Source organism: Vitis riparia, chromosome 7 (genome assembly GCF_004353265.1).
Source record: "Vitis riparia cultivar Riparia Gloire de Montpellier isolate 1030 chromosome 7, EGFV_Vit.rip_1.0, whole genome shotgun sequence".
Taxonomy (NCBI): Eukaryota; Viridiplantae; Streptophyta; class Magnoliopsida; order Vitales; family Vitaceae; genus Vitis; species Vitis riparia.
In genome coordinates, this window is record NC_048437.1 from 5,238,188 (window position 1) to 5,302,502 (window position 64,315).

At 36.4% G+C, this 64,315-nt stretch overlaps 6 protein-coding genes across 11 annotated transcripts; 4 read left to right on the top strand and 2 right to left on the bottom strand.

The window, feature by feature from the left end:
* Positions 1 to 3,478: 3,478 nt before the first annotated feature.
* Positions 3,479 to 4,776, bottom strand: LOC117917331 (LOB domain-containing protein 39). The gene is made up of 2 exons (XM_034833572.1): positions 4,439 to 4,776; positions 3,479 to 4,317 (listed from the first exon to the last, which is right to left on the bottom strand). Exons 1-2 carry the CDS (start codon positions 4,620 to 4,622, stop codon positions 3,815 to 3,817), a joined length of 687 nt encoding a protein of 228 aa, XP_034689463.1. The 5' UTR covers positions 4,623 to 4,776; the 3' UTR covers positions 3,479 to 3,814.
* A 3,200-nt stretch (positions 4,777 to 7,976) lies between these two features.
* Positions 7,977 to 11,829, top strand: LOC117918551 (formamidase-like). Of its 2 annotated transcripts, none has more exons than XM_034835282.1 (7): positions 7,977 to 8,411; positions 9,236 to 9,473; positions 9,592 to 9,782; positions 9,974 to 10,209; positions 10,904 to 11,147; positions 11,270 to 11,377; positions 11,530 to 11,829. In XM_034835282.1, exons 1-7 carry the CDS (start codon positions 8,193 to 8,195, stop codon positions 11,647 to 11,649), a joined length of 1,356 nt encoding a protein of 451 aa, XP_034691173.1. In that variant the 5' UTR covers positions 7,977 to 8,192; the 3' UTR covers positions 11,650 to 11,829. The 2 variants fall into 2 exon arrangements, with proteins under 2 accessions (XP_034691173.1, XP_034691175.1); XM_034835284.1 differs by lacking the exon at positions 7,977 to 8,411 and adding an exon at positions 8,459 to 9,130.
* A 2,868-nt stretch (positions 11,830 to 14,697) lies between these two features.
* On the top strand, positions 14,698 to 17,907 carry LOC117918552 (formamidase-like). Of its 2 annotated transcripts, none has more exons than XM_034835286.1 (7): positions 14,698 to 14,980; positions 15,089 to 15,326; positions 15,448 to 15,638; positions 15,836 to 16,071; positions 16,884 to 17,127; positions 17,231 to 17,370; positions 17,617 to 17,907. In XM_034835286.1, exons 1-6 carry the CDS (start codon positions 14,762 to 14,764, stop codon positions 17,354 to 17,356), a joined length of 1,254 nt encoding a protein of 417 aa, XP_034691177.1. In that variant the 5' UTR covers positions 14,698 to 14,761; the 3' UTR covers positions 17,357 to 17,370; positions 17,617 to 17,907. The 2 variants fall into 2 exon arrangements, with proteins under 2 accessions (XP_034691177.1, XP_034691176.1); XM_034835285.1 differs by having other exon boundaries at positions 14,700 to 14,980; positions 17,231 to 17,338; positions 17,474 to 17,907.
* Positions 17,908 to 19,610: 1,703 nt separating this feature from the next.
* Positions 19,611 to 23,312, top strand: LOC117919138 (formamidase-like). Its single transcript, XM_034836231.1, has 7 exons — positions 19,611 to 19,865; positions 19,973 to 20,210; positions 20,332 to 20,522; positions 20,700 to 20,935; positions 21,860 to 22,103; positions 22,207 to 22,314; positions 22,977 to 23,312. The coding sequence occupies exons 1-7, from the start codon at positions 19,647 to 19,649 to the stop codon at positions 23,094 to 23,096; spliced, it is 1,356 nt and encodes a 451-aa protein (XP_034692122.1). The 5' UTR covers positions 19,611 to 19,646; the 3' UTR covers positions 23,097 to 23,312.
* Positions 22,352 to 31,065, bottom strand: LOC117919139 (queuosine salvage protein-like). 4 transcript variants are annotated; one of them, XR_004652037.1, is made up of 9 exons: positions 30,874 to 31,065; positions 30,641 to 30,784; positions 28,217 to 28,315; positions 27,672 to 27,748; positions 27,340 to 27,448; positions 26,867 to 27,195; positions 25,712 to 25,819; positions 25,071 to 25,257; positions 22,352 to 22,593 (listed from the first exon to the last, which is right to left on the bottom strand). XR_004652037.1 is itself a non-coding variant. In XM_034836233.1 (8 exons), the coding sequence occupies exons 1-7, from the start codon at positions 30,950 to 30,952 to the stop codon at positions 25,727 to 25,729; spliced, it is 930 nt and encodes a 309-aa protein (XP_034692124.1). In that variant the 5' UTR covers positions 30,953 to 31,065; the 3' UTR covers positions 22,352 to 22,593; positions 25,712 to 25,726. The 4 variants fall into 4 exon arrangements, 2 of the variants coding, with proteins under 2 accessions (XP_034692124.1, XP_034692123.1); XR_004652036.1 differs by having other exon boundaries at positions 22,352 to 22,608; XM_034836233.1 differs by lacking the exon at positions 25,071 to 25,257.
* A 6,902-nt stretch (positions 31,066 to 37,967) lies between these two features.
* Positions 37,968 to 58,536, top strand: LOC117918311 (casein kinase II subunit alpha-like). Its single transcript, XM_034834863.1, has 10 exons — positions 37,968 to 38,364; positions 38,662 to 38,791; positions 40,185 to 40,379; positions 41,417 to 41,574; positions 56,227 to 56,317; positions 56,757 to 56,822; positions 57,427 to 57,509; positions 57,612 to 57,675; positions 57,772 to 57,840; positions 58,224 to 58,536. Exons 1-10 carry the CDS (start codon positions 38,006 to 38,008, stop codon positions 58,281 to 58,283), a joined length of 1,275 nt encoding a protein of 424 aa, XP_034690754.1. The 5' UTR covers positions 37,968 to 38,005; the 3' UTR covers positions 58,284 to 58,536.
* Positions 58,537 to 64,315: the final 5,779 nt, after the last annotated feature.

Genomic DNA, 64,315 nt, shown 5'->3' on the forward strand with positions numbered 1-64,315 from the left:
TAAGAAAATGGTAGAGATTGTTTAATCATTTTTTATTTTTATAATAAAATAATTTTAAAATTTTTGTATGATTTTTTTTCCTTTGCATAGTGTTTTTTTTTTCATATAATTTTTTTTTTCTCAATGTATCGAGTGGATGATGTTAATATATTTGATATGTTGAATATTAATAAGATATAAAAGGTGATCCTCAATATTATTACTTTTATTACAAAATACAGGCACAACAAAAATATGTTATAATTACAATACAAATACACTTACATTACAATAAAACCTAATTAATAAATTTATGAAATTTTTTATAAAAATGGTAACTTTGTATGATTATACCATATTTCACAACATATCTATATCATAAATAATTTTTTAAATCAAATGAAATACTAATTTGAATTCACGTAGTATATATATATATATATACAAAAATTATTAAATAATTTCAAAACACTAAATAAATATTGTTAATATATTAATACAATGTGTTAATACCAATAGGGTATGAATAAATATTTTTAGAATTATTACTTTTGTAATGAAATATAGGTACGACATAAATGCATTATACTTACAATATAAATACATTATCATTACAATATATTACAACATAATTTAATTTATTTTTATTTAATTTTTCACGTGCTATATTACCCAATGAATAATGGTGAGTTATTCTATTTAATAGGTGTGTGTTAGTCAATTGAATATTTATATATTATTCAATTGATGAGTGCTCGTAAAAAATAATTATTCATTATATTATGATAACAAAGTTTTTAATTGTATGTTTTATATATAAAACGATATAATAACTTTAGGATATAGTTTTTATTTATGAGATATTAAAAATTATTTTTTTTACAAGGTTCTTTAAAAAATCTCAATTTTTAAAAAAAAAAAATAGCAAATTTTTAAATAGTCAATTGTTCAAAAGTGATTACAATTTTTTCAAACTGAGAAATGTACCGTTGATTGTTTATCAATTTGTACTTATCATCGTATATGGGCCTCATATCATTGAATAAAAAACATATTCAATGATAACATTATCCTCTAAAAAAGTGAGTCTTCATAGTCATTATTTTTTCGAGCCCACCCTTTTGGGTAATTCTCCCTTTGGTTTTCAAAAAAAAAAAAAAAAAAAAAAAAAAAAAAAAAAAAAAAAAAAGAAGAGGCAAGTGTGGCTCAAGGACATTGATAATAAATAATGGGAGGAGGAGTCGCATCTGCACCAGCCACCAAGAAGCTTGGAATTTGTCGTGGGTGGCCAAAGCTAATTTCAAATTCAATGAAAATGAAGGGTGGTGAAATCCGCGTCACACTTGGCCCTTTGTCTTGTTTCAGAATATTAGTGCTGGCCACCCGATTAGATATTCTTCTCCCTTTTTTAACTTGTTTTGCAATTGGTCCTTTGGAGGGGTTTCCCTCTTTCGTTTACCACTAGCCCACATGTCAACTCCTGCTTCACTTCATTTTTATATTTGGTCTCTCTTGATATTTGGATAGCAAGATGGTAAACCCAAGTACTAATATCCCTAAAATAAAAAGTTTAGGCAAAACAAAGAAAACAAAAATAAAAAATTAAATAATAATATAAATAACGAAACTTAAAAAATACGTAGATAATATTATTTGATTGATAATATTTTTTTAATATACTAAGAACGGTTTATTTATGTGTTATAATGGAGCCAATTTTGATATCAGATAATATTTTAATAAATAATAATTATTATAATAAGTTAAATATAAGTCATCATCCTCCAAAGATAAATTAATTAATGCTTAACATAAATTTTAGTATTAGACATGTCACAACTTGTAACCAACTTTAGATATAGTTTGAAATGAGAGCTTATGACATTTACTTTATTAAATGGTACTGGTGATAAATAAAAAAAAAATTAAGAGTTCATTTGGTCATATTTTTTAAATTAAAATTTAAAAATGATTTTTTATTAAAAAATAAAAAAATATTTTTTAGAAATAAATTTCTTAAAAATATAAGATCATATTTTAAAAAAAAAATTCTGTAAAAACAATGATCAAATAATATTAAAAAAAAATTAAATGGATTTTAAAAATAGAAAACTAGGGTCAAGTATTTTTTTGTTTTGGAAAATAATTCCTTGCCCATGGGCTCTGCCCTCGAATCCCCGATCCTACACTTGAGCCATATATTTTGATTGTTTCACCCTATGCTGAAATCAAAAGGCAGACAGCAGAAAAATAATGTAGATTTTTTGGCATTTGGAGTAAGATATTATTTTATTAATTTTATAATCCTGGCGCATGCGGAGGCTCAGCAGGTTCTCGACTCGGTTTGTAGATATGAAACAGGTATTCAATAAAAATAATAAGGAGAAGAAGAAAAAGGAAAGGAAGGAGAGATAAATACGTGTCACAAGATGAGTGGAGTGAAACTGCGGCAATAAAAAAAAGTTGATGAAACCTGCGGTGAGAATAACACTAGACAGCATCAAGTGGGTGGGAGCTGAGGTGGCGGTGGAACCGAAATGGGGACAGAAGGTTCCGTGGGTCCACCCCAAATGCGGCGAGACGCAGCATTTCAGAAAGCTAGCCCCTCCTTTTTCTGTATTTATTCAATTTTCTATTATTATTTTCAACAAAATATTAAAAAAAAAAGAGAGAGAGAGAGAGAGAGGGAGAGAGGTGATGAGGTGGAATGGGTCCCACCACCTCCCAAGATAGGAGGAAGAGAGTATTGACAGCCGAAACGGACGCTGACATGGACCGTACCCCTTGCTCCCATTGGCTGATTTTGACGGAAAAACAGTAACTTTCTAGGTCCCTCCTCCCCACGATCCCTTCTCCATCTCCACACGCCTCTTTACATTCTCCAAAAGCCGCCTCTCTCTCTTGTCTCTTAAAATAAGCTGTCCGCCGAAAGCTCCCAAACTGCATCCATTCATCCTCCAACTTGTTTCCATTACTATATTATTTGCTTGTGGATAACTATGGGCGGAAGGTGAGGAACAAAAACCAAACCCTTCCCTTCATTGCATGTTTGCAAAAATTAAAAAATAAACCACTTCTTTGGAAGGTTTAGAGGCGGCCCAGATCTAGAGGCGCCGCGTGTTGGACTGTAATTAGGTTTTGATGATCTTAAGGTTCATTTCCCACCTACCCAAGAATTAATGGGTGGGATTCGAAGTTGGTCTCGTAACTGTGAAATTGTAGTGAATCAAAAATGAAAATATGTTTGAGGAGATTACTATGATTGAAAGTTGATCGATCAAGTCTTGTTTGAGACAAAACATTGACATTTTAATTGGTTTGTGACAGCCAGACAATCCCCTGGAAAATCTCATTTTATGTGGGAAGTGGGAGACAATGAAGCTGAAGATCAGTCAAGGTACGAAGAAGAAGAAGAACAAGAGCGGATCAAGTTTGAGGAAGGAAAATCAACATAAAGAGGAGCATTGTCGGTCAGAATTCAGCCTTTTTACCTTCAAAATAACGAAAAAAAAATGAGACTGTCAATTATCATTAGGGCTTTTCCTGTTCTCTCCATGTCTCTCTGCATACAGAGCTCAATTATGGAAGACAGAAAAATAATTGATTTATTGGCGTCACACAGTCATAGCTACATGGAAAGAGAACCAAGGATTACCAGCAAACTCTCATTTTTCTCTCCCTTTTGAACGCTAAGGAAAGAGAAATCCTGTGCCAGTGATTTACAAAAATTCCCGAATTCAATTCCGGGAAAAACCCTCCCCCAATAAAAGATGAAGCCTAAATTAAATATAACAAAAATATTACAGTAAACTAGCTCCCGTGAACTTCCATTCACTTAAAGGAACAAGTTGAGAAGCTTTCTTTCTCCTTCTGGCGAATGAGGCGTATCGAAGCACGTGGTCGTCACAGATTCTTCTGAATTCATCGACGGAGTTCCCGGCCGGCGAGTTTCTGGAAGATAACTCATCGCTCCCAAGCCTCGAGATGATATTTTAGCGGTAAGACCCGGAGTTAAGCGGAGATCCAGATCCGTACACTGCACTTTGGATGCCTCTTCCAGGCGCTTCCGTTTAGGCACCTTCGATCGTGAGCTCGAATTCGGATCTCGGAGCTTGAACATGTCCGTACAAGTTACCTCGGCCTCAGAGGCTTCGTCGCACTCCTGGGTCGAAACTCCGTTAAGAAGTTCCGGCATCGCCCGCAGAGTACCCCCTCGGAGGACTGTTTCCATCGCCGCCTGACACACGTGCCAGTTCCCCGTCCCCAGTAGTCCCACGGCCCCGTTCACCGGATTCACGGTCCGGCCACACGCCTCATACAAAAGTGACCGAAACAAAGCTGACCAAGATGACACAAAAAAGAAAGGCACAGATCAGGCCAACCATCGAAACACCAGTCACAGTTACGATCTAGAATTCAGAAAAAGCTTCAAAAAAGAGAAGAGAAGAGGAAAAAATACCAGGTCTCTGGTTCTCAGGAACAGCAGAGATGAAGGACATCAGTCCCGCACGACCAAAAAACTTGGCCACAAACACAGTGGCGTGGCCTTGGGACTCAGCACTCTCGATCCACTGCAAACACGGGCGTAGAATACACGACTCGCTACACCCCTTCCGAAGCACACGGCACCCGTTGCAGCTCATCTCTCGCTTCAATTCACCCGCACATGAACCTCCCTCCGATTCCAGGCGGTGCCCACCACAAGACCAACCACGAACAGGAAGATTGCTTTTACAGCAAGGAAGAAGGAAGAAGGAAGAGAAGAGTAGAGAGAGAATGTGAGAAATGAGCAATGGAAGAGCCGAGGAGGTATATATAATTGCACACAAAGTGTGGTTAAGAGTGAAAGTTAACCCTGGTTAAGTTAATTCGGCAGTGGGAGGTTGTGGTAGTGGTTAGAGAATGGATATATAAATTTATATATGTACATATACATGGAGATGGATAGGCGAGGGAAGGGAGTGTGGTTGGTGTTAGATTCCAAAACTCCTGGGCATGAGCGGCTCCGTGTTTCCGCGGATGGTCGTCCCTCCACCGTTGGATTCCTTTTGCTGCTTTGGATATTGATGGCTTTTCTTTTCAGTATTTTCTTTTCTTTTCTTTATTCTTAAGTTTGAAAATGTATGGTCATCGACTCATCGCTGTAAAGCATTTGTATGTATCACTTGTCAAGGGCCAAAAATATATATAGTATATCTAGTACCTATCGGCCATCCTTGGTGACCTCCCTACCCAATTATTGGTCCCAATATCTTCAACTCCCATGAAATTCATCTAACCTTTTGCAAATTTAAACCTTATATAAACCATCTTCCATGTTACAAAGACATCCACTATTTCAACCTCTCATTTAACTATTTGTCCTTTGAGCTAAACTACCTAATCAATACCCATCTAACACCTTGGTGTTCCTAAAATTGATTCATGTGGCAATTTCCAATGACCCAATTTGTCAAAGTGTCACCTAAACTTCTCAATTTCTATGCATTAATCGGGAATTTATGATGAACTTATCAGCTAACTTGTGAGGTTGCAGTAATTTGAAAAGGGTGCAAGCTTAAGGAAGAATGGGGAAAATTTGATTGTGGACCATCATCCTTCAAAGACGGGGTCAGGGGACTAGAGTAGCTTCGCAGAGATTGAATTTTTGAAGACCACCGTTTAGTTGAACGGTCATAGGAGTACAAGCCCATCTGAGTTGAAAATCAATCGGAGGGTCAAATGGGTTCTTGAGACTACAAAAGCTTAATTCCGGTTGACCAAATTCACAAAACAAATAATCATAAATTTATCATTTATAATTAATAATTTATATATATGTAAATTAAATTCCAAAAACATCCGTAAACGATGGGATGGCAGGCTACCATTGTAAGCACACAAACAGGCGTGCGTGTGAACAGCGAAGGCGCTAGCGCGTGGAAGTCGGAAGGAGACAAACGGGGATGTCACGGTCTCCGCGGACGTGGCGTCCTTATCCTCCCACTAAGCCCACTTGCACCTCACTGTGGACTTGGTATCCCAGTTTTGACCCAGCTCTCTTCGTCTTATTTTCATTCCTATTTTTATTATTTTATTATTATATATCTTAAATTTATTGAATTAATTCACAATTATAAAACAATCAATCATCTTATAAATATTGTCTATCTTAAATTAAAAAAGACACATACTTATATAATATTATAAATTCTCTTTTATCCTATATTTATTATTTAAATTTTATAAAAAAAATTTAGATTATTAATTAAATAAATAAATTTACGAAATTCTTAATTTTGACTCACACAAACTCCTTAGGAAATGTCTAAGTAAAAACAAAAATATTAAAATATTTTATAATTGATGATAGATAGTCTCAAATTGTATTAGGTTTTTTTTTATTATTATTATTATTTTTTTTTACACGTAGATTGACGTGTTAAAAAGAAGATTGATGATTGACTTCCTCGCCTGTTGGAGTCACTGTCTAATCAATAATCAATTATTCATCTCGAAACTTCAGGTTGTACTTATTTATCATTAGATTTTTTATATTAAGCTTTCATCCAATTCATATTGAGAAGGAAATGGGAGGTGCTTGATATGAAGAATGGGATTGGAGTATCAAGGGGAAAATTTTGGGATTCTTTTGTTGACTGTAAATTTGATTTTTAAAAGCAAAATGTGATACCACCTTTAAAGAGATTCCAAAAATCAGATCCATATTCAATTCAAATCTTGATGAACAAAGACTAGAACATGACATATGAGATGGAAATCAAGCCAAATTTCTGGTTAGAATCCAGCCCCATTTCATAATCCAGTTAAAAACTTGAAAATGGATTTTAAATTCCAGATTCTATTATTCCATACCCCATAACCCATATTCAACTTGTCAAACAGTCAAAGAAAAAGAAGAAGAAAAAAAAAATTGGAAATGTATTTCTCTCTCTTTCTGTCTCTCTCACTCACAGTGTCTTATCAGAGAAGGCATCCATTATATACTCCAAATAGGTGCTAATGACAGATTGACAGCATGAAAACTGACCAAAACAAAAACAAAAACTGAAATGCCAGGCACCATTGCTTTTTGGTGAGCTGACAAGTGTTCCCCACTGCATAAAGGGTATGTGAGATCATCTCCTCTCATCTCATCCCACCCCTTTCGAAAGACTGGTGCTCACATGAGATCCAGTGCTTGATCTTGACCAGGGGAATTTTTCCTTTTTCCTCTGTTCCTTCAACCCATTTCACCAACAGGCTTCTACTATTATGGATTGGCCCAGTTTCCAAAATTAAAAATATGACCGGAGAGAAATAACATGACTTTGTGCCATTTCATTTCAGACAGGTTAAGGTTTCGTGTGGCATGAAAATTGAATGGGAAGGCTGCGTTTCTCTGGGGCTGGAGACAAGCCCACCTGCCTAACAGAAATGGAGAATAAGGGTGCTCCCAAATAATAGAGAAATCATGAGAGATTCAGAAAGGAAGGTCATTTTCTCATCTAGATAGGATTCTCACCTTATATCTCTCCAATGATGCCGTTTGCTTTCTCTCCCATTCGAGTCTTCACATCATAATCTTAGTAAAAAGCATCACAGCCCCTATGAACAGCAGCCGGTGGGACCCTCCCTCTCTGTGTGCAAAAGCTAAAAAGAGAGCAACAATTTCTCTCCAAATACAAACACTCAAATATCATCATGAAATGTAGGCAATATCCTCAAGATTCCGATTTGTAGGGCCCTCTCGGAATGCAAGTTGAGATCAGCCTTAACTCCAATTTTCAGCCTAAGGCAATGATGCTAATGAAATCCATTTGGACTGTGAAATGATCGAATGTACAAAGTTGGAAGTCATTTAGAGAGATAACATCAATATCAATCAAGTCCCACTCTTACTAACTTTGATTATCAGATAAAGTTGCACCAATGCTATTCTTTAATGAGTGGCTTAACTTTACACTCACCCTTCTTATAGACTGTTGCTGAAACAAACCCCCAACTGTCTTGAAAGTTCAATCGGCTCATATGAGGGCCGTGGGTGGTGGTGCTGCTGGTGGGGGTGGTGGTCCATCCACTGAAAGCAGCTCTAAGGTACCAATAATGGTTGTCAAAGTTCCATCAAGAAAATGAAAGCCTAGCTGCATCACTTCACCCACTACAACGAATCTCCCCTTTATCTACTTGTCCTTGCCTTCATCTGGAGCCAAATTGAGGAACAGGGCAGAGCCATGGCAAATTATGGTCCGAGGCTGGTGGTGCCCATAGACGTGAAGAAAAAGCCATGGGAGCAGAAACTTCCGCTGCATAACCGGTGGCACCCGGAGATACCGCCGGTGGATGAGGTTAGATGCGGAGAGGTTTTCAGAGTTGAGATGGTGGACTTTAGTGGGGGCGGTATTACAAAGGACTATTCTGCAGAAGATATCAAATATGCTGATCCCTCTATTGTGAGTTCACTGCTTATTTGCCTTTGGCTTTGGATTATACACTGCAACCACATGGAAGGGGCACGGAGCTCTTTCCCAATAGGCACCGTCCCTGTGTTTTTAGTTTCTGAAGCACTGCAAGATTGTAATTTTCAACATGTAGTTTAAAATGAGAATGTCCAAACACATCATTTCTATTTCTAAGACTCCCATCTTTCTCTGCACTCCAAAAATGAAAAGCAGTTGCTACTTAGACTACATACCATTTATAATAATCCACCATTATTTGGGAGAGGTCCCCAGATTTTAGTGCTATGCTGGGCATGACACACATTAGCTATACCAAACAAAGTTTCAAATTGCAATGCATTTGTCGTTTTCTAGAAGATAATTAGAGACGGTCGAATAGAAACGATTCACCAATTTGTCAGCTACTAATTGTGAGTCAACTCTCCATCCTGCGGTAGCCCCAATAATAATTCAAGAGATCCCCATAGTCTCTGGAATTCAGTGCTTTATCCATGGCTCCTTCAACTCCAAGGTTAGTAGTGCCAATTGACCTGAAGAAGAAGCCATGGGAGCAGAAGCTACCTCTCCACAACCGTTGGCACCCCCAAATTCCACCAGTTGAGGAAATTAAGGCTGGCGAGATCTTTAGAGTAGAGATGGTAGACTGGACTGGAGGTGTTATTAGGGATGATGATTCTGCATTAGATGTAAAATTCATTGACCTCTCAACTGTAAGTATTTAACTAGAACTCTTGTATGGCACTGGTCAAACTCTTATATGGAATCAAAATGATCTTTACCTAGTCGAATGTGATTTGTATGGAAACTGGGCGCAGGTTCATTATCTCAGTGGGCCTATCAGAGTTCTGGATGTGGATGGAATTCCGGCCAAGCCAGGAGACCTGCTTGCAGTCGAAATATGCAACTTGGGTCCTCTGCCTGGTGATGAATGGGGTTACACGGCAACATTTGATAGAGAAAACGGTGGCGGTTTTTTGACCGACCATTTTCCTTGTGCAACCAAAGCTATTTGGTATTTCGAAGGAATATATGCCTACTCTCCCCACATACCAGGTGAATCTTCTACCCATACATGAAATTGTAGGAGTATTCCTCGTTTGCACAACTGTGCCAATAAATAAAAGCAGTTTTAGATTCTAGGCTGCTACTTAATGCATTTTTATATATGCAGGAGTGAGATTTCCAGGTTTAACTCACCCTGGAATAGTTGGAACTGCACCATCAATGGAACTTCTGAATATATGGAATGAGAGAGAGAGACAAGTGGAAGAAAATGGTCTCCAGACTCTGAAACTATGCGAGGTTCTGCATTCCCGACCATTGGCAAATCTTCCATCAACCAAAGGCTGCCATCTTGGAAAGGTGCATAAAGATGAACATATGTCAACATAGAAGACATCACGATAGGAGTATTTTGAATCACCCAACACTTTATTTTCCTATAATTCACATAGTTTTAACAATTCAGTGCCCAGAAAAATGTGGTTTTTTGGACTGGGAACTTCCCATCAGAGTAGAATTCAGTTATGCTAACAGGTCATTATTATGTGCAGATCCAAAAGGGAACTCCTGAATGGGAAAGAATTGCTAGAGAGGCTGCAAGGACTATCCCAGGAAGGGAAAATGGAGGAAACTGTGACATCAAGAATCTCAGTAGAGGTTCAAAAATATACCTTCCAGTATTTGTAGATGGAGCAAATCTGAGTACAGGGGACATGCACTTCTCCCAGGGGGACGGCGAAGTTTCTTTCTGTGGGGCAATTGAGATGAGTGGTTTCCTGGAACTCAAGTACATTTCCTATCTCTCCCTCAGTCCCTTGTCATTCTATATTTATATCAGGAACTTTGCCCCAAATAATTGATTGAAACATGGTTTGCTTACATGAAAAAATTAAGAACAAAATTCCAAGTTTGATAATATCTACTATACACGTCAAACTTGTGGAAGGAAGCAGGACAAAGAGATGAGTTTAGCTGTTCACAATTAATAAGAGCTCTCAAGCTCAGCAATATAGACTGCAAAAATTAGTTTATTAACCTCCAGTGACTCAGCTCCCCTCCCCAAGCAAGCCATAAGTGCATAGTTTTTTTTTAAAAAACAAAATTTAAGACACAGTTTTGAGTGAAGTAGCTGAAATCGACAAATAGAGGCAAGCACCTGGGATTGTAATTGAAGTTGGTCAAGATCTTGGGAAATAATGTGTTTTATAAAGTCTAGGAAACAGTATAGGGCTCCAAAAGGGAGGAATTCAATATCAGAACACAGACACTACAAAAGCATTAGTATGGTAGATTAACTCACAGAAAAATTCCTCACCTAATATCTAGGCCTCTTTGCATATCTTGCCAAAATGAACCGTTTCCATAGGGCCCATCCATTATGGTTCTAGTCCATTGTACACAGCTTAGTCACAGCTACTTCTTTTAACTCCACAATGTTTAAGCTAATACAAGATAATTGTGTATGTTTTTATTGTTATTAGATGTGAAATCATAAGAGGCGGAATGAAAGAGTACCTTACACCAATGGGACCCACTCCCCTTCACGTAAACCCTATCTTCGAAATAGGGCCTGTTGAACCCAGATTCTCAGAATGGCTGGTTTTTGAAGGCATCAGTGTTGATGAGAGTGGAAGACAGCACTACCTTGATGCAAGTGTTGCTTACAAGCGAGCAGTGCTCAATGCCATTGACTATCTCTCCAAATTTGGCTACTCCAAAGAACAGGTCCACTATCTCTCTCAAACCCTGTAACCTCCAAGCATCCACAATGGAAAACACTAGCATACACACATAAGATAATCTGATTTTGTTAAGTTATTGATATTGAATATAATGGTGGCCATCAGATGTATCTACTGTTATCATGCTGTCCCTGTGAAGGAAGGATTTCAGGAATAGTGGACTCACCCAATGCTGTTGCAACCCTTGCAATCCCAACAGCCATCTTTGACCAGGTATCTAATTATACTAGGACCATAAAATGACTCGAGTTTTTCCTGGATTCAACATTGCTCCCACTGATTCAGATAGTGGGATTTCAACAAACAAAACCAACTTTATTTATTATTCATTCAGAAGTGATAACTTGTGGGGTTGTAATATGCAGGATATTCGTCCAAAAACCAAAGTGCCAGTTGGACCCCGGTTAGTGAGGAAACCAGATGTTCTGAGATGCACCTATGATGGAAATTTGCCCACCACAAAGAACCCAGCTGCCACAATGTAACTGCTATCAAAGCGAGCTAAGTAGAAAGAGGAGGCCTAATGGAACACATATTCTATGGGCAGGACATAAAAATGTTGTAGGAGAACCTTTACCTTCTGGTGAGTAAAGGAAACCAATTGCATAATGCCAGCTAAGTTAATAAATTTAGCAAATGACGTTTCATCAATTATAAAATGTTCATCTACAGTATTTAGCTAATAAGCTCCTGTTTTAACTAATGTCACTACAAATATGGTGGAAGAAAATAGGCGGTCCTGAGAACTAGGTCAACAACAATTATGCTTCAAATGAAGTTTAGGCAAACAAAATTAACTAGTTGAGTAGCAAATAGATCAGCTACAAAAATGCCTCAAATAAAGTTTAGGCAACCTAAAGGAAGGAGGCTTATCAAGGCATCACTTCAGCTTTCATTGCCATATCAATAGCCTGAATACTTTGAACTTCATTTATTTTCTGGATAGCATGAGCCATCCACCCTCTTTATTTTCAAAATACGTCCATGATACAAGTCCCGACTATGCTTCATTTATATTCACATAGTTACATATATTTTATGCCATGCTATGAACACAAATAACTGTGGATATGTAAAATGAGTCTAAGAGGAATCTCTACTTCATTTTCCTTGATATAGACAGTGTCCAATGGTGTTGGAGGGATGGATACTGGATGCCAAAGGAACAGAGCCAAAGGTCCAATTCCACACTCAACACCTAAAAAAAAAAGCCTCAGAATTAGTAAAATTAGAAATAATTAGAAAGAGGAGAAAACTGAGAACAATCAGAGGATATTTCCCCATAGTTTTAGTTAGTTGCAATTTCTGCCAGTAGAAAGCTGCATTGTTAAAAATGGTATTAAAATATTTAACTCTGATGAATTTAAGTAATATGACTGTCAAATAATCATGATATATCATATGAATAAAAACTAAAAAGTAATAAATTCCAACTGTACTCCACCCTAGCTACCTTCAGTCTTTCAACATTTTATATCATGGAAAAAGGGTGGGATTTCTATAGCCATTAGAGCAATGTACATGTCCGGATACTGTGGCACTGAGAAATCCATTACAGTTGATGTTGAGCCATAGAAGGCTCACATATCTCACCAATTTTCAGAGCAGGAAGGGGTGGGATCTGGTTGGTAGTAGTGCTTCCTTTGAGGTGGGAGATGGGAGATGGGAAGAGGGTCAAGTTTTGGAAGGATAAATGGTGCGGGGATGTAACCTTAGCTAGTGCGGTCCCTTCCCTGTTTGCCTTCACATCGTCAATGGAAGTTTGGGTAACGGAAGTTTGGGATGACATGGGTGAGGGAGGACATTGGAATCCTCATTTTATTAGACATTTAAATGATTGGGAGCTAGACAATGTAGAGGATTTTTTCTTAAGGATTTAAGGAAAGTCTGTGAAGGATAGAGTTCTGCAGATGGGTTCTAGAAAGGGGGTCTTCTCTGTTAAATCTTTTGATTCCCTTCTGGAGCCAGGGCACCCAACTCCATCCCCTGTTGCCGTCATCTGGAATTCCTTGATCCTTTCAAAAGTGTCATTTTTTGCTTGGAAAGCTAGTTGAGACAAGGTGTTGACCTTGGATCAGATTCAAAAGAGAGGCTGGGCTTTTGGTGAATAGATGTGTCCTTTGCAAATTGCAATGAGGAATCGATTGATCACATTATGAATATGTAATATAGCGAGTTTGCTTTGGCAGCTTCTTTTTTCTTTGTTCAGCATTGCTTGGGTCCTTCCTTAATAAGTGAAACTTAGAAGCAAAAAGGTAGAACACCATCAACAAAAAAGGGTGTAAATCTTCAGAGTTTTCTTTGTAAGATGCACTTGTAGTTGCCAATATACAGCACACTTACAAGGCATTTATCTATAGACATCTTATACTCCATGAACTATGAGGACTAGAAAATAGAAATACATATAGCCAATAATTAAGCCATACCAGGTTTCCTGAGTTTTTGCTGAGCAACTGCCTCATTTTCTCCACAGCATTTACGGAGGAATCCCTCTTCACTGTCTGAACATACTTCCCTATTAGCCTCAATAATGCAGGCTAAGTCCGAACCATATCTCAAGACACCAAGTTGTTGAAGCACAGCACAGCTGGAACAATATCCAATATCATCATGAAATGTAGGCAACATTCTCAACATTCCGATTTGTAGGGTTAGCTCAGAAAGCAATGTGGAGTCATGCTTAACCCCCATTTTCAGCCAAAAACAGTGATGCTAATAAAATCCATTTGAACTCTGAAATGATCAAATGTACAAAATTCAAGTTATTTAGAGAGGTACCGCCAACATCAATCAAATCTCATCCTCACTAGCTTCGATTATGAGACAAAGTTGAGGAACAGGGCAGAGCCATGGCTCAGCATGGTCCGAGGCTGGTGGTGCAGATAGACATGAAGAAAAAGCCATGGGAGCAGAAACTTCCACTGCATAATCGGTGGCACCCAGAGATACCACCAGTGGATGACTTTTGATGTGGAGAGATTTTCTGACTTGAGATGGTGGACTTCAGTGGGGGCTGGTATGACAGTATCACAACAGCCTATTCTGCAGAAGATATCAAATATGTTGATCACTCTATTGTGAGTTATCTGCTTATTTGCCTTTTGCTTGGATTATACACTGCAACTACATGGATGCGGCACTTTCCTAATTGGCACGATCCCCGTGCTTTAAGTTTCTGGAGCACTTCAAGATTGTAACTCTCAACATTTAGTTTAATATAACAGTGTTCAAAACATAAACTTCATTTCCGAGACTCCCATTTTCCCCTACACTCACTCTTTGCTCTAAACCCCTTGCAAGAATGAAAAACAATTTCTACTTAATTACATACCACTTCTGTGAAATCCACCATTTTTTAGGACATGTCCCAAGATTGAAGTGCTGTGCTGTGCATGACTCACATTAGCTATAAGAAACAAAGTTTAAAATTTAAAAAAAAAAATTGTCCTTTTCTAGAAGAGAACTAGAGCCGGCCTAATAAAAAATGATACGCCAATTTGTCAGCTACTAATTGTGAGTCAACTCTCAATCCTGCGGTAGCCCCAATGATAATTCAAGAGATCCCCATAGTCTCTGGAATTCAGTGCTTCATCAATGGCTCCTTCAACTCCAGGGTTAGTAGTGCCAATAGACCTGAAGAAGAAGCCATGGGAGCAGAAGCTACCTCTTCACAACCGTTGGCACCCCCAAATTCCACCGGTTGCGGAGGTTATGGCTGGCGAATATTTTAGAGTAGAGATGGTAGACGCAAATGGAGGCAATATTAAGGATGATAATTCTTCACTAGATGTAAAACTCATTGATGCCTCAACTGTAAGTATTTAGCTTGTAGAACTCTTGTATGCCACTGGTCACACACTTAAATGGAATGAAAATGATCTTTACTTGGTTGATTGTGATCTATGTGGAAACTGGGCACAGGTTCATTATCTCAGTGGGCCTATCAGAGTTCTGGATGTGGATGGGGTTCCGGCGAAGCCAGGAGACCTGCTTGCAGTTGAAATATGCAACTTGGGCCCTCTGCCTGGTGATGAATGGGGTTACACAGCAACACTTGATAGAGAAAACGGTGGCGGATTTTTGACTGACCATTTTCCTTGTGCAACCAAAGCTATTTGGTATTTTGAAGGAATATATGCTTACTCTCCTCATATACCAGGTGAATCTTCTACAGATGTATGAAACTGTAGGAGTATTCCTCCTTGTTAGCACAACTGTGCCAACAAATAAGAGTAGTTTTAGATTCTAGACTACTGCTTAACGTAATTTCATTTATGCAGGAGTGAGATTTCCAGGTTTAACTCACCCTGGAGTAATTGGAACTGCACCATCAATGGAACTTCTGAATATATGGAATGAGAGGGAGAGGCAAGTGGAAGAAAATGGTCGCCAGACTCTGAAACTATGTGAGGTTCTGCATTCAAGACCATTGGCAAATCTTCCATCAACTAAAGGCTGCCATCTTGGAAAGGTACAAAAAAATGAACATGTGTGATGTGTCAACATAGAAGTCATCAGGATATGAGTATTTTTTAATTCCCCCAGACCATTATTTTTCTATGATCTATAGTTTTTAACAATCCAATGCCCAGAAAAAAGTGGTATTCTGGACTAGGAATTTCTCAGCGGTAGAATTTAGTTATGCTAACAGGTCATGACTATGTGCAGATCCAACAGGGAACTCCTGAATGGGAAAGGATTGCTAGAGAAGCTGCAAGGACTATCCCAGGAAGGGAAAATGGAGGAAACTGTGACATCAAGAATCTCAGTAGAGGTTCAAAAATATACCTTCCAGTATTTGTAGATGGTGCAAATCTTAGTACAGGGGACATGCACTTCTCCCAGGGCGACGGCGAAGTTTCTTTCTGTGGGGCGATTGAGATGAGTGGTTTCCTAGAACTCAAGTACATTTCCTATCTTTCCCTCAGTTCCTTGTCATTCAACATTTATATCAGGAACTTTTCCCCAAATAGTGATTGAAACATGGTTTGCCTTACAAAAAAATGCTTAAAAACAAAATTCAAAGTTTGACAATATCTATGATACACAACAAACTCGTGGAAGAAAGCAGGAAAAAGGTAAGCTCAGCCGCTCACAACTAATATCAGCTCTGCCCCTTCAGCAAGCCATAAGCCTATAGTTTTCTTTAACTTCAAAATTGAAACATTTTTCTCTGTTTCTAAAGTAGCTTAAAACAATACATAGAGGCAACCACCTGATATTGTAATTGAAGTTGGTCAAGACCTTGAGAAATAACGTGTCTTTAAAGAACATAAGAACATAGACACTTCAAAAGCTTTTGTATCAAGTATGAACACAATGTTTTTAAAGGATCCAATACTGCTGCTTTTTTGTAGCCTAAGTTGTAGGTTTTTATAAAGCTTTTACAGCTACATAAGATACCCATCTGAATATCATCAAAACATCTCTTTCAAATGATCCAATACCCTCTTTGATGATACACTGTCCTCTGTCTTGCTAACCTACACATCCATTTCAAGACCAAGAAAGAGATACAGATTCTCTTTGGTAGATTAACTCACAGAAAAATTCATCACCTTAATGTATAGGCCTCTTTGCATGTGTTGCCAAAACGAACTGTTTCTATCAGGTCGGTGCATTATGGTTCTAATCCATTTTACACAGCTATTTCCTTCAACTCCACATAATGTTTGAAGCTAATCCAAGATGGTTGCATATATTCTGTTGTTATTAGATGTGAAATCATAAGAGGCGGAATGAAAGAGTACCTTACACCAATGGGACCTACTCCCCTTCACGTAAACCCTATCTTCGAAATAGGGCCTGTTGAGCCCAGATTCTCAGAATGGCTGGTTTTTGAAGGGATCAGCGTTGATGAGAGTGGAAGACAGCACTTCCTTGACGCAACCGTCGCTTACAAGCGTGCAGTGCTCAATGCCATTGACTATCTCTCCAAATTTGGCTACTCCAAAGAACAGGTCCACCATCTCTCCCAAACCCTATAAGCTCCAAGCATACAGACATAAGATAAACCTGATATTGTTAACTTGCTGATATACTGGATATAACGGTGGCTATCAGATGTATCTGCTGTTATCATGCTGCCCCTGTGAAGGAAGGATTTCAGGAATAGTGGACTCACCCAATGCTGTTGCAACCCTTGCAATCCCAACAGCCATCTTCGACCAGGTATCTAAATCATACTAGGACCTTAAAGATTCAATATTGCTCCCACTGATTCAGATAGTGAGATTTCAACAAACAAAACCAACTTCATTTATTCATTCATTCAGAAGTGATAACTCGTGGGGTTGTAATATGCAGGATATTCGTCCAAAAACCAAAGTGCCAGTTGGGCCCCAGTTAGTGAGGAAACCCGATGTTCTAAGATGCACCTATGATGGAAATTTGCCCACCACAAAGAACCCAGCTGCCACAATGTAACTGCCATCAAAGGAGCTAAGTAGAATAAGGAGGCCTAATGGAACACATATTCCATGGTTGCGGCCCTTTGCTCTTATCTTTACGTCTAAGGACAGGATAAAAAAATGTGGTATGAGAACCTTTGGCTTCTGGTAAGTAATGGAAACCAATTGCATTACGCCAGTAAGTTGACAAATTCAGGAAAAGATGTTTGTCAATAATAAAACTTTCATCTACAGTATTTTGCTATAAGTTCATGCTTCAGTTAATGTCACAACAAATATGGTGGAAGAAAATAGTCTGTCCCGATTTATTATAAAATAACATTTCTTAAAGCTGTTCTGCCATTTGATCAATTTATATTTTTAGTTCACTTAGAGCATGTTTGGAGCACGGGAATGGGCGTGTTTGGTACACAAGAATGAGGGATGACGTGTTTGATACACGAGAGTGTTTGATATAAAGTAATGAAGAGTGGAAATGAATATTTTTTTTGTTTAAATAACTTAAATAACGACGGGAATGTAGTCAGAAGTGATTACCATTGAAATGAAATTTCATTTATAAGTAGGTTTTCATTTCATTTCAATAAGGAATTATTTTGATTCTATAAATTATTTTTAAAATTTTAAAAACTAAAAACTTTTTTAAATAACCTGCTTTTAAAAATAATATTTTATTTTGATTTTGTAAAAAATACAAATTATGAATTATTAAATAATGTAAACTAAATTTAATTCACGTTTTATTAAAAATAAAAATAATTTAAATTTTTAATAAAATACGAATATTAATAATATAATAAAATCATAAATTATTTTATAGATATTAACATTAATGATTGATTTTGTTAAAAATAAATAAAATACTTTAAAATTAATCATTTCTAATACTATTTATATTATTTTATAAATATTACAAACATATAGATATTAACACCTTATAAAAGTATAATTAATTTATTTAATTAAAAATAAATAATAATTATTCAAAATTAATAATTTTTAGTGTTATTTATATGATTTTATAAATATTAAAAAAATATAGATATTAACACCTTATAAAAGTATAATTAATTTATTTTGTTAAAAATAAAGAATAATCATTCAAAATTAATAATTGTTAATAAGTATTCTATTTTAAAACTGAATATAAAAATAAATAAAATTTATTTTTTAAAAAGTATAAATGAGCCAAAATTTTCATATACATTTATTACTTAATTATGAAAATAACATTCTAAATTATTTTATTTAACCTATAATTAAATGGATTAGTTTTTTTGAATTTTAAATTTATTCTTAAAAATTACAAGATTTATTAAATAATTTAAAGCATTAAGTAGGTCTATTATTTTTATAGTCATTATGTATAATTTTTTAGTTTTAAATTATTTTTAAACTTATTAATAAATTCAATAGTCTTGATTTTATATTCATTTTCTCCAAAAAAAAAAAAAAAAAAAAAGAATAGTTATCTATTTTACTTTATATTTAAAAATTATTTCTAAAGAATAACAACCAAGCAATAAATTTTTAAAAACAATCACTAGTTCCAATAGGTTTTTATTATTAATAAGTGAAATATAAATAATAATTTAATTTTTAAAATTTTTAAAAATAATTTAAAATTCAAAAAACAGATCCAATTAATAATAAATTAAATAAAAACATTCCACGACACATGTTCATAATTGATGACTAAGTACATGTAATAAAAAAAAAAAACTTAACTCTTTCACATATTGAAAAAGTTGAGAACTTTTTTTGTTTTTAAATAAAATATTATTAATTATTATTTTTTAAATTATTACCATTCATTTTTTAAAAAAAATTTGATTTATGATTTTATTATAATACTAATTAAAACAACTTATCCAAGTAACTTCTTTATTTTTATTTTTATTTTTAAAAATCGTCCTTTTCTAGAAGATAATCACTTAATCAGAGACTGTCCAATAAAAACGATACCCAATTAATCAGCCACTAATTGTCAATCAACTCTCCATCCTGCGGCAGCCCCAATAGTAAAATTCATGAGATTCCCATAGTCTCTGGAATTCACGACTTCATCCATGGCTCCTTCAGCTCCAAGGTTAATAGTACCAATAGACCTGAAGAAGAAGCCATGGGAGCAGAAGCTACCTCTTCACAACCGTTGGCACCCCCAAATTCCACCGGTTGCGGAGGTTATGGCTGGCGAATATTTTAGAGTAGAGATGGTAGACGCAAATGGAGGCAATATTAAGGATGATAATTCTTCACTAGATGTAAAACTCATTGATTCCTCATCTGTAAGTATTTAGCTTGTAGAACTCTTGTATGCCACTGGCCACACACTTAATGGAATGAAAATGATCTTTACTTGGTTGATTGTGATCCGTGTGGAAACTGGGCACAGTTTCATTTTCTCAGTGGACCTATCAGAGTTCTGGATGTGGATGGGGTTCCAGCGAAGCCAGGAGACCTGTTTGCAGTTGAAATATGCAACTTGGGTCCTCTGCCTGGTGATGAATGGGGTTACACAGCAACACTTGATAGAGAAAACGGTGGCGGATTTTTGACTGACCATTTTCCTTGTGCAACCAAAGCCATTTGGTATTTTGAAGGAATATATGCTTACTCTCCTCATATACCAGGTGAATCTTCTACATATGTAAGAAACTGTAGGAGTATTCCTCCTTGTTAGCACAACTATGCCAACAAATAAGAGCAGTTTTAGACTCTAGACTACTGCTTAACGTAATTTCATATATGCAGGAGTGAGATTTCCAGGTTTAACTCACCCTGGAGTAATTGGAACCGCACCATCAATGGAACTTCTGAATATATGGAATGAGAGGGAGAGACAACTAGAAGAAAATGGTCTCAAGACACTGAAACTTTGTGAAGTACTGCATTCAAGACCATTGGCAAACCTTCCATCAACCAAAGGCTGTCATCTTGGAAAGGTGCATAAAGATGAGCATGTGTCAACATAGAAGACAACACGATAGGAGGATTTCAAATTCCCCCAGACCATTATTTTTCTATAATCTATAGTTTTTACCAATGCAATGCCCAGAAAAAGGTGGCTTTCTGGACTAGGAACTTCTCATCAGCAAAATTCTGTTAATACTTATGTGCAGATCCAACAGGGAACTCCTGAATGGGAAAGGATTGCTCGAGAGGCTGCAAGGACAACTCCAGGAAGGGAAAATGGAGGAAATTGTGACATCAAGAATCTCAGTAGAGGTTCAAAAATATACCTTCCAGTGTTCCTAGATGGAGCAAATCTTAGTACAGGGGACATGCACTTCTCCCAGGGTGACGGTGAAGTTTCTTTCTGCGGGGCAATTGAGATGAATGGTTTTCTAGAACTCAAGTACATTTCCCATCTCTCCCTTAGTCCCTCATCATTCTACATTTATATCAGGAACTTTGCCCCAGATGGTTGATTGAAACATGGTTTGCCTAACATGGAAAACTTAAGATCAAATTTCCAAGTTTGGCAATTTCTACAATACACGTCAAACTTGTGGAAGAAAGCAGGACAAGGATGAGTTTAGCTAGCTGTTCAACAATGAATAATAGCTCTCAGACTCAGCAACATAGACTGCAAAAATTAGTTTGATTTACCTTGAGTGACACAGCCCTGCTCCTTGAGCAAGCCATAAGCTTATAGTGTTCTTTAAGTTCAAAAATTTCAGATGCTGAGTTTTGATTAGAACACTTATCTCTGTTTCTAAAGTAACAGAAAACGATAAATAAAGGCAAGCACCTGAGATAGTAATTGAAGTTGGTCAAAACCTTGGGAAATAATGTGTTTTATAAATCCTAGGAAAATAGCATCAGGATCCAAAATTGGATGATCTCAGTATAAGAACACAGAAACTACAAAAGCTTTTGTATGAACACAATGCTTTTGATGGACCCAATACTGCTACTCTTATCTAACCTAGTTGAAGGTTCTTAACTTCTTATAAAGCCATTATAGCTAAATAAGATATCCATCATATCCTCAAGAACACTTCTCTCAAAAATTAAAAAACCCTCTTTGATGCCAACCTTCACGTCCATTTCAATACAAATAAAGAGATATAGCTATGTTTTGGTAGATTAACTCACAGAAAAATTATTCGCCTAACAACTGGGCCTCTTGGCATGTTTGCCAAATGAACTGTTTCTACAGGGTCCATCCATTATGGTTCTAGTCCATTGTACACAGCTTAGTCACAGCTATTTCTTTCAACTCCACATAATGTTTGAAGCTAATCCAAGATAATTGCATTTGTTCTATTGATATTAGATGTGAAATCATAAGAGGTGGAATGAAAAAGTACCTTACACCAATGGGACCCACTCCCCTTCACGTAAACCCAATCTTCGAAATAGGCCCTGTTGAACCCAGATTCTCAGAATGGTTGGTTTTTGAAGGCATCAGTGTTGATGAGAGTGGAAGACAGCACTACCTTGATACAAGTGTTGCCTACAAGCGTGCAGTGCTCAATGCCATCGACTATCTCTCCAAATTTGGCTACTCCAAAGAACAGGTCCACTATCTGTCCCAAACCCTATAAGCTCCAAGCATACAGACATAAGACAAACCTGATATTGTTAACTTGCTGATATACTGGATATAACGGTGGCTATCAGATGTATCTGCTGTTATCATGCTGCCCCTGTGAAGGAAGGATTTCAGGAATAGTGGACTCCCCCAATGCTGTTGCAACCCTTGCAATCCCAACAGCCATCTTTGACCAGGTATCTGATTATCTAGAGCCCACCACCACTTTGCTACTAGCTTAACAGTTGTACATTGCTCATATATACTAGGACCATAAAATGACTCCAGGTTTTTCAGGATGCTACATTGCTCCCACTGATTCAGATAGTGAAATTTCAACAAAACAAAACAAGTATTTGCACTAGTACTCCATTTGTGTATTTCTGAAAATAAAGAGTGTACTTAATTGTCTCACAAAGCAAATGCCATAAACACACCCATCAACCATTTATCTCTTAGTCAAGTGGTTCCATGAACTGTTATTAGAAGCACTGCCAGAAAAGATGGGCATCAGAAAAACTTTAAGCACTGATTCCATAAGACTCATTAACAACAGGACCCCAACAAGAATAGTGTACCATGACAAATGAGTATGGGTAAAAGTAAAGAGTGTGAATGCATTTGAATGATGCAATCAGTGATTACCACCTCAACATATAAAACATCTTGAAATTTTAGAATGTCCAATCCACACCAGGGACCAGGGACTTCTAAAATGGCCCATCTCAATTTGAAGGCATATGTGACAGATCAACTGATTGGACTCATGATTGTTTATTTGATGAAGTTTGAAATTTTACATTTAGTACTGTCTGTATTCATTCATTCAGAAATGACAACTTGTGGTTGTAATATGCAGGATATCCGTCCAAAAACCAAAGTGCCAGTAGGACCCCGGTTGGTGAGGAAACCAGATGTTCTAAGATGCACCTATGATGGAAATTTGCCCACCACAAAGAACCCGGCTTCCATAATGTAACTGTTATCAAAGGAGTCAAGTAGAAGAAGAACCTAATGGAACACATATTCCATGGTAATAGACCTTTGCTCCTATCTTTACATCTATGGGCAGGATAGAGAAATGTGGTAGGAGAACCTTCACCTTCTGGTAAGTAAAGGAAACCAATTGCATAATGCCAGCTAAGTTAATAAATTTAGGAAAGGATGTTTGTTAATAATAAAATTTTTATCTATATATTTAGCTAAGCTCATGTTTCAATTAATGTCACTACAAATATGGTGGAAGAAAATAGACTGTCCTGAGAGCTAGGTCAGCCACAATTATGCCTCAAACGAAGTTTAGGCAAACAAAAAAGAAGTTGAGTAGCAAATAGACCAGCCACAACAATGCCTCAAATAAAGTTTAAGCCACCAAAAGGAAGGATGGTTATCTAGGCATCACTTCAGCTTTCTTACTGAATACTTTGAAATTTGTTTATTTTCTGGAAAGCATGAGCTACCCACAATCTTGTTTTTGATAAGTGAGGGGAATAAGATATTAATGAAAAGGCCTATACACCAAGGTAAACAGGTTGTATATAAGGGAAAACAAAAGGCCTAGCCAAAACAAGGGAAAATATGAAAAACTACTCCATAGTTTTAAAAAGCGTGCTTTAAGCGCGCCTAGGTTCAAGGCACAACCACTCCCTAGTTATAACGCCTTGCTTGTCAAGACATACACCTTGTTGAAGAGGTGTACCTTGTCTACTTTACTCTTCCTTTTTAAACACTTTTATTCTTCAAATATCTAATTGTATATTGAAATTTATATAATTTCATTACTTTTTTCTTGAGTTTCTTTTTAAGTGTTTAGAATCCTAGATTCTTTATTGAAGGATTAGATTTGAATCATATTTTATAAAATTGATATGCATCCCAGGTCGTATTTCACTTCACTTAGGCACACACCTTTTGTTGCACCTTATACCTAAGTTGTAGGACACTTTTGCACCTTAGGTGCGCCTTGTGCCTCTTAAAACTACACTACTCCCTCTCTTAATTAGACCTCATCCAATCTACAAACTTGAATAAATTCAAAGAACCTTTTGCAATGTACAATTTAACCTATGACAATAGATTAATCATAAACAAACTCTTCAAAGAATGAACCAATTTTTCTGTATTTTCAAACACTCTTCAGTTTCTCTCTTTCCACAATTTCCAGAAAATACACAACAGGGCAGCTCTTCATACCTTCTTTTGCTTTCTTCCCACAAAGGAGCCATGTCAACCTAACAAGGCATCCTTAACTAACAAAGGAAGAACCCAAGCAACACCAAATAAATCAAAAAGCAAGTGCCATAGCTACCTAGCTTTAGGACAATGAAGAAGGATACGATCAATAGACTCCACTTCGCTTTTACAAAGGTAATTTTGTTTGCTAAGAACCAACCTCTCGTCTAAGTTGCTCTAAAGTCAAAACCTTCCACTAGCAAGCTTCGCAAGCTAAGAAACTCGCTTTAATCTGGACCCATGAATTCCAAATAATGCCTTTGAGGAAAATAGTTGAACACCCCAGCTCCAACATAGAATATGGTGATTTTATTGAGAAAGCATCATTCCTTGAGTCCACTCACACCAACCTATCCTTCTCTCCCCTCTTCACAAACTTCTCATGCAATCTTGATATCCAACCCCTAGTCATTTAGATGTCCAACAAAACAGCAACCCCCCTGCTCCTCCCAAACATCTGCTTCCCAAGCTTCTTTATTCAACACTAAGGCAATCTTTAGTTCTTTCTTTTACAATAAGTCCACAATACATATCCTAACTATGCTTCATTTCTATTCACATGGTTATATATATTTTATGCTACGAAACAAATAATTGTTAATATGTAAAATTAGTCAAAGCAGAGTGTCTACTTTATCACTACTAGATATAATTTAAGATACAAGGGTATTTCATGTTAACTCAATAACCATTAAATTTTGATATAGTGTGTGAGACTGACCTGGTTCGCCAAGTTGATTTTATCATCAAAGCCAAGGTCTTGCTATCAAAGATTCCAAAAATACATACTGAACAAGTTCATGCAAGGTCCAGAGGTCAAGGGAAAAAGGCAAATTATGGTACCAGACTGCACAGCAAATATTTTCTCATGTAATATAATTCAGTGAGCACATGATACATTAAACCACCTGCGACCATGAAACCAGGGCCATTAACTCTCAACTTTTTTATCGATGAAACAAAACAATTATATGTGATACATACAGTGAACACATGATCTGTTGTTGTATTCCATTACATGGCTAGATATCAGGCCCTCTTTTATGGGTTGCTTTGGTCCCAATGCTATTTACTACAACACTACTCTGATAACGGAAAACTCCATTTGTTGAAGCCCCAGAGTCACAAACTATTAGTCTTACCAAATTAACTAAACGGGAATCTTTATACTTGCCAATCAAATTAGTAAACATATTGCCATAGCTAATCTTTCCAAAAATTTTTAAAAAAATTCATCCTTCACTAGAAAAGGGGGTAAAAACAACTACGCCATTGATTAATTGTTGCACTTGTCCAAGCAAATTACCTTAAAGGTTTAAGCCAATATTTTTCCCCCTAACAAATATATCATGAGAAGCTTACTTGCATATAATCCTCTCAGTAGTATATAGACAGTGTCCTATGGTGTTGAAGAGATTGACACTGGATGCCAAAGGACCAGAGCCAAAGATCCAATTCCACGCTCAGTACCTGAAAAGAAAAAGCTTCAGAATTAGTAAAATTAGAAATATGAAAGAGAAGAGAACTGAGAACAAGCAGAGGATATTGCCCCATAGTTTTGGTCAGTAGCAATTTCAGCCTGTTGAAAACTGCATTGTTAAAAATCGATTTAAATTATTTAACTGTGATGAATTTTAGTAATGTGACTGTCAAATAAACATTATGACATTCTATCAGTAAAAAGTAATAAATTCCAACGGTACTCCACCTAGCCACCTATAGTCCTTCAACATTTTATATCAAGGTAAATGGTGGATTTCTATATACATTAGAGAAATGCACATGGCCTGATACTGTGGCACAGAGAAATCCTTTACAGGTGGCATTGAGCCATATGAGGCTCACATATCTCACCGATTTCTAAGAATGACTGTCAAATACTGATATGTGTGAAACATCAATCTTTGAATAGACATGCAATAACAGTATAAATTTAAATTTAGACTACTAGGGAGGTTCTTAAGGGTATAATGGTTTAATGCACTGTATTATAAGATAACAAGTTCTTAAAGCTGTTCTATCCTTTCATCAATTTATTTTGGTCCAATTAAAGGTTATATGGTTGAGGAAAAGAACTTGCAAGGCAAGTATTTTTCACAGCTATTTACTGGCCATAGGTTGTAGCTAGAAAGGTTCAATATTTACAACAATTTAATTCTTGAAGTTGGTAATATGCATTTTAGGCAAAAAAAGTACGTTTCACAAGACTGGAAAAGTTTATTCTACAAATGTAGCCCAAAGATTAGCCTACAAACTTAAAAATGAGAAGGTCGCATGCCATCAAGAAAATCAAGGCTTTTAATCAATAGAGTTTTCTTGTAAGATGCACTTGTAGTTGCCAACATACAGCACACATACAAAGTATTTCTTTGTATAAAAAAGTATCTCCTTCAACTTTAAACAGGAAACATCTTATACTCCATGAAATATGAGGAAGTATGAGGACAAGTTAAAGCCAGTCCTCTGGACCAAAGGACAAGAACACAGAAATAAATATAGCCAATAATTAAGCCATACCTGATTTCCTGATTTTTTGCTGAGCAACTCCCTCATTTTCTCCACAGCATATATGGAGCAAGCCCGTAATTCGACTTCCTCTTCACTACCTGAACCTATTTCCCTATTAGCCTCAATAATGCTGGCTAAGTCCGAACTATATCTCAAGACACCAAGTTGTCGAAGCACAGCTGGAACAATATAGTCTGCAAATATGGTAATTGAGCTAATATCGTTGAACTCCCCATAACCTTGGCCCTCAAATGCACCCCATAGGTCGGCTGCAAATATCTGAGCTCTTTTGTACAAGAACACCTGATGGCCTTTGTACACTGAGTGGTCTCGAAAGCCTACATTGGAATTAATTGGTAGTTGATATTCAGTTTCCTGACAAATGAACTCATTATGTCTTCATACAAAATCATGTGAAAGGAATATCATGTATGATACATCAAGAATTTCTAATGATACAAAAAAGTGAAACAGAGGGATACCAGGAAAGTGGCGAGTAACAAGAGCTACAAGATTTGCAGCTGATTTTCCACAAGACTCCACAAGTTTAGACGCTTTTCCCTCAAAGCTTCTTTCCAGTTCAAGCCCAACCTAAGCCATGAAATTAATAATATAAAGTCCACTAACTTGGCTGATACGCCACATAACTGTATATCATGTGAAGTAGATACACACAGACAAAATACAATAAACATTTTTAAAAAAAAGGTGTAATACTCATGTAGGGAAAAAGAAATACAGATACAGAAAAGTAAAAGAGCTATATACAAGGATGTTTAACTGGAAAATTACAAAACTGAAGGGCAAATTCTACCTCATGCAGTAAGCGAACACGTTCATTCTCCAAAGGAAGTGGCCTAGGCCATTTCAACAACTCGCGTAATTGAGGACCTGATGACAAGTATCAAGCATGGAATCCACTATAATTTTTCAGGCAAAGAAAAATAAAAACACAGGCATTTTAAGCAGATAAAGATTACCCATCTGAATTTTATTTTATTGGGTTTATCTGAAAATTTAGATCTGTTCAGATTAATATGAAAGTCAAGATATAGATGACAGTTTTTTATCTGTGGCTCTAATAAGAAAATTGTAAAATTGATGTCTTGATTGAGACAGGCTCAAATCGCACTTGGAATTAGAGATCCCACAGTAGTCTTTTGTGGTGTAAGTCTGCCAACAGAGTGGCATAAGAGAGGACTCATTTTTTGCAAACCAATCCTTGTTTCAAAACTTTAATCCAATGTTTTTCCCCCTTTTTATCTAATTTCATAGAGAGAAAAATTGCTTTTGTGTATACATGCAAGAAAATATGCCTGTACGAAAAAAGACATCAAGTTCAAAGGGATGCAAAATTACCAGTGATCTTTTGCAATCGATCAGCATCAAACACAGATTTGTCATTTTGCAGAGCTTCCTTCAGCCCCAAGGCCAAATGATCATAACTTAAATCCTTGTCTATTAAACAGCAGAGAACTTAAAATGTTAGTTGTGAAGATAGCACAACATGGCATTAGCATTGATTATATATACACATATGTGCAGATTGCAATAAAATAAAGCATGAATGGGTGAATTTCATTTTCTTGTTCCTTCGTTTTAATTCTACGTTCGCTTTTCTTTTATCAACTGAAAGGAGAAACAAACCCTGGTATAGTATACCAACACTGGATCATTATGTTCTTTGAACCTTAGGAAATGCTAGAAACTTTGTTTTTCTACTCATTGAGATGAGAATATAGTTTTTCTAAAATGGATTTTTCAAGCATAAGTTTACCATTTCTTGATAATTAAAAATTTCAATCTTCATTTTTTTTTTTTTTAACTAGGCTTTTATTAATCAAAGAAAAAAAAACAACTTCAAATTTCAATTCGAATTCCTTCTTTTCTATTGTTTTGTGGAAATAGCTTCATCCTTCATAATTGTTCTTTTTTTGCCCCAATGTTTGAAAAGTAATCGAACTTTCCATTTTCCTATAAGCTTGGGTTATGCCTTTCAATATCTCATAAATATAGGAAGAATTCAATAACCCAGTCCATCTAAATCAATAAACAAACAAGCTGCTCATCCTCAATACACCACCTAGCATGCCTGATTGTTGAAACCATGTTTATTTCTTCATGAAAGAACTTTCCAGTATGGGGTACAAGCTACTGAAGTGACTGCATTACTACCATTACCAGAATGCTTTCAATCCTGGATGCCAATGCCAGACTGTCTCATCTCTCTAAGCACAGAACATATCTGAAGAAGGATACCAACAATTCTTCATCTCGTTCCAATTCAAACTTCTCCTTAATCTCATACAGGATAACTTATATAGTAAAACCAGTGTTGTCAAAAGCAAAAGGCGATATCAAGGCAATAAGACTCCTTTTAGCCTAAGGCGAAAGGCGAAAAACAAGGCGATGGCCTAACTATAGTAAGGCGATAAAAAATATACATATATTTACCTATTCGATATTCAACCAATATAAGTATTGTCTTCAACAATCAACACTATTAATTTTTTATCACTCACAATGACTTATAAAATTAACAAAATAGTAATAATTATTAAAAGTGTTAAATATGATACCCCATATTATAAAAAACATCATATTGTTTAAAGATATTCATCCTATCTAAATGTATATTCTAATTTTTCAAACATCTAAAAAGCAAAATAAAAAACAAAATAAGAGATTGAACATTCTAGAGAAGCTTTAAGCATCCCATCATGAAATCAAAATTGTCATTACTTCCATCAAGACTAGATCAATAACCCTCCATCTTATTATCTCTATGATTGATGATATAATATTTTATCTTATAATTTGTTTAATCCAATGTTAAATTGAATAAAACCATAATCTAAGTATGTTTAATCTTAATTCATGGTCAAAGGCAACCACTTCTATGCCTTGTGCCTTATCCCAAGGCGATTGCATAGGTATTGCCTCTTTGAAATCGCCTTGCCTAGGTCTTCAAAAGGCAACTTTTATCTACCTTGCCTGGCTTGATGGCCTAGGCGACCCAAGCGATCACCTTTGATAACACTGAGTAAAACAAAATGGAATCATAAACTTAACCTACTAAAGAGTGTAATACAAGGGTAGGAAACACTTCAATAATCGCCTAGCATTGGGAGGCTAAAGCCTAAGAGATGGAACATAACTACACATCAAGACAACTTTGCAAAACATGGATCAGAAAGAGCCACGTTGAGACAAGGGTGAAACAAAGGCGTCAGTGGAATAGGTGGTGGATAATATCACTCACCCATTGTTTAGGAGGAAATTCCCCTCGCCCAGGATGCCCTGAGTTGTCATTTTGTACAGCATATACATGGGATTTCTAAAAGAGCTATTAAAATATCTTGTCTGGAAGAATGTAGATTTTAACAGAATATTCTTAAGTTTGCACAAATTCATCAAGAAGACTCCAAACCACGATATACAAACAACTTGACAAGGGTTTCATTTAGACCAAGCAACGAGCAAGCATTGTGCTCGATCCTAGCAAACAATGAAAATCTCAAGTGCCCGTATTCCTCCAGAATTCTTTCTACCTCTGTTCTAATTCCTTCATATTCAGTTTCATATATTGGCTCAAAACTAAATCTGCCTAATACAAACAAGGTTTTCCTAACATAATGCTCCACAATCACAATGTTAAGAACGCCCATTCAGACAACACATACAACATTGAACAAACACAAAAGGGAACCCAGATAAAATAAATGAAATAAAACCAAGAACACAAGAGAATCCCCTCTTCAATAAACAGAATCCAGAGCTCACCAGGCCAAAAGCAGAAATTCAAAGCATCCAAAACAAACAAGTACTGAACCGTCAGCGGCCCATTGTCGAAGTAATGAATCCCTTCAAAATCCCACTTAACTTTGGGAATCGAGTCTTGAATCTCCTCCACAGCTTTCTCGATTCCTACGCCAACAGCCTTCCATTCAAACACAACATTCCCACACCCTGAAAGTGAGCCAAAAAAATGCAAGTCTAAACCGAAGAGTGCTGACCTGAGGAGTCCACGACGACGTGAGCCGAGCGAGCAGCCACCCAAGCGGAGCTTGCCCTAACATCATCCATAGCCGCCATTGCCTCTGCTCATGCACTAATCCGAATCTTCTCAAAGATATCTATTCAACCCTAAATTTAAATACAGAATAACATTAAATTATTAAAAATATGGGTGGCTACGCCTTTATTCGAAGTTTCCCGCTTTCTCGTGTGGCCGCCCGCCCATACATATGCATTCTGTCTGCCCCCAACCCACCTCCACGGCTCCACCCAATCACGTGACAGCCACGACTGGGCCAATCTGCCTTTGGGTGACCTTGTTATAGATGGGCCTTGACCTTGAGCTTGACCCACTTGGCTCTGCTTTGGGTCCACGCGCATCTTTAAATAGTCATAAATTATTTCCAGTCATCAGTGCCTCAAATCTGTTACCAAACCTTTTTATTAAATTTATTTTTTTATATTTTCAAAAAAAAATAAAAAATAATAATAATTTTATTGACACGTACTCTCGATGTGTTGTAAAAATGATGAAAATAATATTTCAATTTTTGCTGAATATGACTAAAATAATTTTTCATTTTTAAATATATCGGTGATTGAATATAATAAAAAATAATATTTTTTTTGTATTTATTAAATAATTATCACCTGGCAAAAATAATGAACTGATGACGTGGCTAATGTTTTTGTGAAAATACATGTTTTCATTTTCAGCTGCAAGCAATCCAACACATACACTGACATTATATTTGATGTCCCCAAAATACAGATATGGATGTCTCCTGCCCCCCAAATAAAAAAAGTAATAACATGCATGTTTAGGCGGATGAATCATGGAATATCCATGGACTGAATAGACTAGGATAAGGTAGGTATGTGAACAACAGTCAACATCTAAAATACATTCCAAAAGTCAACCAAAGATGTAGCTGCAAGATCATAAAAACAAAATGCATACCAAAATCACTCTTATCTTTTGTCTAATACATCAAACAAAAATATCTATGTGACCCACAACTCAGTCATTATAAGGCTGTCGTCAATGCTATCTTAAGCGAAATTTAGTCGATGTTATGCTCGTACTAATCTCATTGATAAGTTGAACAAGTTACTAAAATAGGTTAGTGATAGAAAGATTAGTAATAGGGTCAATAGAAGAATTGAAGCAAGTAAGCGTAAAGAGGTGCTCCATATCCATAAACCTTGCTTTGGCCACGACAAGTGGGGCTATGACTCTTAAAAGCTTTGCTTTGACCAACTTGAATCTCGTTACTTTTATTTCTCATTTGCTTCTCATTGGGTGATATGATTCATACACTTTGACCATAAGTTTTGATTATAAAATGTAAGTTGACCAAAGAAAAATAGCTCATGTTAAAACTTAATACCTTATTTGAGAAGGGGTTGAGAGGTGATATTAAGAAATGGTAAACTATTAACATATTGTGGACCCCGCATTTTCGGCTCATGCGTTTTCCACTTGATGGCGAGCTCGATTTTTGTTTTGAAAAATTATGATTTTTATTTATTAAGAAAATGACTTGGAGTCGCCACTTATTTTTATTTTATTTTTAAAAGGGTAAACAAAATAAGAAAGAAAAACCCTAAGTGTGACTCCTTATTTTGAAAAATGTGGTTTATGAAAAACCGGATCAGGTTCGGGGGTCAGGTTACTTATTGGGAAGGTACGGTAAAGACAGTAGCACCCCTCTAAGTCCCTAAAGTCGGGTCTCTACTAATAAAGTGAAGCAATCATGACAATTTATGAGTAAATCAATGAATACCCAGAGCAATCATGCACATAGGGGAGTCAGAAAATGCATATAGACTAACCAGAGTGAGAATGAGTACGTACATGGGCAACGAACCATCATGTGTTATCAAGAGAGAGGGGGTTAGTGCACAATTAAGGAATAATTTCGAACATGTCATAGAGCAGAATAAAATCAATTATGCATGACAATTAAATCAATTAATCAATCAATTATAAAATCACTTATTTGGGGCCCCCACCAAAGCCCATTTATTTTGCATTAATTAATATCATAGATTCTATTATTCTGGAATTATGAAAATTCATTAATGCTTATTAAAATCAAGAGGAGCAGAAGATTGTTTGAAAGCCAAAGTGGAATTAAAACTATTTTAGAGAAAATTGGAATTTTTAAAATTTATTTGAAAATTTGGAGTCTCGAAGATTACTTGAAAGAAATTGAGATTTTGGAAATTAAATTTGAAAGAAATTGGATTTTGGAAATTAAATTTGAAAGAAATGAAATTTTGGAAATTAAATTGAAGAACTTGAATTTTGGAAATTAGATTTGAAGGAAATCGGAATTTCGGAAATTAAATTTGAAAAAAAATTGGAGTTTTAAAAATTAAATTTAGGAAATGGAATTTTGGAAATTAAATCTGAAAGAAAAAAGGATTTTGGAAATTAAATTTGAAAGAAATCATAATTTTAGAAATTAAATTTGAAAGAAATCAGAATTTTAGAAATTAAATTGAAGAATTTGAATTTTGGAAATTAAATTCAAAGAAAATTGGAATTTCGGAAATTAAATTTAAAAGAAATTAGAGTTTTAAAAATTAAATTTAGGAAATGGAATTTTGGAAATTAAATTTAATAATTGGAAATTTGAAAAGTAAATAAATAAAATAATAATAATGTAGGAAATAATAAAGATTAAGTAAGTGAATGTAAAAAAATGGGATCTTGGAATTAGAAATTAAATTAAGAAATAGGAATTTTGGGAGAATTTAACTTTAATATTAAAACATGAAGGAATAAATAGATAAAATAGTGAATGGTGGTTGGTAGCTTGCCATGCAACATGTTACCTAGGTGTTAAGTGGTAAGTGTAGTTGGAAAAGTGAGCTAAAAAGGTACTAGCAGCCAAACCCAAAAGCATATGAAAGAAATGAACTTGTGGGGCCTATTTGCATTGTGATATTTTCATTCCCATCACATAAATTAATGTTATTTGTATTTGGTGGGTCTACGGGACACCATTCTTTAGCTGGCAGATTAAGAGTGACCTCCATCCAATGCCATTTGAGCCTCCTAGTCTATATCCAGGAGGATTACCAACACCTATGTAAGGGTGAAATGACACAGCCACGAACCAGGAATGCAAAGACAGCAATACATAGGAACGAAGCTCCAATATTTTCTTGTGAACCAACCACCGCCAAACAACACAATCACCTCCATCCTCATTTTTCATCACCTTCTTTCCTGTACTCTTCCCCATCTATCTCTTCACTGTCCTACTTCATCACAAAATCCATCAGGTCTCCAGCTTTCTTTGGGTCCACAAGGATTGAGAGTGGTAGAGGAAAACAGGGGCCTTTTTAAGGATTCTCTCGTGGACGGCAACTTCAGACGAGTGCTTCTTGATGGTGAGCTGCAAACAGCAAGTGGGACGAATGGAAGGTGGCTGGAAGAAATGGGTTAATGAGTTTTAAAGAAAGTGATTTAGAGGGAGAAATGAGTTTAGTGGAGTGGTTAGATGGAGGGTGAGCGAAATCAAACGAGTATTAAATGGGGAACAAAACATGGTTATAGATATCTTCATGAGGGAACTTAAACGAGGCCAAGCTAATATTCAGCAAAACCCAAATGAATGAAGATCAGGAACATGATATAACACCACAAAACCGTCTTAAAAGATTAGCCAAAATATACCTGTAGCATTTGACGTCTGAAGGCAATCCTCTCCAAGAAGTCGAGTCAAATTTCTAGTTGCTTCCCCCCCTGGTCCTTCTTCTTCCCTCTGCACTCTTTCTCTTCTCCGTGTCCTCAGCTTCTTCCTGACCTCAAAACCCCCCTCTCCCTATCACCCACTCTCTTGTGTCTTCATCAGCAGGCACGACTCCTCAACCACCAACATGGCCATCTCTGCTCTTTTTTCTGTCTCTACAGCTCGTCCTCTGGGAGAAAAGGGGTCCCCCTTGTTTCAGAAAGAAATGCCAAGAAGAGCTCCAAAAAACTCTCCCCCCGGGCCCCCCATAAAAGGGGTCTACACATATATATATATGAGAAATATGTAATCTCATAACATCTAAAATAGATTGACTTATGTCGATCTCTTTTTTAATGAAGAATCAATAGACGAAACAAGCGTATGAATATGGGTGTAACAAAAAGTTGAGTTAAACATATTGCACTCAAAAATGTCTAAAAGCCAAGTTGGCTTGAACATACATTCTACAAAAATAACATTTTATCCTATAAAATCATAATTAAGTAATGATTGATTTCAATATGTTTTATATGAGAATACATAATTGGATTTTTAAAGATACTAATAACCCTATAATTATCACATATTATAAACATTGTGCCCTTGTTCAAATTCATAGTAAAAAACATTTAGAGTGCGTTTGATAGTAATTCTATAAAATATTTATAGCATTTCAAACACTTGAATAATAATAAAATTTAATTATTAAAAATATTAAAAATACTTCATAAAATTATTGTCAATTTGACTCTAAGAGTGTGTTTGACAATGATTTTATGAAATGTTTCTAGCTTTTTTTATACTTGAAATATAAAAAAAAATTAAAGTATTAGAAAAACTATAAACACTTCATAAAATTACTACCAGACGCACTCTTATTTTCAATCATAAGAGTTGTTAGTTGTAACTCCTTATTGTTGCATATTTTACCTTAACCACTGGTATAATAATCAAGGAAATGTATTAAATTATCATTTTTTACGATAATGAGATTTTATAGAACAAGTCTAAAAACATGCACAAGTCGTAACACCAAATGATATATCAAGACAAAACATAATAAACTCCCTATCATGCTCTTATGAAATTTTTGCTTAACATCCTTACTAAATCGTACTCATTTCAAAATCCGTTTTCATCTCTTTCGTGCAACAAATGGCAAAGTCATGGGAAGTAGGCCCAAAAACAATATCGTTCACATAAATCTAGATTACTAGAAACTCATACTCTATCATAAATATGAATAAGATATTTATTTGAAATGTATATATGCTTCAAATATGAATCGCATTTTTGTTTTATACACAAGCTTTGATAGTCGAGTGCTTCAATTCCCTCTCCTCCCCTATAAGTAAGCTATTTGTCTATCCGTAGCTACTCTTTCATTATGATTATGTGAGTCAGAGGTTAGTACAATCTGTAGTCACCATGGAGGTATGTCAAGTCTAATCCTTCTACCTACTATCTCTCTATCTGATCTTCCTATCATCCCTTTATGTGATAGGGGTGCGCCAAAAGCTGCATGTGGGCCTCCTCCTCCTAATCGGTTGCATCTTCAACTATTCATTAAAAGATCTATAAAGGAAGTAATGGTGCATTCATTAAATACAAATCTTCGTACCTAAGTATGCTGCATAGGGTTTTTTTCTTTTCTCATTTAAGTGGGAGTCGAGTTCAAATGTATGAATTAGTAAGGTGTTTTTCCTTCATCCTCAATTAAGTTAGAATATGTTTGATTGTTCAATAACCAATTCATTTATTTTGAAAGGGCATGTTGGGAAGATGAAGAGATGAACTTTGGAATTAAGTCACAGAGAAATTCAGCAAGAAGCTTTCGGTTTGCAAAGGTGTCCGTCCCATTAGATTAAACTGAACTCTAAAACAATTTTGAGTCAATTATAGTTCATAAAACCCTGAGAGATAAAAACATTGGACTTAATAAGACAATAAGAAAAAAATATAAACTCAATCTAACACATCAAACAATTATTTATAATTATTTTAATAGAATCAATTCAACCACATTGAAGTTTTAGAATAGCACGGAATGGCCTCAGAAAATTCTCAAAAGACGCTTCTTATCATAAAAGCTGTGAATAAGTTTTTGAATTGGAATGTATGGTAGATTGAGCTAGTGCAAAAGAAACGTGACAATGGTCAACTTCTGCAAACGTGGAGATTACAAGAGTGGGATGGAATAATGTTTGTAATGTTGATGTGATGATGTGAAAAGAAAAGGCGGTATTGCCGGACGTGGGGGCAGGTAGGAGGATGGATGCCCAGGGGACCCATCCAAATTCTTGCAGATTTTTATTGTGGTAGGTGGGGGAACCTAGGGCCTGGGCTTTGCCATTCGACTCATTTCGGCTCTGCAGGTGATGCCAGTACTAGAGTGCGATGCTGCTGCTGCAACAGAACAGAATTGATGTGTTGGATCCACGCACGCACAGCCCCAGTGCTTTCTCACGAGACCTTGACGTTTTTCTTAGTGGGTAAGGTAATCCGTTTGGCCTTTAGGGGGTGATCATCGGTCCTGTCAATGAAAAGGAGGAACTGAGAATTAAAGACACCATAAAATAATTTTTTAGTTTATTCTTTTAAATGGTTGAAATAAAGTTTTTATTTTCTTTTACTTTCAAAATAAAAATGATGATTTTTTAAAATTTAATTTATTTATGAGGTATTTTATAAAATTTAATACTTATTACTTAATAATTTAAATTAATTTTAAGTTAAATTATACTTAATATTTGATTTTTACTTTAAGTATTAAGATTATTGGATAAAATTAACTTAAAATTTATTTTAAATAATCAAATTAATATATTTTTTCTTATAATTCATAATTAAGATGAGATAATAATGAAAGTTATGAAGTAACAAAAGAAATCATGAAAGTAATTAGGACAAACGATGATAAAAAGGTAAAATAAATATATAAACTTAAAAATAAATTAATTATTTTTATTTATTATGTAAAATTGATTTTGATTTTAAGTTATATCATTAAGTTATTTTATTAAATATATTTAATTTACTTAGTAACTTAAATTAAGTTATTAAGTTGTTTACCAAACACCTTTATCCACGTCATTACACCTTTAATAAGCGTTGAAAAAAAAATATTCTCATGAGTTGCTGTGTAATCATCCAAACAGACCTTACATGGGGGAACATGATGTAAAAGGATTGGGCAAAGCGGGCCCAAGTGACAGGCCCGTTTCAAATAAACATCCAGGGATGATCATCCGACACCATAATCACCATTCCGGAAAGCCCACAGGAAGTGGAAACGGCGTCGTATAGAGAGGCTGTAATAAAAGGGTATATGAGAGAGAGGGGATCCCAGAAGACAGCCTAGTTCCAAATTGGACACCCTTTGATGGCCGTAAGGCCTTTGCGATTCATCATCTCTCACCGTAGACTCCTCTCCTCTTCCCTCCGCTTAACTTCGTCCTCTTCCTCTCACCTCTCTCAATCTCCGCCGTCCCTTCTCGTATTCCATCGACTCGCCTCTTCCCCAGCCCCACTCTCTCACCCCCAAAAATCTCCCCCTCCTCCTCCGCCGCCACCGTCGCACCACCGCTTTGCCCTGTCCTCGCTGCCCGAAACCCTGGCGCAGAGAATCGGAAAATCCGTTCGCCGCCCCGGCGCTCCCTCCAAGGCTAGGGTTTACGCTGACATCAATGTGATCCGGCCCAAAGAGTATTGGGACTACGAGTCCCTCACCGTTCAATGGGGGTAATAGTTTGGTTACCTTAAAGATCCCGTTTAGCTTCCAAGGAAATGTAGGAATGGATTTTCAATTATTTGGGACTCAGGGCCTCGAGAACCTCTAATCAATTTCAGTTATCTGAATTTTCTTTTTAGAGATTAATATAATTTAAACCTGATTATGGACGGATAAGAAAATTTTCGACTTTTCCTTGTTTATTTGGGTTCGATTGGATAATTTGTGTCTGGATTGGTCGATAGAGGTGGTTTTATACGCTTTTAGGTGTTTGACCGAATGTTTTTGTGTATTATTGATTGATGCAGGGAGCAGGACGATTATGAGGTGGTGAGGAAGGTTGGGAGGGGGAAATACAGTGAAGTGTTCGAGGGCGTGCACTGCACCGACAATGAGAAGTGTATTATTAAGATACTCAAACCCGTGAAAAAGAAAAAGGTGAGGCCCTCTTTTATATTGACTTGCAGCTTCTTGGAAATTTATTTATTCCACCAGAATTTCTTGTTTGTTGGTTTGTTTATGTGATGCATGTTGAGTTTTAACATTTTGAGCTTTTCGATGCATTGTGTCTTGTGGATGTATGAGTCCTAACTTGAGTCATTGGGGTGACAATGATCATCTTTCATGCTCATAACAAATTATAAATGAATTGGTGCATAATATAAGAAGTCTGCCTTTCTCAATGTCTGGTATGTGCATCCCACTGTGTTTATCCAATCAGCAAGCCATAGCTAATCAGAATAGTTGGGTCAGCTGGTAAGGTTCTATTTAACTCTGTCAAATTCTAGTCCATTTCATTGCTTCATAATTGTTATTTGAAAAGAATAGTTGCTGCATAAACTTTCTAACTCAATGATACAAGATTGTGGATGTTTTACACTTTCTGGAAGGCTTTTTTAAACATAAAATTTATCCTACCAGTAATTCATTATTAATCAGAATAGTTAGGCTAGCTTGTAAGGTTCTAATTAACTATGTTCAATTCTAGTGCAGTTTGTTAGTTCATAGTTTTTTGAAAAGAACAACTTCTGCTCAGACACTCTAAATCAATCAATACAAGATGGTATTCATGTCACACTTATTGAAGGCTTCTTATAAACCTAAAATTTACTCAGAAATGCCATGTTAATTGAAATTTAAAGGCTTTTTGATGAAGTTAGTAAAGATAACAAAGTCATAACCTTTAATTGGAGTAAAAACATAAAAATAGTTTGATAAACCGAACCAAATATCTTCTAAAAAGCCCATATTCTTTTTGCTTAATACATGATAAATGTACCAAGAAGAAACTAATAACAATTTTGGAAACCTATTTACACTTCTTCAATGCCTCCCCAAATGCAATTCATAATCTTGATTACATTGTTGTAACCTCCAAATTGGATATGACAATTGGTATGACCTACCTGTATGTAACTCCATGCTGGTCACTTACTTTTTTTGCTCATTCCAAACCACAAGCTAGATGCTTATTTCTCACACTCAAGTTCAACCTTCAAGGTACTATTAATTTGGGAATTTGATGCTGATTGCTTTTTCAAGTGAATGGGAAGAGATTTGCATTTCTCTCCGTATTTCAGGAAGGAACCTTGTGTGACTTTCTTCCCAAATATTGCAGTGAATGGTTCATTGTTTTCATGATACTCATACAGGTTTTCTCTTTTTTCTGCATAGCATATTTCACACAATAAATTTGTGAAGATTTACTTCCATTCATTTCTTTTCTGTTAAATACAGATCAAGAAGGTTTTCTCTTTTTGCTGCATAGCATATTTCACACGATAAATTTGTGAAGATTTGCTTCCATTCATTTCTTTTCTGTTAAATACAGATCAAGAGGGAGATTAAAATACTGCAGAACCTTTGTGGTGGGCCAAATATTGTGAAGTTGCTTGATATTGTTAGAGATCAGCAATCAAAGACCCCAAGTCTAATATTTGAATACGTGAATAATACTGATTTTAAAGTGCTTTATCCAACTCTCTCAGACTATGATATTCGATATTACATCTATGAACTTCTAAAGGTAAGATCTCTCTCTCTCTCTCTCTCATTTTTCCTTGCGATAATGTGATGAAGCACATGGCTAGTGTGCAAAAGTATTCTCTTTTCTGCATTATCTCTATGTTTACTATGATGAAAATTTGGTGCAACAGAATAATTTGATAATATGGAGGTGAGCAGAGTGGTGGGGTCCTGTAGGGCACGATGACTGGGTGGTGATGTTAGTACAGTGACAGTCTTAGTGTTAGAGTTGTGGTCTAGTTATTGATATGTGATTGTGGTGGTTCAGGTTTGGTGTTGCAGAAGAAGGTTGGCACTGTTGGTAGTGGTAGGATGGCAGTAGGGGTAGTGAGTGGAATGCTGCTGACATCAGTCAATTGTCATTTAAGAATTTTGATCACCATGGGAAAGATAGATAGGCAAACCACTAATTAGATTTTTATGATTTTTAAAGTAGGGGCACTTTTGAGCTGGCTTCACACCTTTTCATTGTATAATAACATGGAAGTTTTATCAAGTATAATTAATGATGACAAATTCTCTCCAAATCTGGCCTTGTTTAGTGTTTCATACCTAATTTTGTACCCTTGTCCTATGTTTCCTGATAACCTTTCTTTTCTTGGAACTGTTGACTTTTAATTATTGGACCTTCTAATGGGCTTAATCTAGTTGAATTTGACTTTTAACTGTTTGCCTGTTTGATGATACAAGGCTTGAAGTTATTTAGTTTGCCTTTTCATTGAATTCCTTTTTGTTTTTTCCATTGAGCTATGCTTTCTGATTTGTCACTGTCACCTCATTCATACATGATACTATTAATTTTCACTTGGGCTGCTCATTTGTTCAGGAATGATATTTCTGTTTATTTATGCTCAATTCTCTTTCCATATATTTGTTATTGTCATTATGAGTAAATGTCTTAAGCCATGATCTTATGAATCTCTGGAGTTTTATAGTTGCGTTGGCATATTGCATATATTTTACGAAGTATTCATGTTGGTTTGTTAGGTGAACTTTCATTTAGTTAACTTGGTAGAATCTTTTTCTTTATATATGCAGGCATTAGATTACTGCCACTCACAGGGTATCATGCATCGAGATGTAAAGCCACATAATGTCATGATTGATCATGAGCAGCGTAAACTTCGTCTTATAGATTGGGGCCTGGCAGAGTTCTATCATCCTGGCAAAGAATACAATGTTCGGGTTGCTTCAAGGTTCTTTCCCCCTCTTCTTTAATGGAAGCTTAATTATTTTGCATAGTACATTTACATTTTTTTTCTCCTTGTTTTGGTAGAACTACCATTTCCTTTCTTTCTGTTTGCACCATAACTCTGCTATGTGAACATGGTCCTGTTTAACTTTATTACTTGAGAGGCAAAGGAAATTTAATTGACTACATAAAATGAGAACAACTGAACAACAAATAAATTTTTTGTACCTAAGATACTTGGATGGCTGGTGGAGTATTTTGGCATATTTTTTAAGCTTCTTCAACAGAATAAGGAAGAGTTCTGTTTTGACTTGAGTAATTCATGGTTAAATTGAGCATTCTTAAGAGGGATTGAAGAATCTCTGGGGCAAAAATGTCACATTGCACCTCCTTGGAAAAAATCATAGGGACCAGAAACTAACTTAAAAGGGCTGAAGTTCAAAAAGGGTTTGGATCTTAGTTGTAATTGTAGTTGCATAAAATCTAAGGAAACCATACACATGTGGTCATGGGATACTTCATGATCCCCTACCCTAGGACGAGGACAAGGAGGCATATACCTAAGTATCATTATAGCTAGAAATCTGATAGGCCTCCTATACGATATGTGTATAATAGAAAAGGGAAGAAGAATATACTGCCACCTGGCAGTTAGTTGTAACAGCATGAGTGGAGGTTAGGGCAGAGTTGGATACGGGCTGAGGGGAAGGTTTAAATAGAAAAGGAGGGGGAATTACAGGGCAGGAAAATTGTTGTAGATCTGGTAGGGTTTTGAGGTCCAGATTGGACTCTTGTTTCTTGAAATTCTTGAAATTCAATAATAATTCTCCATTAGATACCTATCAATTTGGTATCAGAGCATCGATCCAGATGGCTCAGAAAAGGAATGAAGGTCGCGTGGATTGTCTGGAGAAGGAAGTTGGAGAAATCAGAGAGGAGATGCAGCGCTTACCAGGAATGGAAAAGACGGTGATGGACCTTGCTCAGAACGTAATGCGAGTGCTGCAGTCGCTGGAAGAGACACAGAAGGCAGTGGCGGCGTTGTCATTAGGGCGGAACACGACGACTGCTGCTCAACGAGAAGATCGGGCAGGATGGATCCCTGGAGTTGGGGAACCCAGTGGGGGGGGAATGGCGTCGGATGAGACGAGGCGGGGCGGAAATGGAGAATGGCGCGGCAGCCGACGGGTGGAGATGCCTGTATTTACGGGAGAGAACCCGGATGGCTGGATCTTCCGGGCCGATCGATACTTCGCAACGTACGGACTCACGGAAGAAGAGAAATTAGTCGCCGCCGTGATGAGTTTAGATGGGGACGCACTCTCTTGGTACCAGTGGACTGATTCGAGGGAGGTGTTTGGGAGTTGGGAAACTTTGAAGAGGCGGTTGTTGCTTCGCTTTCGTCCGACTCAAGAAGGGAGCCTTTGTGAGCAGTTTTTGGCGGTGCGACAACAAGGGACAGTGGCAGCATACCGGCGGGAATTTGAGATTCTGGCGACTCCATTGAAAGGGATTTCGGAGGAGGTAATGGAAAGCACATTTATGAATGGGCTGCTTCCTGAGATCCGGGCTGAGCTACGTCTACTGCAACCATATGGGCTGGGCCACTTGATGGAAATGGCCCAAAGAGTTGAAGATAGGAATTTAGCCATGAGAGCAGCCCGTGAGCCAAATGGCCCAAATGGCCCAAAGAGCACCAAAATGTGGTCATCTGCAAATCGAGGTGAGTGGAAGATTGGGGAAAATTTTCAGACTAGGGCAGTGGCTGTCGGCGAGAAGACGATGAGCCAGCGACGTGAGATTCCGACAAAGAGACTGACGGAATCAGAACTTCAAGCCCGTAGAGAGAAGGGGCTCTGTTTTAAGTGTGAAGAAAAGTTCTCCCCTGGTCATCGCTGTAAGAAAGAATTACGGGTGTTGTTGGTGCACGAAGATGAGGAGGAAGACGATAACCAGTTTGACGATAGAGTAACCGACGAACCTGCACTTATCGAGCTGAAAGACGCTGTGGAATTATCTCTAAATTCCGTGGTCGGTTTAACTACGCCGGGAACTATGAAGATCAAAGGGACGATCGGGTCAAAAGAGGTAATCATCCTTGTAGACAGTGGGGCTACCCATAATTTTTTATCCCTTGAATTGGTTCAAGAATTAGCACTTCCATTAACTACAACCACGAGTTATGGGGTGATGATGGGAACCGGGATATCCGTGAAAGGTAAGGGCATTTGTAGAGGAGTTTGTATTTCAATGCAGGGGCTCACCGTAGTGGAAGATTTTCTTCCACTTGAATTAGGCAACACTGATGTGATTCTAGGAATGCCTTGGTTGGGGACCTTAGGAGACGTGAAGGTAAATTAGAAGATGCTAACAATGAAGATCAAAATGGGGAAGGCAGTGTTAGTGTTAAAGGGAGACCCAAGCCTTAGTCGGACTGAGGTATCTCTTAAAGCAATGGCTAGAGCACTGCAGCACCATAGCCAAGGGGTATGGGTGGAACTCTGTCAGACTTCCACCACTTCTGATTTGAGTGAAGGAGTACAAGAGGTCCCGAAAACAGTTAAAGAAGTATTAGCTCAACATCAGCAAATTTTTGAGCAGATAACAGGGTTACCACCAAGTCGTGATATTGATCATGCCATTCAATTAATTTCGGGAGCATCTCCGGTTAATGTCCGACCCTACCGGTATCCACATATTCTAAAGAATGAAATAGAGAGATTGGTGCAAGAGATGCTGGAGGCAGGAATTATTCGGCCTAGCGTAAGCCCATTTTCTAGTCCAGTGTTGTTGGTGAAAAAAAAAGATGGAGGATGGAGGTTTTGTATAGATTACCGCGCCCTCAACAAAGTTACAGTCCCGGATCGGTTCCCCATTCCGGTGATTGATGAGCTACTTGACGAACTTCATGGCGCGACCATTTTTTCCAAACTAGATCTCAAATCAGGTTACCACCAGATTCGAGTCCGGCAACAAGACATCCCCAAAACGGCATTTCGCACCCATGAAGGTCACTACGAGTTTTTGGTGATGCCTTTTGGGCTAACCAATGCACCAGCGACTTTCCAATCGTTAATGAACCGTATATTTCGGCCACACCTTCGGAAATTTGTGCTCGTATTTTTTGATGACATATTGGTCTACAGCAAAGACTTGAAGGAGCATTGTAACCATTTGCAAAGTGTGCTGTCCATTCTGGCGAACCACCAACTACACGACAATGGAAAGAAATGTCTCTTTGCTAAACCACAATTGGAATACCTGGGCCATTTGGTTTCTGCCAAGGGGGTTGCTGCTGATCCCAACAAGATTTCAGCCATGGTAGAGTGGCCCACACCCAAATCCCTTAAAGAACTACGAGGATTTCTCGGATTGACTGGATACTACCGACAATTTGTAGAGGGATATGGAGCTATTTCTTGGCCTCTCACTCAGCAACTCAAAAAAGATGCTTTTAATTGGAACCTAGAGGCTGAGGTAGCCTTCCAAAAATTGAAAACAGCTATGACAACAATACCGGTTTTAGCTTTGCCCAACTTCAGCCAACTCTTCATTGTAGAGACGGATGCCTCGGGGTATGGTTTGGGTGCCGTTTTGATGCAAAGTCATAGACCAGTAGCTTATTTTAGCCAAGTTCTCACAGCAAGGGAACGACAAAAGTCCATATATGAAAGAGAGTTGATGGCTATTGTCTTAGCAGTTCAGAAGTGGCGTCATTACCTGCTTGGTCGCCACTTTATTGTGCGAACGGATCAAAGTAGCTTGAAGTTTCTACTAGAGCAAAGAATAGTGAATGAGTCGTACCAAAAGTGGGTCGCAAAGCTGTTTGGGTATGATTTTGAAATTCAGTTTCGGCCAGGAATAGAGAATAAAGCAGCTGATGCATTATCTCGCATCCCCATTTCTATGGAGTTAGCTGCCCTCATGGTTCCCAGTCGCATAGACACTTCATTGATCAGTTCACAAGTTGAAGCTGACCCGCACCTTGCTAAGATTAAACAGAGGCTGCTGGTTGATCAGGATGCTTACCCTAGGTATTCCTTGGACCATGGCATTCTCCTTTACAAGGGGCGCCTAGTTCTTCCCAAGGCCTCACCCCTTGTCCCAACACTTCTTCAAGAGGGCCATGCTAGCGTGGTTGGAGGGCATTCCGGGTTCTTGCGGACTTACAAACGACTCACAAGAGATTTCTTTTGGGTTGGCATGAAAAATGATATCAAAGAGTTTGTGGAGAAATGTCTAGTATGTCAACAAAATAAGACCCTAACTTTGTCGCCTGCTGGATTACTACAACCACTGCCTATTCCAGACAAAATATGGGACGATGTGACAATGGACTTCATTGAGGGGCTTCCTAAGTCTGAGGGTTATAACTCCATTTTAGTGGTTGTGGATCGATTGAGCAAATATGCTCACTTCTCACTGCTCAAGCATCCTTTCACAGCTCAAACGGTGGCTGCTATCTTTGTTCGGGATGTTGTCAAATTACATGGATTTCCTCGTTCCATTATTAGTGATCGTGACAAAGTATTTCTTAGCCGATTTTGGACAGAGCTATTTCGGTTGCAGGGTACTTCTCTCCGCCATAGTACCGCATATCATCCGCAAACGGATGGACAAACGGAAGTGGTCAATCGTTGTGTGGAGACATACCTTCGATGTTTTTCATATAGCAAGCCTAGACGTTGGTCTACATGGATTTCTTGGGCAGAATACTGGTATAATACCACATTCCACTCCTCCACTAATACAACACCGTTTCGAGCAGTTTACGGGCGAGACCCACCACCATTGATACGTTTTGGATCAGATTCCACCTCTGTTCTGGCCGTGGATCAGTTATTGCAAGAGCGTGATCTAATTTTGAATGAATTAAAGGATCATCTCTGCTGTGCCCAATCCAAAATGAAGGCATCTGCAGATGCTCATCGACGTGCAGTCCAATTTGAAGTTGGGGATTTTGTCTATATAAAGCTTCGTCCATATCGTCTTCGTTCCCTTGCCAAGCGACCAAATGAGAAGCTCTCCCACGATATTTTGGCCCTTACAAAGTAGTGCAGCAAATTGGTCCAGTGGCGTACAGGTTAGAGCTTCCTTCTTCGACAACTATTCATCCAGTGTTTCATGTTTCCCAGCTCAAGCGGGCTCTTGGTTCAGCTGATTTGTGTCAGCCACTTCCCCCTATTCTTGCTGAGGATTTGGAATGGCTTGTGGATCCTGATCAAGTCTTAGATATTCGCCAATCTTCCAATAACAATCAGCTTGGTATTGAAGTACTTATTCAGTGGAAAGGACTTCCTCAGTTTGAAGCTTCATGGGAATCAGTTGACACAATTAAAGAGCACTTTCCTGACTTCCACCTTGAGGACAAGGTGTCTCTCTTTGAGGGGGGTAATGATAGGCCTCCTATACGATATGTGTATAATAGAAAAGGGAAGAAGAATATACTGCCACCTGGCAGTTAGTTGTAACAGCATGAGTGGAGGTTAGGGCAGAGTTGGATACGGGCTGAGGGGAAGGTTTAAATAGAAAAGGAGGGGGAATTACAGGGCAGGAAAATTGTTGTAGATCTGGTAGGGTTTTGAGGTCCAGATTGGACTCTTGTTTCTTGAAATTCTTGAAATTCAATAATAATTCTCCATTAGATACCTATCAAAATCATCCTTAAAATTTGATACAAGAAGACAAAATATTGCCGCACAAACCTGCTGCACCACATATTATTTGCCACAAATTGTCGTGTACTGATCTCAAATCATCATCCATGTGGAATGTGAGGATGATAAATAGATATAATTACAAATGGTCAAACTCAATAGAGAAAACACCACTTCAATTTGTGCTGTTTGTAGAAAATATTAGATTCTCACTAGAAATTGATAAGGAGAAGAAGCTAAGATTGGTAGGGATAGAAGAACCGCTATCCTAGGCAGATACTGAATCAATCTTTCTAACTGTACAAAATCAGATGGTGGAGATAAAAGACCAGGTTGAATAATGGTAGAAACTCAACAACAACATATTGAGGCTATGGTCTTAAGGTCGGCCACATTACTAGAACAGATAGACAAACATGCAATAAACTTGACCCCAACTAGGTTGATCTGAAAAGCCACTACTTTGCATTACTATGAAGTTAATGAGGTTGATAGCTCTTGAATTAGATTCTATATGCAAACTCAAACAGGTCAGGTATCTTCCAGAAAGAAGGAAGGGAAAGACCACCTAATGGGATAAGGAATTGCTGGAAAAAAGATATGAAGAACTTGTTGTTGATGTCCAAAGAATAAAGCTATAGACAATTGAGATTGAAGAGTAGGGAAAAAAGGGGAAGGAAAGAGGGAGAGAGGGGGTTGGCTTGAAATATCCTCTTCTTGCAAGTCTAGATCAAGGTAACTAAATTCCCTTTGGTCTTAACCTTGCTCCAATAGGAACTACCAAAGTGCATCTCAATCCTGAAATTCAGTGTATGTGATACAAAAGGAGGCCTTGTTGAGAATTTGCACCATTATAATGTCACTGGAAAGGGACTTGGATGGAATGCTCTATCGCCTCCTCACTAAGCCTTCAAGGAGTTGCATCAATGTGGTTCCACTAATTGCCCTCTCAATCTACTCAAACTTCCACCAATTATGAAATCTTTTTGTTAGCTAATACTTGTGGTCTCAACTGTGTTAAGGAATCAACAACTGGTTCAATATTAAATAGAGACAGGGAGAAAATATTTTGTACTATGTGCATTGATTTTAAAATGAAATGGATTAACTACCAAAAGCAAAATTTTGGACTGTTAATACTCTACTAAAAATGCAAAATTCCTTGATCCTCACCAAAGTTATGCCAATAGGATTTCATGGTGTATGTCCTTAAACAAGCAAACCTGTTATGGACGGAATAGTTGAAATTATGATACAATTCCCAGTTAAAAAGCTGATTTCTCCATACAGTGCTACTCTCGGTTGAATGGATCCATGTGCTAAGAGCAACAACCTCTACCTACCATAAAATAATAAAGATTGGGGTGGTGGAGATTATTGGGCAACAGACAACCTCTCAAAAACACCATGCAATCATATTCCTAGCCTTGGCAAATAACAAAAAGGACTTGGCAAATAGCGATCAATGCAGGTGTACTATGTGCATTGATTTTAAAATGAAATGGATTAACTACCAAAAGCAAAATTTTGGACTGTTAATACTCTACTAAAAATGCAAAATTCCTTGATCCTCACCAAAGTTATGCCAATAGGATTTCATGGTGTATGTCCTTAAACAAGCAAACCTGTTATGGATGGAATAGTTGAAATTATGATACAATTCCCAGTTAAAAAGCTGATTTCTCCATACAGTGCTACTCTCGGTTGGATGGATCCATGTGCTAAGAGCAACAACCTCTACCTACCATAAAATAATAAAGATTGGGGTGGTGGAGATTATTGGGCAACAGACAACCTCTCAAAAACACCATGCAATCATATTCCTAGCCTTGGCAAATAACAAAAAGGACTTGGCAAATAACGATTAATGCAGGACACCTCCCTTTACAAGAGGTCTTAGGAGATTATCCTACCACAAAGGAAGACACCAATGTTGTTTGCATTGGTGAAGAGTAAGGGAAGGCTGCCCATTAGGAATCATCATCCCCTAGGAGCTATCTAAAAAGCAATTCTAATGTGTTTACTCGGGGGTATCAAGAAATGCGCCAATGATCATGTGTTATCACCTGAAGGTTGACCTTAACTTCCCACTAGTTAAATGGAAGTAGCTAAGGTTCAACCCCTTTAGGAATGTAGGTCATCAATAGACTATTAAAAGCAAGGTTCAGAGAAGAAGTGTCACAGAGTGTTAACTTCATTCACCTCAACAATGTTTACCCTAAATATAGTTTCCTACTCTTATTCATGGACTGACTTATAGATTATATTGTAGGACACAAAGCCTTCATTATCCAAAATGTGTATGTAGGATATAACTTAACCCCAATGCACCTTGACAATTAGGAAAAAGACTCTTGCATCACCTACACCTAGCAAGGGTTGTCCTACTATAAGGTTAGGCTTTTTAGGTGCCTCGCTACCTTTCAAGTTGGATGACCATAATGTTCAAAGAACAAATTAGGAATACATGGAGGTTTTTGTGGATAACATTCTTGTCAAAAGCAAAAACATAAAAAACCATGGCATGGATCTGGAGGAAGCATTCAAAATCCATAGAAATTTTAGGGTAAAACTTAACCTAGTGAAATATACCTTTATTGCTACATTGGGGAAATTATTAGGGCGCCTCGTCACATGAAGGAGGATCTTGGTAAATTGTATCTAGATTCAATCAATTCAAAACATGATGGCATTGAGAACCCACAAGGAAGTGTAAGAGTTGACTAGAACAACCACAACACCATCAAAGTTCTTGTACCTATGTATTGACAGATGCAAAACAATCTATGATCTCCTTAAAGAAGAAGTTTTTGGGTGAGATGGTGAATGTGATAAAGTATTCCTCTAGCTTAAAGAGCACTTATCCAAACCTTTGATGCTATCAACTTCTTTTTTCTTTTTTGATAAACTATTGGCTCCTAAAATAAGAGAGAGCCTGTACATCTCCTTGGTAATTTTGTTAGTAGCAATAAGTATTGTCTTGTTTCAAACTAAGAGAAAGGAAAAGTGATCAATATACTACTTTAGCAAGGGGTTAGTCTGCCTCGAACTTTGGTATAATTAACAAGTGTTAGGGTTAGCCACACTAATAGTTGCCAAAAATCTCTAATCTTACTTTTGGGTGCATGGAGCAATGGTTTGGATGACATATCCACCCAAAAACATCCTTCGTATCTTTCCGAAAGGATGTGCAATTGGTCTATCAAACTTATTGAGTATCATATCACCTATAAACCTTGGACTATTTTGAAAGGGTAAGTGCTCACTAATTTCATTGTTGAATTCAATAGTGGAGTTGAATGATCGAGGAACCGTCCAAACAATTATGAAGATGAATCCATGTGGATATTGCACACTAACAAGCCCTTTAGTTAGAGTGGAGTCGGATTCGGAATCCGACAAGAAATACCACATGGAATCATAAAAATGGAAATCACCCTAGGATGCATTACTTCAAACAATGAAGTAGAATACAGAGTCCTAAAATACAAAATACTAATAGCCAAGTCTCTTTAGGCTTCATGACTTCCTGTCTTCTACGACTTACAAGTAGTAGTATATCAAGTCATGATTGGAGGATTCTTTGAATTCCAAATCGGGCAAATACCATGAGAAGAAATATACCATAAGAAGAAAATGTCTTGGTGGATCTATACACCAATCTTGCACCAATCTCCAATGGGGGTGAAGAGCAAACCATCACCATGGACTATTTGAGGGACCAATAATTGAAACAGACAAATTTATGGTAGTCAATGAAGGCAGTTTCAACCCTAGAAAGGAGTACTAGGAGCACCTAATCATCATGTATCCAGAATAGGAAGAATGTTGAATCCCTATGAGTAAAGAAATTGGCACACACAATTTTGAAGAGCTTGACACAGTAAAAAAAAAAAAGATAGAACAACTCTATCAAAGGTTTGTAGGTGGACAATACCTCAAGTAAACATAGTGAGGCACAATTTGTCCTTGCAGAATTGCGTTAAGGGCAATGTAGAAACCACGATGGAAGAAATTCTATGGCACATTGAGCAATTAGGATGGGCTAGTATTGGTCATAAACGCAAAAAGACATGATTAGATATGTATAAAGATGTGAGTAATGCCAAAGGTTTGCTAGCAAAATCCTATAACCCTCTACTAATCTCCAACCTCTATAAACATGTGGCCATTTGCATAGTGGGGACTTTACTTAGTCGGGCCTTTGGCAACCTAGGTATTTGCTTATGGCCACCAATGATTTCAGAAAATGGATCGAAGTCGAATCCTATGTGCAAATCAAAGGAAAAAAAAATGCGATAATTCATCTGAACACATATAATCTCTTGTTTCAAAATCATACACACTTTGATTATTGAAAACAAAAAACAATTTGAAAACAAGGAGATTGCCAACCTTTGTGATGAACCAAAGATTGTCCACCATCTCTTTTCTCCATTTTTTTTTTTTTGATAGATAAATAAGCTTAATATATTAAAGGAGCTTGAAAAAAGGCGTAACAAAGTACACACGGAGTATACAGATATGGCCTAGAGGCAAGCAAGAAAAGAGAAGAGAAAGATTCAAACCCACCTTCCCGCCAACACCCAACTCCCACAAGGGTTGGGAACCCTTTAGCAAAAACCAAAACAGAGGAAAAACCTTTCTCGGAACAAACAAAGAACCCCTAGTAGAACAAAATTCCCACCAGTGGCCTGTAGAGACCACTACCTCTAAGTCCCCACCCCCCTCCCCAATCTTTTTACTCTTTTCTCCATTATGCATCTTCAAGGGAATGGGAGTGTGCCTTCAATAACCTCACTTTCAACTGAAAAGGTTCAACATTCAACTCTTGCAAAAGCTTCCTTTCTTTCTCACAACTTGCTCAAAGTTGATTTATTTCTGCTATCAACTCACTATCAGCTGAAACGATATTGCGGATTTGAGACTATAAGCCCAAATGGTTCTTTTTCAACACAACATACCAATAATACAAACCCATTATATGTTCAGTAGCCTTCAAAAGTAAAAGATGGGATAAAAGGAAAAGTAGGGAAAATAATTAGCACAATAATTAAGAAGATTCGCCCACCAAATTTGCGAGCCAAAAAAATATTTAGTTTGCTATGGGAATGCCAACATTGCATTGAAGAACTGCTCATGGTCATAGTTGATATATCCCACTTTATAGTTGGGAATGAGAGAAGGGTTAAGTTTTGGAAAGACTTGTGGTGCGAAGACCAAACTTTGAAAAAAGCTTTCCCTAACTTATTTCTATTGGCAGTAAATAAAGACGGTTGGGTGTCAGAAGCTTGGGAAGAGGGTGGGGATTTGGGTAGCTGGAGCCCTTGCTTTTCAAGACATCTTAATGATTGTGAGATGGGAGAAGTGGAGATTTTGTTTTGCAAACTATAACCCTTGGTTGTTAGAAGAGAAGTGAAGGACATTCTGAGCTGAAGAAAAAGCTGGAACGAATAATTTTCAGTTAGATTTCTTTATTGCTCCTACACTAAGGCTTCTAGAGATCCTTTTTCGTGTAGTATTATTTGGAGGTCAGGGGCTCCAATGAGGGTTAGTTTTTGTGCCTAGGAAGCGTCTTGGAGCATATTTTTTACTCTCTACCCATTGAAAAGGGGGATGGAATATTCCGAATAGGTGTTACTTGTGCAAAGAAGAGAAGGAAACCACTGGTCACCTACTATTGTTTTGTGGTAAGGTTAGAATGTTGTGGAACTTGATTTGGTGTGTGGTGGGTTATGCATTCCTCACTTAGAATGCATTCTAGCCAATAGATGTTGCTTGTGTTGCGTTGAAGAGGAAACGATAAATCATATCTTTGTTCATTGTTCTAAGACGAAGATTTTGTGGGATCTTATGTTTTCTCTTTTTGGGGTCAATTGGGTGTTGCCGTTTTCGGTGAGAGACACTCTATTAAGTTGGTATGTCTCTTTTAAGGACAAGAATCATAGAAAGGTTTGGCGGGCAGCTCCTCTCTGTTTATTTTGGACAATTTGGAAGGAAAGAAATAGGATAGTCTTCGATAACGAGGCTTTGTCGACTCAAAGATTGAAAAACTCATTTGTTTGTAATCTCTTATCCTAGGCTAATTCTTCTATAGTTGTAGGCTCTTTATCTTTGTTTAACTTTGTGGATTGGTTGGGTTCTTGTTGAGGGCCGGTGAGTGCTTGTGTTTTTGTTGCTTGTTTTAGGTGTCTCTTGTATACTCCTTGTATGCTTTGGGTTGCCTTTCAAGCTCCCTTTATCTAATATATCTTTGTGCTTTTGCCTATCAAAAAAAAAAAATGGAAGCGTGGAGGGTTGCACCCTTATGCTTAATGTGGACTATTTAGAAAGAAAGGAATGGAAGAGCTTTCAAATGATGTCATGTGGTTCAACCAAACAATTAAATCTTTTTTCATGTGTACTTTTGTGAATTGGGCTAGGGTATATATCGAGGATCACACTTAGTCTATGATTGGTTTTGTACATTGGTTATTTGTTAGGTAAGGGGAAGACCTTTTTTGTCTCCTTACTACTTAGCTTTTTTGGGTGTTGTTTGTATACTTCATGTGTGCCTGTTTCATCGCTTTTAGGTGTTTCTAATGCAAACCCTTTTATTACCTCTCTCTCGAAAAAAAAAAATTGGTTCTTTCGCATGATGGGGTAGCGCGACTTGGTTTTGGAAGAAATGGGAAAGAGAAGTAGATGTATGCCAAAATCATGTATCCATGGCCTATGGCTCGGTCCATTAAGACAACATCAAGGAATTTGGCCAAGATAGCGTTCTTCCCTTACTAAGTGATTTCACCAACCAACACAACATGCACAACCTCTTTCAACAAGCTACACAGCAGAAGCCCCCCACTTGGCACTTGCTCTATATAGCACAAGAAAAGAACTGGTGAGGGAGTAAATGATTAGACATGCTGATAAGGGTTCCTTGTTGACTAGATGGGCGAGGTGGGTCATGAACTCGAAGGATGACCCTTAGCTACCCTTTTGAAGAAATATTCACTAAAGAATGAGGGAAATATGGGTGATTGGCCTTCAGAGAAGTAGAAAAGTGTCACCCTACCATGAGCTTTGGCTTTAGCCTTTGCCAATCAGGTCATCATAGCTGCACCCAGGGAATCAGAAGTGCTGATGTACCCTTATACTGGATTCAATATTCTTTGAGGAGAATCCTTGACGTGGCCATCAAACTCCATCTTTCACTTAAAGCACTCCACCAATGAATCAGGAGGATGTAGGAAACCAACTTCTCTGACATTCAGGATTACCTTTCATGGAAAACTTACCAACAATAGGATTAATCAAACCTTAAGTTACAGAAATTGAATATAACTGTGCCAGTTTCAAAAGTAAGTGTTAATGTCTCAACTCTATAGCCAACCCAAACCACATCTTGATCTCTAACCTTTGCTCCTCATCCAGAAGTGGCTTACAATCTCATAGGGTGCAACAAAAGGAATATGCGCATCAAAAGACGGTAATTAAAGAAAGGAGAAAAAAAAAAAACCATTAAGGGAGTGCCATGGCAATGGGGGACAACTGAACCCTCTTGCACTTCAGACTTGCCATACTCCTAGTCCACCGTGACAGTAAACAAGCCCCGGTCCATGTCTTTATTAGTAGGAGCACCAAGTACTTGGAATGTAGGATGTATACAAAAAGAACATCCTGGGTAGTTTGTTCATCAAAATGGTGTAATTTCTCTAGCTTTTCTGATTTGGCCTCTTATTTTTCCTAGGAAGAAGAAGAAAAAGAAGGAAAAAAAAAACCTTCAAAAAATCCCCACCGCCTCTTGCATGTGGCCAAGTACACGTAAAGGGATCAAAGTTCTTAAGACTTGGTCAAAATTGGAAGGGGGTCAGACCCAGATAACACATCGTTTCCTCAGCAAAGAAGGCAAAGGGAGTCTCAATCTATCCTTGAAAAGTCCATTGATGCAAGAACAACTCATTGGGTCAAAGGGACACCATACCCCACTCTGAATTCCTCTTTAATCCAGTCGGTTTTTGGCTTATGAGGCCTCATTTAGCCATCCTAAAGCAAAATACCCAGGAAAGTGAGAAACTGACTAAGAAAGCTAGAAACGCTATCCTTTTTTATGAATGGGTCTTCAAACAACACAAAAAAACTTTGCCTGAAGTGAATGGCCTCTTCAAGAATTAACCCCAGCAAGAAGGCCATTGAGAAGTTGCAACTGAAAGCATCACATGGCAAGGATCCAACAGGGAGACGTGTGGGTGATGACAGCTACCATATGATTGAGCCCCCACATTTAATGCATAAGTTGAATTTTGGCCTCCCTCAGCATGATAACCCAATCATCAAATCAAGAAACCGTTTGGACTTCACAAAATTGCTCATGAGCAACAAAGGCTAGGGCTATTATATAAGTGCATAAAAGATAAGGGCATCTTGACCAAACACATGTTGGCATGGGATACTACTTTGAGATCCCCTAACTCCAGAACAAGGGCAACAAGTCACATACCTAAGCATCATTATGGCCATAAAGCATTATTAAAACTTGCCACAAGAAGGCAAAATGCTACTACATGTGTAATGAAGCACATATTATCTACCACAACTCACTTTGCCAATATTAATCACTACCCACATGGAGTGCAAATGGGAGGACATTTCCATGAAGCAAGGATTGCCTGTTGACTAATCGGATTCCACCTACTTTGTGTTATGAGAATTTGTACTATGAAGGGATGCAATGACTGTTGATCAAACTCAGGAGCGCTATGGGACGAACTCATTAGAAAAACACGTCTTCAATAATGCAATTCATGTTAGATTATATTATCTCATTTATTTGGTTGTACATTGTAACTACTAGAGTTTTTTTTTTTTTGTTGTTGATAAATTGTAACTACTAGAATTTAAAACCCACAAGCCTACAGTTGTTTGGATAAAAAGTTCTGATTTTTCTTTTGTATGTATTCACTCTGAACTGATGTGCGAATGTTACTCTCTTCTCTTCTTTCTCTACTTCCTGTTTGCAGATATTTTAAAGGTCCTGAACTTCTTGTTGATTTGCAAGACTATGATTACTCTCTAGATTTGTGGAGCCTTGGTTGTATGTTTGCTGGAATGGTGAGCATTTCCTCCTACTGTATTTGTTTATTTTGGTAGTTTTTATTTTCATTTGTTGCAGACATGGCATTTCATAGTTCGAACTGTCACAAGGCAGTTTTCAGATTCTCCATCTGTACAAATTCACTATGGTCTGTATGCAAGTGGACCTGGACATAGCAAGTTGTGGGTTTCCTGAATGATCTTTAAGTGTTTGATAATGACTCAGTGTGAACTTTTTCTAAATTGGTCACATGAGATTTTTTTTTCTAAAAATTTTTATCTTACATTTTATTGGGTAGATCTTCTTGGTAATGCCAAAGATAAGTTGATCTTGATCTGCTTGCATATTCGTCCATGGGTGGCAGATGGCAAGGTGGTTCCAATTTTGACACCATGCAAAGGTATGTGGTGTCAACTCTTTACTGTGATGCTTATTTTAAAAGCTTGTGCCATACAGATTTTCCGCAAGGAGCCATTTTTCTACGGGCATGATAATTATGATCAACTGGTTAAAATAGCTAAGGTAAGTGTTAAATTTCTCTCTGTCAACTAGTAGATATCAGGAACATCTGAATTCCAACAGCTTAATTATATCATTTTGAAAGTGAGTCTTTGCAGAGAGCTGTATATTAGTAAGAATATTTGTCCATATAGTATGTTTTTGTGCTTTTGCAAGTAGGTACAGGTGTAAGATAAGCATATCATTTGTTGCTTATAGTGTCTCTGTTCTACATGATTTGTGGGGGCAACATTCAACTTCTTGTGTTAGCTTGGAGATAGCATTATGTTCAGCATGACTCAGATATAACAGAATTAACCAAACATTTAGTGTTGGCATCTTGATCTGGTGGTGTTGTGTGTTCCTCCATCAAGGATATCAAGGGTTGAATTTGAATTGGGAAGGAACCCTTGGCCTATGAGCTAGACTACCAAAAATAAAACATAAAATATATATTAAAAAATGGACAGCATTATATATATGTGTGTGTGTGCGTGTAAACTCATTGACATGCATAAATGAATGGGTGCATTTATCTCTGTGATTTTGGAATCTTACAATGAAATATTTAGAATTGGCTAGAAAGGAATGAAAATCTAACCTGCAAGCTCATCCTTTGCTTCTGCAGGTGCTTGGGACTGATGAATTAAATGCTTATCTGAACAAGTACCGCTTAGAGTTAGACCCGCATCTTGCTGCTCTCGTGGGGAGGTTGGTGATTTGATCTCAGTGTTCATTCTGTTAATTCTCTAATTAATTAATTTCAACTTGGAAGGACTTGAGAATATTTATCTTTCTATATTTTTAATGTAGGCATAGCAGGAAACCATGGACGAAATTTGTTAATGCTGATAACCAACATTTGGCAGTCCCTGAGGTAGACTGTTTTGTCATTTCTACTTGAAATTTTGATTCCATTAACTTTTTGTGGTGTGGTGTGGTGTTAGTAATCATGTGATTTCTTTTCTCCAAGTCAATTGACTTTCTTGACAAGTTGCTGCGATATGATCACCAAGAAAGGCCAACTGCAAAAGAAGCAATGGTAAAACCCCTGATCATTATTGCCCTAAAAATGAACGCTGAACTACTGTAAATACTCTTTAATGCATTAGCTTTTTAAACCATTTGATTGAATTGGAATGAAGATGTGAGAATTTGACCTTGTTATAGAAAATGTAAGTTAAAAGGGGGGAAACAGAACTCTTCATATACCACATTACCACTTTAATGTATTAAGGACATCTGGACTCATGAATGTATGGTGTTTACATGTAAATAGAAGCTGTATGTTCATTAGGATGCTTATTTATTTCTATTTCAGATGGTGTTTACATAGAATAGGGGCTGTGTTCATTATGTTTATTTGTTTCTATTTCATTGGCTTCCAAGGCCAGTTCTGAAGTAACCATCATCCATGTGATGCAGGCCCATCCTTATTTCTACCCGATTAGAAATGCAGAAAGCAGCAGAAGCCGCGCATCATAGATTGAATCTCAGATACCATAAAAAAGGATGGTACCTTCTTATGCTTGGTCAGGACCCAATCTTCCTGTAATTTTCTGTTAGTTGGGTGAGGTTTGCATTTATTATGGAAGTCTTCCATGTTTTGGTCATCATTAAATGGTGACTTTCATTAACTTAGTCTTTGTCATTATGGTCAAATTTTATGTGTGCTGATGTTTTAAGATTTAACTTGTACGTGATTTCAGACTTAAAGAATTTTTCCATCCATTTGTCTCTGCTCTCCCCCTGCTCGCTCAATGTCAGCTGGTGATGTTAATTGCTAAACCACATATTAATCCCACTAAAAACCTGGGCTTTAAGCAGGAGTTCATTTAGTTTTTGGTTTGTATGGCGGTTTGGTTGACCATAAATTGGGCCCTATTGGATTGAAACTTAAGTGTGCTTTTTGACTGCTGGATTCGGTGGAGGCCCAATTACTCGATCTTTGACAAGCTGCCTTGCTCTGCCAGTTTAATTGGTCAGAAACATGTTATCTTCTTCCTCATTCCCTCTGGCTGAACGATTATTTTAATTATTTTTAATTTTCCCCAAGGGACAGACAGGGTTTTCAATTGGGAATGGAATTCTACATTTTAGTCACGTTTATACTCCAAATGTAGGTTCTTGACTCAATCGAATTTCTTTTCTAGCCTACGAGTGTCATTGATTCTGGGTTTTAACGGAATCATATAGACTTTAGTTCCCATTCCTTGAAACATTTATTTCTGAGGTAGTTGCCAACTTGCCATAAATATTTCATATCTCAATACGCTTTTTCAAACCAACATCGGATGCAGATGCCTTTCCTTATTCCATACCTGTTGATGCTCTCTCTTTTTCTTGTATGCTCAACCAGAGTGGTTTTAGACGAACTAGTGTGTAACGTGCTTATAAATTGATATTTTAAAAGTTGATGTCAATCACTTCAGGCCTAGCCCTCAAGCCGGTCTCAACTCCCACGCAGCCCTACCACCCTGTGGCCTGAGTGCGGCCCAGTCTATGCCATTAATGCTTGAATTCTACCCTATCTTGTCAAGTATACACGGGTTTTTCGTTCTTTCTTCTTCTTTATATATATATATATATATATAAACAAATAAAATAAAATATCTTTGAAAGTTTTATTTCTGAAATCAGTATCTCAACTACGATTCGACCATAGTGGGCTAGGCCTAGACCAGACCGTAGGTTAAGGCCTTCATGGCAGATCAAGGCTGCCACCGTAATCTTCAGTCTCGCCTGGTATGAGCCATTAGGGCTTGAGTTCGCCTAACCCGCTCTAAAATGCAACTCATTATGCAGTGAATATAGGATAGAGAACGTCTTTTTTAGCTTTGACCAGGATGTGTGGCCCAACCCAGTCAAATATGCAAACTTAAACGCATTCATTACGGAGTGGATATAGGATAGAAGCATCATCAAAGTGGGCTCAGTGGCCTAGGTCTAGAAGCTTTGTGTTGGGTTCTATAGTGTGGCATCTTGCACCCACCCTAGGTTTAGTGGAACTGTGGAACCATGCTGAGAAATAGATCAAAGATACGGTTGGTTTGTGATGGGATATTTGATGGTATCATTGGATGTTATAGTAGATAGAAATAAATATCTTGTAAATAAAATAAAACATATATTATATTTTAATATTTAATATGTTTAGAAAGAATATACTATGTCCTAATGTTTGCTATGTTAAAAGTATGAAAATTTCTTATGTTTAGAATTATTTAGAAATCATTTTATAATTTATGATTTAATAAACAATTTTTTGTTTTTTGTTTTTAATAATATTTGCAATAAAATATTCAAAAATTATAAATAAAAATATTATATTATGTTGTTAAATATATAAAAAAAAATCATTTGTATATATTAAATAATGCTATATATTGATATTATTTTAGTTTTTCGGATAATTTTTTAACATCCTTTTCCTTTTAAAACTAAAAAATATATATTTTTTCATCAAAATGTTTTGTTTGTAAAGTGAGTAAAAACAAATAAAACAAATGTAAATTTAGGATTCAATATTTCTTATATCAATTTAGGACAAATCATGATAGTACTTATTCTATTTTATGTTTGGTTAATAATAAGATAACTTATCCTTTCAAATCATTATAAAATATCAAATTGGGTCCTACTTTGCTGATTGATGCAAAACAAAATTAACAAATATTAAACATTTGCTAGTTGAAAAATTTTAAATAGCACTTTATTATAGCAACAACATGATTAAGGGGAGGGGGTATTTGGGAAATCAATAAAGTAATTTAATTTAATTTGACTTAATAAATAAATTTTAGTATCCAATTTCTAGTACAATGGATAATCATTTCTAGCATAACTAAGAAAAGCAATCTTATTTTAGTCTTAATTAATAACTTAATATGATTTCATAACTAAATTTTTGCCACCATATAGATTAAGCATGTAAGGTAAAATGGTTTACTTAAAAGTAATAAATTAAAAAATAAAAAAAGATTTGGGTACCTTACCTCTTCATTCACAACTTTCAAGTTATTACAAGCTCTACCATAATTATAAACTCTTACCTCCCTTAATACATATTTGTTAACTTACTATTTAATCTTAATCTTAGTGAAGTAAAAATGTCAAATTTAAAATTTTAAGGATTTTGAACTTAGTTTTATCAAAATATAATTGGGTTTTACTAATTAATTAACCTTAATACTTATACTAAGGATTAAGTAATAATTGTTAAGTCATAAATTTAGTAAATTAATTAACTAATCTTAAATCACTAAATGTTAAGTCTTAAGTTTTACTAATTTTCGGCGAAGTCTTATTAGAGTGTAATTTGGTTATAAGGACCAATGCCATGGGTAAGATGTGGCTAGGCCAAACAGTGTTTAGTATAACTTAATGCTTAAAAGCCAAATTTAATATAAAAATAATGCATCAAAAAACCATTTTTTTTCTTTTATTATGCTTTATATTAATAAGAGTAGACATAAAGTCATTTTAATAGTTAAAAAATAATAATAATAAATTTTATATTAAGAAATTTAATAAAATTCATATTAAAGTCATGTTAAATCATTAAATATTAAATTTTTAATTTTTAATTTTTAATTTTATTAAATACTTTTAAAAAGGTCAAGTAGGTTAAAATTATCATAATTTTCATATTAACATGACACGACTTGAGTTGAGTGGAGGACGTCCATCTAAAAGCATTATTTGGTTGTGGTTCAAACATCCACATCCCTAAGACAATTATGGTGAAAATTTGATACAACTAAAGTAAAAAAATAAAGTTGGTCAAATTTTCTCGTGTACTTTCCAAATCTTAAGAGATTTGGAAGACTAAACAAGACTTCCATCAATAAGAAAAGTCAGTATGGAAATTTGTCTTTGTGACAATTGGTCAAAGATTAAGAAATTAAGGAAAATGATTGGGGCGCTCTAGTTATTCCAGACAATTCTTTATGTATATGCAATGGGTTATGTATGAAATGACAAGGCTTCAAAATTCAATAAAAAATAATAATTTGTAAATGCATCAACAAAGGTTACAATAATTTATTTATTGGACCCTTAATTATTGTTTATGTCAGTTTGAAAGTATCTCAAATTCCTATTTGACATATATTTATTTTGTGCATAACTAGTTTTTTATTATTATTAATAAATAAATTAGTTTTCCTATAAAATAAGAAAATTTGTTAGGAATACTTTATATGTGAGTTATGGGGAGAAAAAATAGTAATGAATCGTACCCAATCATACAGATATTATCCGTTCAGGATCCAAAGGGTTTTTCACAGTTTTAAAATGTATTTACAGGGTTAAAATGAGCTTATATTCACATAGGGTGATTGCGTTAAATAAAATTTTGTATTTGACATTTTTCTTCATAATGGATTAGGTGATCATTTGTTACTTTATAATTTTTTTTTAATCTTTTTAGAGATTTTTCATATTAAAAATTGTACTATAGAGTAGCACCCTTCTTTAGGTGCTAATCTATAATTGAGTTTGATCTTCAAGTTCCTTTGGGCCACTAATATTAAGGTAATATTAAAGTCTTTTTTATAGAAATTATGTAAACCTTGACATGGTTCATGATTTTTGATCGACAATTGAAAAGTTTTTATGGTTTATTTTGACTTTTGAAACCTTTATTAAGTTGGGAAACATTTTGAAAAGAGTGTTAGAATGTGCAATTAACTTTGATAAGATTACTTATTAGTGTGTAATTTGGTTATAAGGACCAATGCCATGGGTAAGATGTAGCTAGGCCAAACAGTGTTTGGTATAACTTAATGCTTAAAAGTCAAATTTAATATAAAAATAATGCATCAAAAAACCATTTTTTTTTCTTTTATTATGCTTTATATTAATAAGAGTAGACATAAAGTCATTTTAATAGTTAAAAAATAATAATAATAAATTTTATATTAAGAAATTTAATAAAATTCATATTAAAGTCATTTTAAATCATTAAATATTAAAATTTTAATTTTTAATTTTATTAAATACTTTTAAAAAGGTCAAGTAAGTTAAAATTACCATAATTTTCAAGCATTATTTGGTTGTGGTTCAAACATCCACATCCCTAAGACAATTATGGTGACAATTTGATACAACTAAAGTAAAAAAATAAAGTTAGTCAAATTTTCTTGTGTACTTTCCAAATCTTAAGAGATTTGGAAGACTAAACAAGACTTCCATCAATAAGAAAAGTCAAGTATGGAAATTTGTCTTTGTGACAATTGGTCAAAGATTAAGAAATTAAGAAAAATGTTTGGGGCGCTTCGGTTATTCCAGACAATTCTTTATGCATATGCAGTGGGTTATGTATGAAATGACAAGGCTTCAAAATTCAATCAAAAAATAAATAAATTTGTAAATGCAACAACAAAGGTTACAATTTGGTAGCTTGTAGAAAAAGTGTACAAGATTAATAGAGTCACCAAAGGACAATAATTTATTTATTAGACCCTTAATCATTGTTTATGTCGGTTTGAAAGTATCTCAAATTCCTATTTGACATATATTTCTTTTGTGCATAACCAATTTTTTTTTTTTAAAAAATAAATTAGTTTTCTTATAAAATAAGAAAATTTGTTAGGAATACTTTATATGTGAGTCATGGGGAGAAAAAATAGTAATGACTCGCACCCAACCATATAGATATTGTTCATTCATATAGAGTAATTACGTTAACTAAAATTTTGTATTTGACATTTTTCTTCGTAATGGCTTAGGTGATCATTTGTTACTTTATAATTTTTTTAATCTTTTTAGAGATTTTTCCTATTAAAAATTGAACTATAGAGTAGCACCCTTCTTTAGGTGCTAATCTATAATTGAGTTTGATCTTCAAGTTCCTTTGGGCCACTAATATTAAGGTAATATTAAAGTCTTTTAAAGAAAATATGTTAAACTTGACATGCTTCATGATTTTGTCAAAGTATTTAGTTCCTTGAGGTAGAGAAGTTGTTCAACCATATGGAACTAACCATGAACAAATCTAAGGTAAACAACCAAAAGGGCGGGGAGGGACGGTGGGTGAATTAGATGATGGTTTCTTTTATTTAAGTTAAATTTTAAGATTTTAAGATTAATTACAATGAACAATAATAAATAATAATCAATATAATAAAGTGAGAGAGAAGGGGAAAAAGATGCAAACTCATTGGACATGGTTCGATATCGAACTTAGCTACATCTATCATCTTTATGCTCCAATCCAAGCTTTGATGGTTTTCCTTAAACTAAGAACTTCTTCAATTGTTCTCACAAACATTCTTATACTTGCTTACATAAGAGTAATGAATAAACTTTGTTATAAGTACAAAGAATTATTTTTGTAAATTGATTCCCATCGAAAAAAATCGATTGTTTCATAGTATAATTAATATAGGTAAGCAAGTGAGTAATAAAATCACAGAGAATGATTAAAAGTGAAAATAATACATGAAAATATTGAATGATTCATAAAAGGCATTTTAGAGTTCTAAGTATGAAGTTTTTGTAGAAATTAGTCATTA

Excerpts from the sequence above, each read along its gene's own strand:
- LOC117917331 (XM_034833572.1), bottom strand. The coding sequence starts at position 4,622 with ATGAGCTGCAACGGGTGCCGTGTGCTTCGGAAGGGGTGTAGCGAGTCG. Across the intron at positions 4,318-4,438 it reads TCCTGAGAACCAGAGACCTG|CTTTGTTTCGGTCACTTTTG; the intron begins GTATTTTTTCCT and ends CATCTTGGTCAG.
- LOC117918551 (XM_034835282.1), top strand. The coding sequence starts at position 8,193 with ATGGCAAATTATGGTCCGAGGCTGGTGGTGCCCATAGACGTGAAGAAA. Across the intron at positions 9,783-9,973 it reads AAGGCTGCCATCTTGGAAAG|ATCCAAAAGGGAACTCCTGA; the intron begins GTGCATAAAGAT and ends TATTATGTGCAG. Across the intron at positions 11,378-11,529 it reads CAACAGCCATCTTTGACCAG|GATATTCGTCCAAAAACCAA; the intron begins GTATCTAATTAT and ends TGTAATATGCAG.
- LOC117918552 (XM_034835285.1), top strand. The coding sequence starts at position 14,762 with ATGGCTCCTTCAACTCCAGGGTTAGTAGTGCCAATAGACCTGAAGAAG. Across the intron at positions 15,639-15,835 it reads AAGGCTGCCATCTTGGAAAG|ATCCAACAGGGAACTCCTGA; the intron begins GTACAAAAAAAT and ends GACTATGTGCAG. Across the intron at positions 17,128-17,230 it reads TTGGCTACTCCAAAGAACAG|ATGTATCTGCTGTTATCATG; the intron begins GTCCACCATCTC and ends GGTGGCTATCAG.
- LOC117919138 (XM_034836231.1), top strand. The coding sequence starts at position 19,647 with ATGGCTCCTTCAGCTCCAAGGTTAATAGTACCAATAGACCTGAAGAAG. Across the intron at positions 20,211-20,331 it reads TTACTCTCCTCATATACCAG|GAGTGAGATTTCCAGGTTTA; the intron begins GTGAATCTTCTA and ends TCATATATGCAG. Across the intron at positions 20,523-20,699 it reads AAGGCTGTCATCTTGGAAAG|ATCCAACAGGGAACTCCTGA; the intron begins GTGCATAAAGAT and ends ACTTATGTGCAG.
- LOC117919139 (XM_034836233.1), bottom strand. The coding sequence starts at position 30,952 with ATGGCGGCTATGGATGATGTTAGGGCAAGCTCCGCTTGGGTGGCTGCT. Across the intron at positions 28,316-30,640 it reads GAATTTCTGCTTTTGGCCTG|ACAAGGATTTAAGTTATGAT; the intron begins GTGAGCTCTGGA and ends GCTGTTTAATAG. Across the intron at positions 27,196-27,339 it reads TGTTACTCGCCACTTTCCTG|GCTTTCGAGACCACTCAGTG; the intron begins GTATCCCTCTGT and ends ATTCCAATGTAG.
- LOC117918311 (XM_034834863.1), top strand. The coding sequence starts at position 38,006 with ATGGCCGTAAGGCCTTTGCGATTCATCATCTCTCACCGTAGACTCCTC. Across the intron at positions 56,318-56,756 it reads GTTGTATGTTTGCTGGAATG|ATTTTCCGCAAGGAGCCATT; the intron begins GTGAGCATTTCC and ends TGTGCCATACAG. Across the intron at positions 57,676-57,771 it reads AACATTTGGCAGTCCCTGAG|TCAATTGACTTTCTTGACAA; the intron begins GTAGACTGTTTT and ends CTTTTCTCCAAG.